The sequence below is a fragment of the Myiozetetes cayanensis genome, unplaced genomic scaffold (genome assembly GCF_022539395.1).
Source record: "Myiozetetes cayanensis isolate MyiCay16 unplaced genomic scaffold, myiCay2020 scf1, whole genome shotgun sequence".
In the NCBI taxonomy this organism is placed as follows: Eukaryota; Metazoa; Chordata; class Aves; order Passeriformes; family Tyrannidae; genus Myiozetetes; species Myiozetetes cayanensis.
In genome coordinates, this window is record NW_026086604.1 from 31,251,130 (window position 1) to 31,323,218 (window position 72,089).

The window sequence follows — 72,089 nt, forward strand, 5'->3', positions numbered from 1 at the left end:
CACTCCATTTCTCAAAATAAAAACACCAGGGAGCACTAAGTGAAGACAGTGGTAAAAGAAAGCATTTTTCACAAATATATAATGAAATTATGGCACTTAGTGCCACAGGATATTGTGGCACAGACAGTATAAAGTGTATTAAAAAAGGGAATGAGCAATATAATAGAGAATTGCTTGTTGACGGCTATTAAATAGTCTGTATGGGGTGTGACACTTGGTTTTGGCAGTCCTTAAGCAGCTGTTTGCCATAAACCATGAACCTGCAGGCAAAAAGTCATCTGCTATTACTCCTACTGCTTTCCTAAGCCTCTGCCTGTCCACTACCTGACTTTTGGTAGTGCTGTTCATCCGGCATTAAGTAAACTGTTTGTTCCCCGAGTTACTCTTTTCCATAAAGACCGACTCAATTACGGGCGCTTTAGGGAGTAACCCTTTGAAACACGTCGTGCTGCTTCTTTTCTGTATTCTTCCTACAGCCTTCCTACTCCTCTCCAAAGCTGCCAGTAAAACAAATTCTGCAATAAACTTTTACGGCTACAAAGTAAATGCTGAGAAGCTGACATTAGGAAAGCTCAAGTCCCTGGTTTAAAGCCGGGAGGGCAGTACGGGGGTGGGTAGCAGTGATTCAGGGCACGGGCGTTTCGCGTCTCCGGGGTCCGCCCGGGCCCTGCCTGCTGGGGGAGCGGCGGGATCGGGATGGCCCCCGCCCGCTTTCCCCGCCTCCGCCTCCGCCGCCGCGGGGTGTCCAGGAGCGGCCCCGGCCCCGCCGTCACTCGCTCTGTCGCCTCGCAGGTCTCCGGAGCGGACGGGGCGGGCGCTGCTCGGAGCCGGGCGGGCGGGCGGCATGAAGCGCTCCCTGCTGCGGCTCTGCCGGCCGCGGGACAAGGCGGCCGCCTCCAGCTCCTACCAGGGCGTCGCCTGCGAGGCGGACGCCGCCTCCGTCGCCTCGCAGGATGTCTTCAAGGTGCGTGCCGAGGGCGCGGGGAGGGCGCGGCGGGACCGGGCTGGTGGTGGTGGCGGCGGCGAGGGCTGAAGGTGGAGGGTGAGGTGGGCGAAGGTGAGGTAGGACTATGGAGACAGCGCCGCGGGCTCGGCAGGGGTTACGTCCCAGGAAGCCTTCCCTCCAGGACACCCTGTCTGCTCACTCGTGAGGGAAGGTCTGTGAGGGATGGGAGACAGGCTGGAAGTTGACCTGGCCGTGGCTCGGGAAGGCACAGGATGCCCAGGTGTTGTCTGGCCAAGTCTGGACTGGGGTGAGCGGGAGGGCAGGGGGGGAGCGGGAGAAGGGGGATGCGGGTGGTGGGTGGCAGGTGGCTGGTACGGGTCTCACATCCCCCTTGGGCAGGAGAAGGAGATCCAGGGGTCATGGCAGGAATGAGTAGACTATCTAGCAAAAATGTCCCAAAGAGAAAGTTTAGAAGAACTGGAACTGTTATGGAGGGACAAAGAACCAGCAGTGCAATCTACAAATAGGAAATTGCAGCCAGGAAGGACATAAAATCTTCCCATTTTTAATAGAGAATAAGATGAGAAGTAATGTATTTATATTGCTGCTAGGCAACCTAGACTAAACTTTGGGCAGGCCCTTTGTAAGGGTAAGAATAATTAAGCAAAGGAAGAGGTTGCTTACAGGATGGAAGACTTGGGTAACTTTGGAGATTTTTAACAGCAAGCTAAACAAATTTGACAAAGTTTGTAGATGGGTTTAGATACTGGGTTTAGATACTTCTTGGGGTCATTTCGAGCCATATACATTTTCTGTGTGCTACCTGTAGTCCTGAGCAAAATCTCTGCAGCATAACGTGGTTTATGACCCTCGTGTGTGATCTGCCACCAGAGAGCTGTTCAGGCAAAGGCAAACGAGCTGCAGTTTACAATACCTTGCTTTGCTGGTTTTTACCAACTGAAGTACTGAGAACACCTAACTGAATTCTTCTTTTCCTATTTTGCTAATGAAGCACTGCAGTCCTGGCTGATAAGTCTTACTCTTGTTGATGGAAATGATCATCGTGCCACATTTTGTCTTACACCGAAAAGTAAATCCAATGTTAAGAGTGGCAAAATGTGGTCTAAATCAATAGAAATAAAAAAGGTAGAACATTAGAAGGAATAGAAAATGCTGGACACTGTAACAAGGTTTTCTTAAATAGCTTTTTGATGTGTATAAAATGTATAGATATTTGAGTATGTAACTGGCCTATTATTTTTATGATAGTTGAGTCACCTTAAATACCCTTTCCACAACTATATCACATGTTTTTTATCACCTTTTTCTGATCCTACTTTGGTAACACTGTATTTGGCCTCAGTCTTCTAAATCTTTAAACGCAAATACTATTATTGACAAATATTTTTATTGACATGAGTAACTTCACTGAGGTCAGTGGGACTGGTACCCTGAATGAAGTTAAACACGTGCTCAAGCACACGAATAGACTGCCTCATAATGTATATTTGCTTAGTGACAGCAAAAATTGCTGAGACTTCATGACTCAGGGGATCCTGGAAAGCAAAGTTTTCCTTTAATTTTGCAGCTGAGAATGCTGAAAACAGTGATTTTAGGGGATTTCCTTTTCTTATTCTTTGCTTGCTTACACATCTTTGGGAATGTTTACATTACTTTTGATATGCATTTTTCTCCTTTTTTCCTCTCCCAATTTTGTTGAATTGTTTTTCTTTTTTATTCTGTCTTAGTTTTTAACATCTGTTTGTTAAATTCCTGCCCATTCTACTGCAAACATTTTTTTCTATCAGATTTCTGGGCTTTGACTCACACTAACAAAAAATATTTGGGAGAATATCATAAAGTAAGAATCAGCAGGGTTTCCATAGGGGGCTTTGCTTGTAAATCACAGTATCTGGAATGTATCAAGCTGTCAGTAGGTGCAGGTTCAGCTGTCAGAGTGTCACTGTGATGATACTGAGATCTCAGTTTCAGGCTGAGATAGTAGCCTGTGGGATGGTCTACGCATGCTGCTGAAAATAAAAAAATATATTGGTTGCTCTGGCATAAAGAACATCACAGAAGCCTGATGGCAGAACCTGAAAGCTCAGGACATAGGAACTCTGTAGAAAGATCTAAGAAAGGAATTTATTAAGATTATTAATTTTTCCTCTCTGTTGAATTCATTTGACATGGCCACTGCAGGAAAGAATATAAAAATGTAAGTGATGAATTTGCTTGTTTGAGATTTTCCATTGTGGAAGGAGGATTTTGAGCTCACTACAGAAAAGAAAATAATGTCTTCAAGATGATTTCCATTTTGTTTTAATTTTGCACTGTTTCTCATCTGGATCTGATTTTTTTTTTTTTTTTAATTCAATCTGAGTTTCATTGTTGGCTCAATCTAATCAGGATTTGTGAACTTCTGTATGAAACCAGACAGGTGGGAGAGAATTATTGACTGGTAACATGCCGAAGAAACACGTAACAGCTAACTTCTTGCCCTTAGGAGAATCAGAAAATGAGATTATTTGTATCCAAAATAGGTTATTTCAGATGGAAGCGCCTGTAGGCTGCGCAGCTTCATTAAGAAGAATCGTTCTGGGCTTACAAAAGTAGATGAATTAAATGCCACCCCGCTGCATCATGCGGCAGAAGGAGGACAAATAGAATTAATGCAGTTGATCATAGACGACTCTTCCTGTGAAGGTAACATGCATTTTATTAACTATTTTATTTAACAGAATAGAAAAGTTCAATAATCAAAGTGTCCATTACCCAACTGAAACAGAAGCGATATGTGTTATCTCCATTTATAGATCGAAATATAATTCAAACTGTCTGCCGCAGTTTGCACTGTCTTGGGTATGGTTTGAGTCACCCTTCTTATGTTAGGACTGTTTTGTCTCTAATGCAGTGAATTGATAAGTGTCTTACTTTGTTTGAGACTCAGATTTACAGTCTTCAGATATGAAAAGGAAAACTGCAGTGATGTACAGTAGGTCTTTGTGTCCTCCTTATTTATGTTATGTGTCTTATATAAGCTTTGTGACCTTCATCAGACTCTACTGATAGACTGTAGACTACTGAGCAAACCTACAATGGCCCTGAAAAGCTCATTTTTTCACCTAATGATGGCCATTCTAATTTTAGATTATTCTGGCTGAAATACATTCTTTTTGTTTTCAGTATATCATTTTTGTCCTATTTTTTTAGAATATATTTTGAAGTTTATTTTCAATTTTCAAGCTCAAAATGTACGTAGAACAGACTACTTCTACAACTGCTGTGACTTGATTTACTTCTGTGTTCTTAAGTGAAATAGAATAGATATTAACTTTCTTACAGTTTGCAAGCACTTATTTGTTACCTCTTATTTCAATTATTCACACTCACTTGTTCTGTGCAGCCTCTAAAGCAATGGCTGCAAAGTCAAATAAAAGGAAAGAGAAGAGTCAAGGGAAGAGGGAAATCAAGTAATTCTTGGGGTGAGAAAAAAGGTGTATAAAATAGTGGGCAAAAAATAGACACTGCATGACAGGAAATCTTTTCCTTTCTTTCTTCAAATAAATGCAGTGTCACAGATCTATAACTTCATCGAAGACACCTTTTTTTTCCCCCATTACAGTCAGAACATTTGATGGTTTTGTTATGGTTTTTATTTTGTTTTTGGTTTCTCTCCTTTGACCTAGTATTAAATGTGATGGATTCTTCTGGAAATACCCCACTGCACTGGGCCACAAAGAAAAACCAGATTGAAAGTGTTCGTCTGCTTCTCAGCAGAGGAGCCAATCCAAACATTCTCAACTCCAATATGATGGCACCTTTGCATATGGCTGTTCAGTCCCTGCATAATGAAATTGTGAAGGTAAGTCTAAAGTCCACGTAAATATACACACTCGATAAGTAGCTCAACAGCAGCTGCGTGCAGAGCACCAAGACCTCGATATATGCTGTATTTCCTCATATGTTCTGTTTAGAGAGCAGGATGGGTAACATACGATGCTCATGGAAGTGTTTGTGTCTTAGCAGAGCAAGTAAAAAGTAACTTACTGATTTATAGAAATGCTGATATTTGTGCTATGATAGTAGCCGTTATGTCTCATGGAAAATGCTTTTCAATTTTCCAAACACAAGGAATTTTCTTTTAAAATGTTCTTTTTAACAGTAAAACTTCATATGGCCATGTGTTATTTCAAATTATTATGTTTTGATTTGTTTTTTTACAATTATTTAGGAAGTCTTAGAAATATCAACACTTTCGTGAAACTAGTTCTAATAAAAACAGATTAAAATTAGTTGGAAAGCACAGTTATTAAAAGCACCATTCTAATAATAATCAATTAATTTCTAGTAATCAATTGGAGAATGAACTCTACAATTAAAAATCACAAAAATATATTGTGAAGAAATTACTAAAGTATTCATATTGAACCTTGTAAAATAGCAACAGCATTGAGATTTTAAGCTGCATAACTTTTTATTCCTTTGTGTAAGTGCAATGAGGATGTTTTCACTTCTTATGCAGCATTTGGATAGAATTTTAGAATCTGTAATGTTCTTCCATTTATTATGTGAATGCAACCTTAATATCCCATCACTTGCCCTTCCCTTTATTTTTTTCACTTTTTCTAATTCATCTAAACAAAAGAAACACATATACCTGTATTCAAGACTGAGAGTCCTTTAGAAATGTTTCAGTGTCCTCACATCTTTTACAAAATCTGTATTTATTATGAATTAAGAACAATAAAATCTGAAATACAAAGCCCATTTTCAGAAATGTCATTGTATCAGCTTCTGGGCTTGGATTCTTCTGCAGCTCTGTTCTTGATCTCTCTGTGCTCTCAATTTTTCTCCATTCTGTTGGTTTTTATTGCCAAATTGCTTGAGAGTGATTAAAATGTGCCAGTTCCTTTAGTACAGAAAAAAAATCACTGGAATTACTGAAAGACAATTAAATAAATATGTAGCTAGGGGAATAAATATGCAGTACAATATGGTCATTATCATTTCCTTTGCTTCTCAAAAAATGCTGGAAGCAGTCATAATGGTACTTGATGATACTGATAGCTCAGTGTCAGGTGTTAGCATAGAAACTGAATCAGGATTTCAGGACTGGCAGGATCTCAGTTCTCCTCAAGCCTCATCTCCCTTCATCATATATAACTGTCCAGCAGATACCAAATTGAGCAGATTCCACAATTTTGCCAGGGAATAGAGAATATTAGAAGACATTAAAACAAATTCCAGTTGAAAATCTCCATCTGTAATTTGCTACAGAAAATATTTTCTCCCATTATTGGGGAAATTGTTAAATCAGACTTTAAAATACTCTGCAGCTATGTGCAGAGTTTAACTAAGTTATCCAGCTGTTTGCTGGAAAGAATGGTACTTTGCTTTCTCTGGTTTTACCTGCATTTTTCACCTGCATATTTTTAACATTCTCCTGCATTTTGTCCCTCCTCTACCTACGCACTATGGGTCTTTGGCATACAAAATGAATAGGTTGCAAGAATGTTATGGGTGGTAAACAACAAAAATAATGGACTAGGCTTTTGTTGTTTTGTTTGGCTTATGATTGACCGAATGTTTCCTTAAACATCTAGATTTTAGTCCAGCATAGCAGTACAGATGTTAATTTGGAAGGTGAAGCAGGGAACACACCTATAATTGTAGCATGTTACAAGGATAATCCTGAAGCACTGACACTCCTGGTATGTATGATCATTTTTTATGTGCTTCTGTCTACCTTGATGCCATGTTATTCTGTTCCTGTGTTCTCTCGTTGTTTAATACAGGAAGGTTAATCATGGGCCTAGTATTCAAGTTGCTTTGCATGGGTTACTAAGAATCTTTAATCTTTTAAGAGTGTATATATATATATATGTGTATATATATATATATGAGGTAATTATCTGAGTGGCATATATATATATATATATGCCACTCAGATAATTACATATATATATATGTACATATATGTAATTATCTGAGTGGCAAACTTCAGGAAAAAACTTAAGCTGCTTTTGAAGGTCACTCACAAAATGAAGTATATGTCTTATAGATGTATGTATATAATATGCAAAAGATGCTTGTATATAAACTTCATAAATGCCTATTCAACATTAAAAAAAGAGACAGCTATACGGGAGACTGTCTCTGAAATAGTGTGTTCGTTTGTCAGATTTTTCTGTATGTCATTAAGCTGTATGGAGGCATTATTTTTCAGATTGAAAACGGAGGGAAAATATGTAAACCAAACAAAACGGGATGTATGCCTATCCATGCAGCTGCATTTTCAGGTGCAAAAACATGTATGGAAATTCTTTTAAAAAAAGGTAAGCATATTGTTCCCAAGCAGTGAGTAGGATTTAGCATTACCAGTTTACTGCTTTAGCTCTCAAAGAATTATGAAAACAAGCACTTATAACTGTGTTTGAACTTAAAAGAAATTAATGCAGTTATTCCTGTGGGCAGTTTATGCTTGCAACTTTTATATGATTGCAGCAGCAAACAAACTGCTTTCCTGATATTTATTGTGTTCATCCACTGTTTAATGAAAGATGTGACAGGTTCATATTTTGAGGGGGGCAAATATTATTCCATGCATAATATACTTGTTTTGAAAGCTTTTTGTTTCTGTTATTTAATTTTTGCTTTTAAAAAAATCCATTTATTTTTTATCTCTCAGGTGAAGAATTGGGTCACTCTGCTAAAACCCACATCAATTTTACCAATAATGGAAAGTGCAGTCCGCTTCATTTGGCAGTTCAAAGTGGGGACCTGGAAATGATTAAAATGTGCATTGAATTTGGAGCCCAAATTGATCTAAAACAGGTAAAACTCAGAGTGGAGTGAAATGTAATTTTGCTAAAACCTAGGTATCTCTAAATCTCTGAGTGGTATGAAAAAAATCATTGCTCATTGTCTCTTCCAAAACAAAGCCGAGAGAGCAGCAAATTAAAAGAAGTCTTTCATTCAAATCAGGCAAAATGTGAAGTTTCTCTACACAAGTTACATAAGGTCATCTCTTCTCAGAAGTGGGATCTTCAGTCTTACACTTTCTTATCATGCTTGTTTATCCTCAGCCTTGCCTTGGCCTTCACAGTATCTTCTTTGTAATCAAACACAAATTTATGATACTACTGCTGCTACCAGCTGCTGGCACTGCTGGTGTAAGGGTCTGTACCCAGCTTCATTCATAAACATTTCTAAAAATATCTGTCATTAATCAAGATATTTGCAAGGCTGAAATCAAGTAATGAGAGCAAAAATAAATATAGTTTAGCCTTCTTTTACTGGTTTGATTCTTTGAGCACAGCTTTTGAATGGGGTGATTTATGCTGCTGATTTGTGATGGGTAAGACTGTTTCAAGAATGCTTCTGGCATTGTTGGAAAGCCCATTCCAATGCATTCACTGAAATGTTCCTGTGCTAAAAAGGAGAAAGTCAAAACCCTCAGGCATATATCAAAGCTGGTTTATCCCACCTAGTAAAATGTAATCCTGTTTTGGCAAATATTTTTCCAACCATTTATATATTACTTAATTACTTTATGACTGTCTAGTTTATAATAGTTTAATGACATATTAGACCAAGTTATTTTTAACCTGCAGAAAAACTGATGTAAGAATTACTTCTAAGGAATACTCAATTTAGGAAGTAAAGGGCATTTTAAAAGAATGCATTTTCTGTATTATATAGGCCCATTTGTTTGCCTGTTGATTTGTACTGGCCTACCTATGATTTTCTGTAGCTTTCCTTTATGTCTTGTATGAAAAGGTGCCGCACCTGTCTGTTTTTTAATTAAACTACAAAAAATTGTTAGGAGTATAATTATCTCCAATCTTAGGGACTTGGCATAGAATGATAAAAAGCTTTGTAGTAATCTTTTAAAACTGTCTCTTTAGTCTTTTCTGGTCTTTACAATCTCTTTAGAATTCTACTACTTCAGTAAAAGACTAAAGCTTCATTACTTGCGTAGAAGTTTAGGCATTTAGGAATTATGAATTCTGGGCTTGATGACTGGTGTGTTCAATAGATAGGACGTGAGGTTGCTGAAGTTTAAATATTTAAATTTTGTCTTATTCTCCCATTTATAGAATGAAAAATGCACAGCACTTCATTTTGCTGCCACTCAAGGAGCAACTGAGATTGTAAAACTAATGATGTCATCCTATGCTGGTGAGGAATCCATTATTGATGCTGTAGATGGGAATAAGGAAACATTGCTTCACAGGTAGGAGGCTGCTGTACCAAACTTCAATATAAATTGTGAGCCATGATATTCTTAGTCATTCCTCACATTTGGAATACCATTTCCACATGATTTGGAACTTCTCCGTTTTATGGGAGATGGTTTTAGTACAGTATGAAAAAGTCAGTAATTTGGTCGGAATGTTAAAAATTTTGGTGCTGATACCAAAATCAAACCAGTTCCAGTTACCTTGGAACCATGTTAAGGAATGGTTACTGACATTTTGCACTGAAAATTTACGCCAGTAAAGTACTTGGTGAACAAGTTTGTGGAATTGTTAACGGCCTCTGACAGTGTGCAGGAAATGCCCTCATCTAATGGGGTGATGATTCCTAGAAAATGAATGAAAAATAATATAGGCTGTTTAAAAGAATATTTTCTTTTTTTTTTTTCCCCAAAAAAGTTATCTTATGCCTGGTCAGCTACAAGGAGATGTTGGTACACTGCCCTGTGACTTCAAAGTTGCAGATGGTGTTTGTGTATGTAATAATGCTGTAGACTTCTAGTCTTTCATACTCCATTTGATACCAGAGCACTAGACTGTGGAGACGTTTCCTCAGTCTTTTGTAACAGAAAGATGCTTAGTTAAACGTGCTGACTCCCAGCTCTATGGAATATATTATACTTCCCCATCTATACATTTTTTGCAGGAAAGATATTTCACACTGCATTTAACTATAATTATTTGACTCTCTTATTCTACAAGAAGCTTAACAGTATGAAAAAACTGGTAAAATGTCAGAAGCAGTGGAGATTATTGTTCTTTGGACACACTATGAAGTGGTGCGATTCAAAGATAATTGAAGACATTAAAAGAGGACTGTGTTGTAAAGCTAAGATAATGTTTGTGTACACTTGGAAATGTTACCATGTCCAATGATAGAACACAGTTGGAGACGAAGTGGTGACAGAATGCCAAAGAAAATTGTGCAGACATACATACCACGTAATAGATAACTGGCTACCGTATCCATAAAAATTATTGTCCTTCAAAAATGCTTGGTAAAAGGAATGACATTCCTTTAGTCCCTGTACCTGTGGAACAGGAAAAATTATATTATCAAGAATCATCAGAAAGGTCGAAAGTCACCCAAATATCTCAGAATATAAATAAACTGAATGGGAGCATTAACTTGTTGAGAAGCAAAGCAGTAGTAAAACAGAGGAAGAACTTGATCCTTTTGCATTCCTACTTTCATGTTTCCATCTAAATATTTCATAAAATGACTTCACTTTCTCTTCAGTCACCTTGGAATTTGAGCGTGTGTGAAGCATGCAGTATTTATGCGTGGCTGGAGGGGTCTGCTATAGATAATGGCGGCATCTCTACATATTTGGAACCATGACTTGACTTTTAAAATACATCTTTTGAGTAATCCGTTCTATCTATAGTACACACAAAGTTATTACCCCTTATAATGCTAAGCAACTGTTATCTTTGAGATACAGTACAACCTTGGAACTGTCCTTCTGTGTTGCTTATTGAATCAAAATATTTCACAGAGGTCTGACTTCTGAAAACACTTTGACTGTGTGTATTTACAGTACTGTACTTCCTTTTTTGGCCAGTTTTTTTCCTGTAATATATTATTCAATGTCTTACTATAGAATAAAACCAGCGAATTTTTCATGTCTGTAGACAGCTTTAAAATATTTTTCATATTTTGCCATGTAAACTTCCCTGCTGTAGTCAGAATCCATTTTTACCCATTGCCATTTTAGCCCCACACTAGTGTTTGCACAAGATATATAGCAAGTTACTTTTGAAGCTCGGAACAGTGAAATGAATTTGAGGCTCTAAGTATGCCTGGAACAAACTGTATCTGAAATTTATGGAATTCTATATTGACCTTGTGTGGTGCAATGAAAGATCTGACATATGAAATGACTGGTTTTCTTAACAATTAATGGTAAAATGCCTGTTGACCTACCAATGAGGTCCTTGTTTCCTGCAGTGAGTTTTCAATGTATTAATTGAACTGAACTTAGTTTGAAAAGAAAACGTCACAACAAAAATCAAAACAATTTATTAAAATCAATTATGTGATGAGTATCTCTCCATCTCTTTTTTTTTAAGTTTATTTATTTGAAAATGTTAGAAAATGTAGCAAATGGAGAAGAATACTACCCTTTGACTTGAAACTTCTTGTCCTTTCTAATGTTACTGTATTTTTGCATTTTCCCTCCAGGACAGCGTTGTTTGATCATTATGAACTGGCAGAGTACTTGATTTCAATGGTAAATATTTAACCAAGCAACATGCTTATAGAGATTATTGCTATCTATTGCTACAGGTCTGCATAGAGAAATTCATAAAGGAGAATATATTCTCAGGCATAGGCTATTTAGACAGATATATGTTTCATAATGTATAATTGAGCGTTACAGTACAACAGTAGTTATGGATCCATAATATCATCCAACAGCTATAGAGGATGAAAATTTCCATTTTTATTTCCATTTTACTTTTCCAGAAAAGTTTCATAAACATCTTTTGCCAAATATGATGACCTGTCTGGTCACACTCACTTTTCAGATATGAAATGAAAAATAAATGCTAAACACGCATTGAATTTGATCTGTTTTTTTTTTTTCCAGGAATAAATCCTTTTTTTAAAAAATGTACATATGGTTACTGTGGTATCACATAGCCATATATCAAAGTTTGTGCGTGGTCTGGAAATATTTTTTATTCTGTGTAGTTTGGTTATATTTCTTCACTGAATAATTATGAGAGACAAAGAGAAGAAATGTAATCATGGATGCTGCTGGCTATGCTCCCAATGTCCATTTGTGCCAATTAAACTAAGGCTCATATAATCATTATGTGCCCCACTTGGCTGAGGGAATTTTCAGAAATCATCAGGCTTATTTTTTGGTTTGTGTATATTTAGGCGTTTTACTTCATTTCATGATAATTCTATTAAGAATAATTCTCTTTTATATACAGTTTTGCTTTTCTCAGAAACTCTGTTGAAGGTATTTAATTTATTCAGAACTAGATGTTATGCTTATGTTTGATTCAAATGTGAAATGGTGAGGTTTGAGCACTTACACTTGTTTCACAAAATGACCTGTCTACAGAATTTATTACCCAAGAAACACAGACACAAGTTTTTGCATTTAGATGCTTGTGTGCACAAGGTATTATATCATAAATATTTTTAACACCCCATTTGAAACTTTCATTCCCTGAGTGCCATTTGAATATTTTGGCCTCTTCCATAGAAGCTATGCTGAGGGTTTGTTTGGCTTTCCATATGAAGTGTGTCAGTTTGGAAGCTTTAGGACTGTTTTAATTTGCCCTGTCTGGGAATGAATCAAAATATGCCAGCTGGAGCTTGTGGAATGGGGCATGTACAAGCTGTGCTGCCTGCGGCCCTGAACTCCTGGCCAGAAAAGGTGCAGCAGTGTTACTGCTTGACAGGACTAGCAGTGGCTTTCAGGTTTTAATAAAGAACAACATTTACTTATTTTATGTGAATATTATTAAATACTCACGCTTCATGAACAATAACTTAAAATCATTACTTCCTATATCTTGTTTTTCATACGTTTTCTGTCTGAAAATAAGAGACATTGTAAACAGATACAATGTTACATCTAAGCCTTCTAGATAGAAAAGGTAAGGTGACCCATGCTAAGCAGAACTGCCCAGGCACACTATGTGTGCTATTTACATTTAAATGACACCTATTTTTTTTTATTTTTTTTTTTAATTATGAAACTATGGCTCAGTGCGCTACACAAAAAACAGAGAATCAACTCTGGATACATTTCATGCAGAGCTTTTAATTATTTTGCCTTTGGACTCAACACAACACGGCAATGAGAAGATGCTCTCATTTTGTTGGGTTGCAGAGCTATGGTTTGACGTAACTCGAGGCTAAGCGAAGCCTTGAAAAAAGGGGAAGGTGGAAACCTAGATCAATATTCCCGACATCTAAACATCACGAAATTTGTATCTTTAAAGAAATGCTACTTCCAAATTGATTTTCAAATTAGGCATTTTAAAAACAGTGACTTTAACACCCAAGTGGCCGCTGTCCCATTTGACAGGTGCACAGTATCTGGTTTGTGCATGCAATCAGGCATGATTGTATTTGCAAGCTACGTAGACAACTATAAGGAAGACTAAAGAAATGAAAATCAGAAAGCTGTCATGATTTAGCTACTATCTTAGTGTCTTTTAGAGTTTTTTTTCTTATGTAGTGGACTACATTGAGGTGTCTGGTATTTAACATTGACGTGTCTGGAATTTCCTGAGTTCACTTGATTATTTTTACTGAAATGTGTTTATTCAAAGGAAATAAGCAGTAATTTTCTTTTTTTATTTTTATTTCCCTTTTGCTTCTTTTGTCTTCACCAAACGGAAAATGAAATATTAAATTGGTAAAAATACTAATTGATATTTACAAAATTGGCCTTTTCAATTTTGATATTAATATCTATTTAATTCGTATAAATCTATAAATGCAAAAGTAAATGGAGATCAGAAACTAAATTTACAAGCTTTTAATTCAGCTGTATCATAAATATGGTAAATATATGTGGCAATATATAAGTTACTCCTTACTCTGATAAATAATTGTGAATGCTGACAAATTCATTTGATTGACAGCTGAACAATTAGCTGGAGGGAAGGTGATTAAATATTTCATAAGGAACTGGAAATTTCAGTCCTGTATTCTTTGAAAAGAATAGATACTTGGATAAAAAAGTCTATTTCTTTGATGAATAAGAATATGAGGGTGCCTGACCTTATAGAAAGGTAACCGGTGAAATGGTCCTGCATGTATTACTCCCAAATATTTAATCAACATACATTGGAAGCTTCCTGTTCTCAGTGATAAAGTAATAATTGTACATTTATTAAACATTTCTTATTACTACATTACAGATGTTACCATCCTAGAAAGTAAATATGGATCAGGATTGTGATTGATTCTCTCTCAAATTAAGATTGGACCCAAAGATGATTAAAGTTAATGGAAAAACTACCATTGATTTTTTTTTTCCCAATCATCTTTGGATATTATCTGAAATAAAATAGATTTTTTTGTGTACTTTGTTCAGCTCATCAAGTTTGACTTGCAACTCAATATCTAGAAAAATGATATCTAAGCCATTATAAAATATAGATACATTTCATTGGTTCATTCATACTCCCTTGTTGGTGGGATTTTTTAGATAGTTGTGTTTATGCTCACAGTAGTACTTTGCTGATATGATCATAGTGATCCTGTGTCCATAGTGACCATACTGACCGGGCAACATGCATCTAATGCAAAAGTAGACAAACCAGAATAAAAGTATGTCCACATTTAATATAGCTCCTTTTGGAGTCAAAACTGAATTGGTTCATATCACTTAGGATGAAGAACAGAAAATTAATATAGATTGAACTATGCAGATCAAACTGTATTAATCTCTGGATGCATTACTTCTTGAACAGTGTTCACACAGCACAGAGGTTAAGAAAGGTCTGTTCTGGTAACTGTTTGATAGGTAGGATTGCATCATTCAAAAGGGCTGCAATTTTTCCATTTGTCTGTACCTTCATTCCCAGTATTTTCAAGTTAGAGTTTTATACTTTGAGTATTTAAATGCATGGAAAGGTACACTAACAAAAGATCATGACTTGTGAGTTCAGTATACCTAGGAGTAGGCCACTATTATTTAGGCATCTGAACTTTTATATATAGATGACTGGGCTGTGGCTGATAGTTAGAAAGCATAGTAGTTTTATCTAGAGATGTAATGTGTTTATTGAAATTACTTATCTGGAAAATCTAGAGTTACTAAGAATGTCTGTATTTCCATTATGCTTTGAAAAGCATCACCTTTTTAGAGTTTCATTTATTCATTATTCATTATAAATTTGAAATTCTTTATTGCAGGGGGCTAATATTGATAGCGTTGACATAGAAGGTCGATCCCCGCTTCTGTTGGCCACTTCCTGTGCCTCATGGAAAATTGTGAATTTACTGCTCTCAAAAGGTGAAAAGGAATATATACATACTATATACTTCCATTGAGCAGGGTTCATACATGTTAAAACCCTGTGTCTAACTTTCCTCTTAATTTCAATTAAGTACTTCAGCATCCAGTCCAGGAGCAACTGAGCTAAACAGCTGCACAGTGCAGTGCTGGTATCACCTGAGATAAAGAATTGGTGTGATGATTTCACCCTTTTTAATACAGAGTGAACAAGCTGTAGACAAATATGCCATGTGTCCTGCTTCTCAAGGTGGAGGTGCCACTGGCATTCCATCCCTGTTTTCCTAAGCAGTTCACAAAGTAAGCAGAACTGTGGAATAAATACAACACTTATACAGAGAGATGTTTTATACTGGCAGTCTTTAAATGTTGGAGCCCATAGTTCAAGCATTACCTGTGATTTTATTAAATCACAGGCACCTTGAAAATGTTTGAACTATATCTTTCAATTGCTACACTTTTGGTGCAAGCTTATGATTGTTACTATATTTCCTCTTGTTAATAGTATTATAACTGATTTTGTTAATAAGCCCTATTATAAGTTTTGAAACTGTGGACACATTACAACTCTAAAGATTAGAAGAGGTGATTGTCTGCATCTTTAAATTACCTCTTGATTTGTGGGTGTCCAGCATCTTTAAATATAAGAGTCCCATATAAATCTTAGTGCTGCAATGAAATACGAAATGCATACACAAAAAATAATGATGAAATTTAAGTGTCAGGGTGATTTTTTTGAAAGCAAAATTATATGTTACGTTGTCAACTTAAAAGAATATTTTATAGATTTATAAAATTTGTTTTATAAAATTGTATAGATGTATAAACATATTCGCTCAGCATTTGTTCCTTTGTGTTAAGCACCATCATGTAATGTGAGAGGTCAGCAGTTTTGAATTTGCTAGCATTTATTTCCACATTTATTTAGGAGCAAATGTATCATTAAAAGATCATCTTGGTCGGAATTTCTTGCATTTGACGGTATTGCAGCCTGGAGGATTACAGCATCTGAATGAGAAATATCTGCAGGTACAGTAAGCATCAACTTATGTCTTTATGTTACCCTCACTAGGAAAACATTTTTAAAAAAAGAGCAACTACCATTTTATTTTGAAATGTTTGTAAGAGTTTGCGGTACTTGTTAAGTAGCCCATGTCACAAAAAATGGTTTGAAGAGGTACATATCTCTCATGAAAACATTTCAAAGCCAATAATACAGTTTTCTTATTGCCAGGCAAAGGAATAACATAATCCCATAAATTATTTTGCTGTTGGGGGATTGAATAGCTCAAGAGGTAGGCAATAAAATACAGAACTTTTCACTTCTATTTTCCCAGCTTGCATGCAGTAAAGTTAGGAAACATGCTCATATTCAGTCAAGCTCTAGGACTTAAATAGCTTGCAGCATATCCTGCAGGAGCTTTCTGTGGACTGAACCATAATGAAGTCTTGGATTTGGCTTTTGAAAGGATTTTGAACATAGATTTGTATTTGGCTGTATTGAAATGAAGCACTCATATTGCTGGAGCCCAAGCTTGCTTGAAAAAGTTAAATTTACTGGCCTCCAGAGCCCAAGAAATAACTTTTTAAATGTGAATCAAATCTAACTGATCTTACAACATCTGCTGACATCTGTAAAGAACTTTGATTAGTAATGCAGAATAGATTTAACATCCATTTTCAGCAGATGTAGTTTTAAATTAGTAGTTTCAGCAGAATCAGTTTTAAAACAGTGGTTACTCTGTTATCTGCATTGACTTTCTGATTATTGATCATATTAATAATTCAGGCAAATAAGTGGATTGAACTGTGGGAGAAGATTTGTAGTTGCCCTAGTAAAGGTTATACATAGGAGAGTTAGATGAGATACAGAGGAAAAACAGGGAAATAAAGATGAAAAAGAGAAACAATTTACACTGTAAACCAGTGAAGTGGTAGGTTTTGACAGCCAGAAGTTTTGCTACTGAATATAGACTATAGGCTACCTTTAGGTTTGATACAAGCCTTCTGCTGCCAGCAATGAGCATTGTGATGGAATGGCAGCCAAGAAGAATTTCCTGTATTGTACAGGAATGGGTTGCAGTAAGGGTGCAAAATGGCAAACTCCTGTGTTCTTCAAAGAGTAGTTGTTTGAAAAAACGGTGACCCGCAAATCAGGGGACACTAAATGCTCATTGTTCCTAAATTTAATTTTTCTAAAGCTTGTTTCCTATTTTTACATACTGCTTTAAAGTATTAATGCTGTTGCTGCAAGGTATTAGAAACTGTGAAGCATTAGAGACGTATATGTAATTTTGTTGCTTTTTTTGGGGGGTATTTCTTGGGGGGACAGATGGAACATATTAAAAATCTTGTAGTGGATGAAGATAACGAAGGATGCACTCCATTGCATTATGCATGCAGACAAGGTGTGGCCCTCTCTGTAAATAATTTACTCAGCCTCAACGTTTCCATCTACTCTAAGAGCAGGGACAAGAAGTCACCATTACACTTTGCTGCCAGGTTAGTAGTACTCTCTAGGCAATGGAATCCGTGCCAAGTTTTTCATTCCTGTATTTTTTACATTAATTTCTATGTTTATCTTGCAAAGCTATGGGCGGATCAACACATGTCAACGACTTATAAGAGATATGAAAGACACAAGACTTTTGAATGAAGGTGATAAGAAGGGAATGACTCCCCTTCATTTGGCAGCTCAGAATGGTCATGAGAAGGTAGTGCAGTTTCTTCTGAAGAGGGGGGCTCTTTTCCTCTGGTAAGTACACAGATTTCCATTCATTAAGCCAGAAAAGAACTATCACCATATATTTTATGTCCATTTGCTGGGAAGTTAATGCAATATCAATATCAATATAAATACAGTACATTAAATATTTAATATAATAATATATCCAGATAAAAATATATAGTATAGGAGCATAGTTATGAAGTATTTGTAAAACTAAGCTGCTTGTGCTTTGCTTCAGCCCGACACATAGAATCATGGCTGGCTGTAAAGCCAAGGCTTCTAATACTGGGGAAACTGAGGTTTCTCTAAATCCAGCTTAGAGAAGAATATTGAACCTGTTCATGGAAAAAATGTTGCTTTGGAAATACTATAATCGTTTCAGCTTTACTTCCAGTCTTGAGTAGGGTTTCTTAGGATTGGTGGTTCAAGGCATTCTGCCTTGCACTGTAAGTCCTGCTTCCAGGTCAAAGATCCTCAGGTCATTGGCAGCTCCAGGAAGCTCCCAGGCTCACACCTGTAAATCCGGGAACCAAAAGTTGAGAGTCCTGTTCCAATGTACATGTTTATGATTTCTAATTTTATACCATTACATGTAAGCGATTATAAAGGCTGGACAGCCCTGCACCATGCTGCCTTCGGAGGATACACTCGCACAATGCAGATCATTTTGGATACCAATGTGAAGTGTACTGACAAAGTGGATGAAGAAGGGGTATGTGTTCACATAACATTATTTGTTTCATGTCTGCTATTATTTCTAGACCAAATGTCAATGGTGTGCTATTTGTAGCTTTACATATGTAAATTCCACATGCATTACATGTGTAAATTTCATTTCCTCTGGCAAAAGTAGTGCCTTTATATTTTACCACTCTGCAAGTTAATTTCTTGGATAAATATATGATTGTTGATATTGTTATCTGATTGTTTCTGTGGGAGACAGAAAAGATGCATATAGCCTAACAGAATACATAAAATACTGAGTATATTAGATATGTGCCTCTTACCCCCTTTACATTGCAAGAATATTTTAGCAATGTAGTACAAGCATTGGTAATTTAAATTTAAAGAAATTATACAGATTTGAAAAAATCCAATATCAACTATAGCTTTTTAATATAGTGAAATCCATCTTCTCTGCACAGTAATGTCAAATAAGTACAGCATCTGTCTTGCTCTGAAGTTTGGACAAATGCAGTGTATGTTGGGTCAAGACAGAATCCACTTCCTGGATTGAAGGCCTCTTGTATGACCCTGCCTAACAGTTCCCCATCAGAAAATAAAGCATGGTCATTTTAGAGAACTATTCAATTTCCGACACAGAAGCTGCTGCTAATTTCTCTGAGAGCTGGTGTTAAAACATTTAGAATCACTAGATTAGGAACAAATTTTGCCTATAAATTAATGAGAAACCAATACTTAGTCTTTAATTTCCCTCAGAAAAATACAGGTGCATTCAGAAGGCTCTCAAATGTCAGTCTCGGTTTAACTTAATTCCTAAACTATTCAGCCTTACTTCATTCAAGTACCACTTATAAAACTGTGCCCACAGATTCTCTTGCAAATTTGTTTGTATAAGCACATCTGGATGTAACTGGGTGCTTCTCTTCCATTACTCTTCTGCTTCCATGACCAAATGTGAGTGTATCTAAAGATACCATCATTTTAACCTATTTGCGACCTGCAGTTTGTTAGTTGCAAAACTAAAAGATATTAATGAATTGGCTTTTCTTACCTAACAGAAAGTTTCCTCTTCAGATTTCACACTACCGTAGCTGTAGACATAAAATAAATAACATGTCTATAATCTCTATGAGAGTCTGACAATATTCTTATATTTTATGTTGCTAGTGAAAGTATTCAGGGCTTCCAACTGAGAAAAGCATGTGGATTTTCAATGTGGGAAAGCACTGAAATGTACTTTTTTTTTTAATTATTCATGCAATGCTGTACCGTTTGTCTCCACAGAACACAGCTTTGCACCTGGCTGCACGAGAAGGACATGCAAAAGCAGTAAGGTTACTTCTTGACTATGGTGCGAAAATTCTGTTCAACAAAGCAGTAGCTTCTTTTTTCCATGAAGCAATACACAATAGGAGAAAAGATGTAGTGTCTGCCGTCATTTTGCACAAAAGGTAACATATACAGAAAATGCTGAATTTATTTTCCAGTGGTTTATTGGCTTTGGTTTTTTTTTTTTCAAACTGAGATTAAGTTCTGAAAATCTGTAGTTTAGTAAGTAAAACTGAGTACATATTTTAAAATTCCAGAGGTTATGTTCTGTTCTAATGAGCGCAGATAAAAAATTGCATAATTGTAATGGACATCAGATACGTGGCATGTTTATCATATTATATTGAATATTTGTATTCTGTGTAAAAAAAACAAGTAGAAGCCATCAAATAGAGTTTTGGACTTTCACATAATGCTTCAAATACCTATAGAATTTTAGTCAGAATGTGAGTACAACTGATACCATTGAAGAGATATAATTTAAAATTGTTTTAAGTGTTGCAAATGTTGAAAAATGTGGCAGTTCAACTGCAGTTTAGAATATTTTATGTTACAATATAGTGAAGCCTCACTTCAGAAATAAAGTATTGCACTATTGATCGCACCTTTTGGTAAGAGTTCCAGGAAAACTACAAGTATACTTGCCTGATCTTGTAACCCAGGATTCCAGCATTAGTTCCAGTTTTGTATTTTTCAGAAGGTCTTAGCATACTTGAAACATTTCTGCTTATCTGATAATGGAATTTAAGATCAATCATTCTTAGAGAAGCATCCAGAATGTTACTGAGTTACTCCCGAAACCACTAATTTTCCAGTAAATAGTATATAAAAGGTTTATATGTTATGATTTTCAAGATAATATCTTAAATAAAACTCAAAAAATCTAGAAGTAGTGAATTTAAAATAGAAGAAACTAATTAATTTTCCAAAACCTAAAACACTTTTTGCAGGTGGGAAGAAGCTGTTGTGGCATTCTCTCACTATTCCAGTGCCAATAAGTGTCCTTTGCTGGAAATGGTTGAGTATCTTCCTGATTCATTTAAAGTGAGTTTTCTGACCATGTGAAAGAAATGACTGCATGAAATAACATGAAATTAGTTATACTGTGTCATTTGCCCTTGTTTTTCTGATGCTGTCCTCAGGAATATGTATTATTATAAAATAGAAGCAATATAAGTTCACAAAATTTTTGAATTGTATTTTACTGATAGTTTCAGTTTGTCCAGTTTAATTTCTTCTGTATTAGAAAAGTTCTTAGCTTCCTGAATCCAATGGAGTTGTAAGAGTATAAAGACAGTATACAAAGGCGTATAAATGTGATGAACGTCATTGGCTAACTGCTAAACAACACTACAAAATGCTTTTTATTAAAATAGCAAGTGATTTGGTATATTCATAAACAGTTCACACTTTATACTTGTAAACTAGCATGTAGCCTTGTAAGCTGCTTAGTTTCCTGCATGTAAACTATGGACTTTCATGTCATCAAAACATACATCATAAAAATCTGACTGAATCATCACTTCTATTGGGTGACTGTTGTATTTGAAGGAAATTTTCTTTTGGTCCAAACACATTCTTTCTTTTGAACATTATCTATATCACCCTAATTCCCTTTTCTCTTCATCTGAGAAGCTGGTGTTGGACAACTGCATAATTGAGTCTTCAGAGGAAAAAACAAGTCGAGACTTCTATGTAAGTGGATGAAAAAAATCTGTGAAAGTATACAATATGCATACTTTAATATATATTTCAAGTTTATGTGGCTAAGATACACTTTTGGATGAATATCAGAACTTGACAGAAAACATGGGTGACTGATCACATTTTATCCTTTGGGCTGTAAATGGCTTTGAAGTTCAGTTCTGTAATTTTCATGCTTATGCATTTTAACATGAAACCGCTGCAATCCATAAACTTTATCTTTGATAATTCTTGCAATCAAGCTGAGTATCAGAGGTTACGGGTATTTCCAAATAGTGGTGAAAGAAGACATAATATCTATTTATGCATGTCGAAAGCATGCCTATCACAACTAGTTCATTTGTCATGAATAATTTAAGTCCAATGTGTTTCTTTTTTGGTAAATTCTTGTCCAAAATCTTAAGCAGTAGATTGCTTTCACAATGGCAAGGAGGCATGAATGTTTTACAGTTATGTTACCTTTGAAACCGTACTGAAAACTTCCTTATCCAGTATTATATTGGATTGTGGCAAATTTTCTTGCAAAATTTTCTGCTATTGTACATTTTCTTTATATTGTGTTATCAAAGCCATATGACTTTTAAATACAAGTTTTTCTTCACAGTCAACATTAAATTAGAGTTATGAGAATGACATTTTAAAACTGTAACATTTTAGGAAGAAATTTGCACTTTTCATTTTACAATTTAAAATGGCTGTTTGTTTAAACATCTTTTCAGTCACATATGCATATCTTGATAGCATGTGTTCCCTGGCAGAGTAGTCAACAATGACTAAGAATAACTATTCTGACTACTTTGATACAATGTGCCTTTTTTTCTCTAAAGGATAACGTTTTTATATTAAGAAAACTATCTTAGTCTTCAGTTATCATTTGCATCACATTTAAATGCTGGTGTATATGTATTACACAGATTGAATACAACTTCAGATATCTTCAGTGTCCATTGACACTTAACAGGAAAATAAAGGATGGTGAAGACATTTTCTATGAACCACTTACCACTTTAAATGTAAGTTGTCAATTTACTGGCATCATTCCCTGCTGCCTTGCTTTCCATAAAATCAAGAGGTTTGAATGTTTCATCATACTATTTCTTCTCCAAAGCCCATAACTCCGTATATTTTACGTATATTGGAATAAAAGATGGGCCAAAGTTCTTATGGTCTAAATAATAAATAAAATTTCTATTAGGTTTGAATAAAAATTCTTAGTTTATTTAAACTATGAATGTGCCAAGAGAACGTGCTCTATGTGCAGATAGTAGTACATCAAAGCAAACCATTCTCATAGTAGTGACCATGCACTGGAACATAAGGCATGGAAAACCTGACAAAACTGACTTTTTTCATATGCTAATTGCAAAATACTTTATGTGCCTAAACCAAATTTTGCTGTTCTTTCCCATTGCCAGTCTGCTCTCTCATTTTTTGTCAGAAAATGTTAACAGAACAAGCTTTCTGACTTATATGCTTACTTTTCGGTTTTCCTGTTGTCAATTAGAGTTGGTATCCTGTCTAATAATAAATATGTATTAATAATTATTAATTTTTAATTAGTACTTAATATTAATTCTCATTAAATGTAACTAATAAAGCTTAGTCTCACAGGTATAGTTGGAAATAGTCTGTACACATTTTAAAGCTTGAAAGAGACTAAAACACCATCAACAGAGAAGCTGAATGCTTCAGGATGGAGAGAAGGCAGGATTGCTTTGGGCCAGAGTGCATAAACAAAAGAACTTTGCAATAAGTCACAGATATTTTACTTTTCATTAGGCTAATATTAAAATAAAGGTGGCCTAGCCAGTTTTGTAAGCCATTGACTTGCCTAGATGAGTTAAATTTGATCCTTTTACTTTCTTGTTTTGTAGGCCATGGTACGCCACAACCGCATGGAGCTACTCAGTCATCCTGTGTGTAAAGAATATTTACTTATGAAATGGTGGGTCTACTTTAATGTTCATAAAATATAACTCTGCATGTCAGGATAAAGACTATTGTTCCTGAGAGTTGTTTATGAAGATGTACATACTTCTAGTGTTGTCTGAGAAAATGCCTTTTCCATAAACCTCTCATAAGCATGTTTAGAATATGCTGATGATTATCATATAAAATGTAGCTTAGCATTTAATAAAGATTCTTTGATATTTAGAGCAAAGACAACTACTATCTTTGTTTCCTCTTTACTGCAAGAATGTATAATAGGATTGCCAAGGTAAAAAGGAAAGGAACAACGTTTCAGAATGGCAAATATACTTTTGTCCACATAAATCTCGATGAACACGTTCATCCCAAAGGGACATTTCAAGAAATGTTTATTTCCTCATTTTGAAGACATTGTTGGCTGTTAACATTTGAATGCATGCTCTTCTAAATTTGTTAAGCATTGTAACTTTAATTTTCTCACTTTTAAGGATGGCCTATGGGTTTCGAGCACATCTAATGAATTTAGGCATCTATTCTCTCGGTCTCATCCCACTGACTCTTCTGGTCACTCACATACAGCCAGGAAGACCTTTGAATGGAACAGAGATCTATGAAACAAGACCATTAGAATATGAGGTACTTTTCTTACTAGTCACAATCTTTTTAGGATTTTTATAGCAAAAAGTTGTGATTATTTACATAATTTCTAGATTTTGATCTAGCAACTCTAAGGAAAAGAATTAGAGTGTGTATTTTTAAACATTCAGCAGAAACTTCTAAGATAATTTGCAGTTCTCATTTCTTATTTTTAATCCTTTCTGAAAACTTTTCATCTGGTACATGGTTACTTCAGTTTGTTTCCTTATGTGAATGTTTGTTTAATTTTGAGGAAAAAGGATTAAATGTGAGAAAAAACCTAAAACTGAAACAGGAACTTGAAAAGGATAAATATAAAAAAAAGTATGCTAGTAGAAATATGAAATAAAGTAAACTCAAGGAATATAAAAGGTTCATGAGGACATCCTGATATATGAAAAAATCTGGAGAATCATATGCAGCCCAGCCCAATCCAGTATATTTGGGATTCTTGAAGATTCAGAAGCCAGAAGTAGCAGAAATCCAAGCATTCATGCTCCATTAACTGACTTACCTTCCTGGTAGAAGATAGGAGAATGAAAGCAGCCGCATGCAGCAGACAGAGGAATAGCTCAGACTGACTCAGGTCCTTGAATCATCTGAGACCGGGTGGAAGACGCATAGCTGGAAGAGGGAAGCCTTAGTCCTCCAATGAGGAATGGGGCCAGCTGGTGGAGAAGCAGTGAACTGAACAGGAGCTGTGGCGTTGCTGCCCGAGAGACTAGAGCAGTGTACATGAAATGCCATGCACTGGAGGAGACAGTGTCCTAATGACCCAGTAATAGCAATGTAGTGGGGAATACCAGCTCTGCAGGGAGCACAGCGTTGCAGAGTGGGGTTCTGTACTGCTAACCTGGGTTAAAGAGGGACATTACAATGGGACAGGGGCTGATCTGTGTTCCAGCACCACTGAAAAGTGAGTGCCATGAATTTGTGGTCTGCCTATGAGTTAATAAATCCCTCAGGTGAGGAATTAATTTTACAAGTTATTTATTAAGATGAAATCCACTACTGTAATCCATACCAATAGACGGCTTTTCACAACAAAGTTGTCTTTGCCTACACTGGTTGTAAAGGGAAACATCAAACGGAGCAGCCACATATGGATGTCAGGACCTCCAATTTCTGTAAAGACTTCCACAGCCTTTCCAGATACTACAATCTAATAGTGAAGTTATGGAGAACAGATTTGTCTTTATGTTCATCCATAGTGAACATATGGCATGGATCTTGCAGTTTCAGTTCCCATCCAGTTATCATGGCAATTCTCAAACTTTCACACTTGTTTTGAATTGCTTAAATACAATAAACATAACATGGATTACACAATAAATACTAGTAAACCAGAATTTAGATAGTAATAGGTTTATATGAAGGAAGCTAACAGAGTTTCTTAACTTGCTAATATAATGTATATGTAATAGGTAGAGCTGAAATGAACATTCGTTTAATGGTTTCTAATTTGTTTTGTGTTCTGATTTTTGTTTCAGGACTCATACTTTACAAGGGTGTGTATGTGTTTAGTTTTAATTATGAGTTTACTGGGAATCTGCAAAGAAATATTTCAGCTGATTCAGCAGGTAAGTACGTAGAGAAATAACATTAATCACACAGTTTGCTTGCATGACTGTTTGTATGATATTGAAATAAATCTGGGTTTCCCTAATTGGAAGGGAAATGCCAATTTATGCAAGATTAAAAGCAAGAAGGGTATTTAAATAATGCATTGAATTCAGTCCTTTACTAATGCATGTATCTGTCTCTCTTAAATCCTAGAAATTGAAATATTTGTTGGATTACTCCAATCTACTGGACTGGACAATTTATACTACAAGCATAATTTTTGTGTCTTCTTTATTTATTAATACACCAGCTCATTTACAGTGGGAATGTGGAGCAATTGCTGTATACTTGTCCTGGATGAACTTCTTGCTTTACCTTCAACGGTAAAAATTATTTCTGTCTTTTGCAATAAAATACTTTCAATACTTTCAGGTATTTTGCACATCCTAAACAGTGACTGACCAAGTTTGATAGTCCCATTTGGTATTTTTATTTTTTTCATGCTATACAAGTTTTCAGATTAGGACCATAGGAATTTTTTTAACCTAATGAAACTGTAAAGTTGTTTTCAGTGCTTATCATGTGGAGCATCACAGCATATGTTATGGCAACTAAAGAAATAATAGTATTTATTCTTAGTTAATTTATCTTTTTAAAATCATCTTTCATTATACTGTATAGACTTTGACATTAAAAACAAAAACCAAACCCAGAAGGATATGAACTACAGGAGGCATAAGGAAGTCAGTTTTTAGAAGTAATACCTGTGAGAAGGTGAATTCCTTTATCATTTTACATTTTAAATGGCACACCCCAAGTCTCTATGCCATCATGTCCTATAAAATAATTATAACGGATGATATTATTTCTTCAGTTGACATTAGATCTTTTTATTGCCATTCATTATTCTAATGTTGTCAATGGTACAATAGTGTCCAGAAGTTATAAACTGCAGGAAAACTGAGTGGAGGGAAAAAGTAGTGTGGGTGTAGTGCTTAAGACTAATGAAAATGTGCCTGAACAGGACTGCATATGATAACACTGCATAAACATTCTTCTGATTCATATGTATATATGCACTAATCACCCCCATGAAATCTTGCAGACAGACAAACACAGCATTTGCTGAGTAATTTCAGGATCATTTTACTGTAATAGGGATGTTTAAGGACAAGGTTTGTAAACAGAGTTAATGTCAAAGAGAATGCCTTTATGGTACTGCCTCTGCTGTGTGTCCTGACTTAGGTGACTAAAGAATGGGCATGTCCTGTCTGCTCTGGGCAAAATGAGGGTTGAGCCTAAATAGTAAAAAGTAAACAGATGATTGCTCATACATCCTGCTGCTGCTAGATGAAAACCTCCCTGGCTTGACTATTTTTTCATGTGTATAGCAGTAGAACTCTACACCTGATTTTTCTAACTCATTCAGGCTACCTTTTCCCAAAGCAACCTGTACTTCCATTGACTTCAATGGAATTTTGCCTAATAAATGAGAGAAGATTAGGTTTATTTTATTTCCAGCTTGACCTTTTCAGTCTTGCACATAATATTTCAGGGTGAAAATCATGTGGAGGGATTTTCACAGTTGCTATTGCTGTAGCATAAAACAATCACCAGGTCCTCAGATCTGAGAGAGGACATAAGTTCCCAAGTTCAGGCTTGGGGGAAAAAGTAATTTAATCTGCTTTATGGCAGTTCATGTTCTGAGATTTGGTTTAGTCAAGAATGGGAGAGTCCTGCCATGTGACAGACTGTTGTTGGAAATACAGACGTCTTAAAATTACACTAGTCCACTTCTCTCTGCAAACAATGCATTTATTTTTGTTTGCTTGTTTTTCATACTTTGTATTATATGAAAACTACATATATGTAGCAGTTCTTACTTTGTAAGAAGAGAAGTCTTTTAAATCAGGCATCTGGCTGATAGATGGGTTATAATGCCAGTTGTCCTTTTTTCTGGTTGCTTATTTGCTTCTAGAAGCAGAAAAAAAGTTGGATAATTTCCTAATGCTGTTATTCCAAGTGCAACAGTGGTATAATATTGTACTTCCTATGGCTATGGAGACAGTAAATGTTGTCCATGAGAAATAATATCTTGAAAACTGCTCTGGTGCGTTAAAATACAAGATGATAACTGTTTAGGCTTTACGTAAGTAGGATCACTTCCACTCTTTTGGATGTGAAAGTACAACCAGTTTGTACCATCTCAGAATGTCTCAGAGAGGCAAAATGTCTCTTTTCACAGGTGAAAATCAGCATTACTTCCTGCCTTATGTAAATAACTGCAAGGAACTCTAACTTCAATATTTAAACAATTTAGGATTGGACTTGGCAGTGCAAGATTAATGGTTGGAGCTGATTATCATAAAAGTCTCTTCCAACCTAAATGATTCTGTAACTGATTCTATATCTTTTCTGTTTACTTGTTGCATAGATTTGAAAACTATGGCATCTATGTTGTGATGTTCTGGGAAATTTTGAGGACTTTGATTCGGATAGCTGTGGTTTTCTTTTTCCTGATATTGGCCTTTGGACTGAGTTTCTTTGTCCTTTTGGGTTCCCAGGTTAGTTGAATCACACAGTTATTTTTTATCATTATAAATACTATCTTTGACTAAAGTGTCTCAAGACGTTATTTACAAATTTCATCATTTCAGGTTTTTTCTTGACTTTGATATTTCTTCTTTTTGTAGCAAACATATAGCACACCTCTGCTTTCTGTAATGAAGACATTTGCAATGATGCTGGGAGACATTAATTACCATGATGCTTTCCTGGATCCTTTATTAAGCAGTGAATTACCATATCCATTCCTGAGTTACACAGTTCTTATTATATTTACCTTGCTTATTCCAATCCTTCTTATGAACTTGCTAGTAAGTAATTTACTTAGTAATATAAAAAGTGGTTAAGCACAGGTTTATATGCAGATTTTCTATATTTAGCATATAGAATTACTATAGTAAGTGACATTCATTCATTATTTAATAAATTGATATTTTCATAACATATTAAAAGGTCACCTTTCTCTGCACTTGTTTTCCATCCAGTTTACTGTTCTCAGTATTTTCCCACAATTCACTCTTGCAAGGTTGTCTTGTATATCTTTACGTAGTAATTGTGATGGAAGTTGAATTGCAGCAGCAATGTATTATTCTGAGGTCTTTATAAAGATAATTGGGGAATAAGGATTTTTTCTCAACCCTTTGTATCAAAACCTAGCACTAACAATAATTAAAAAAAAGAAAAAGCAAACCCAAACTCAGATCTTCATTGCACAGAAGACAGCAGTCAGCAGTAGTGTTAGAACTGACTAACAAACCTAACCTGAACAAAAAGAATCAGAAAACATGATAATGGTGAGAAAGGGGGAAAACAGGTAATATATCTTTAACAATATTCCACTGAACATCATTTTTTTTAGGAAATAAAATTTTTATATGAGCTGAGCAATAAAAAACAATTCCAGTTTTTATAGATATTTAGTGCTGCCACACTTAACATTGCAGCAGTAATGAAGAATCAAAAGGAAGGGATGTTATTCTTGACAGGTCTTTGAAGTAGGTCTTTAGTGCCTTACTGGAAGACAGAGTTGTCATTAAAAATGCTTTCTACATATCTTGATATGTATTTTGCAAATATGCAAAAAGTGTTCTTACATTCAAGGGAAAAAATAATTTGAATGTGTTTTTTTTTTAATTTAAGTGTGAATGAGTATTACAATTGAAATTACAGACTGTGAAAAGGTAGATAATGAAATGTTGATATTTCTAGATTGGTTTGGCTGTTGGGGATATCGCTGAAGTACAAAAATATGCTGCACTCAAAAGGATTGCAATGCAGGTAAGTAACATATCTGCAAGAAAAACCAAGTATTGGAAGTAGATATATCATTGTTAGAACAGCATTTAGGTAATTTGTCATCAGCATTTCTAACTAACACCTTAGGATCTGTGTAAAGTGAACTGGTGAACATGGCATCTTTTTCTATCTCTTTTTCAGTCATGTGAGTCATTGTAAAGGAAATGTACAAGCAAATGCATTTTTAAGGAATTTTTCAACAGTCAATTCAGTGAATTCTGAGCTGTTCCAAGAACAGAATCTCAAAATCAGTAAATGCAATGCTTGAAATTGGAGAGTTGTCTTTTAGTAAAAAACTTATACAGTGGAAAGAAGGTTAAGATACACAAAAATCAAAAGAACACCAAATTCATTCTGCTATCCTGAAATGTCATTAGTTATAAGAGTGTACATCTGTATGGAATAATTAATTCTGCTAAGATAATACTGGTATACTGCTTTAACTATGTAGTTTCAGTGTCTGGGCTGGACTGTTCAAATCTTACACTATTGTTTGCAGTGTGGACTAGTACTAGTGATTTGAATATAACGGCATGATGGCTATTTTCACATGATAATGTGTATTTAGTTTAAGAGAATATAACTCATTTTAAATGCAAAACTGCATTTAGGTTAATCTTCACACCAACTTAGAGAAGAAGCTACCGTTTTGGTTCTTAAGTCGAGTGGACCAGGAGTCAATCACTGTATATCCCAACAGGCCAAGATACTGTGGATTTATGGTAAGATGGTGAATACTAGACAGAAGAATTCTCACCAAAATGGGCTATGATTGACTTTGTACACAGATTGCTAGGAACATTGCATTATTAAGACTCATTCATTAACTAACATCAAGGGAATTGTGATTAAACATTGACTAAGGTCAGTGAAAATGATAAATCAGTTTGAGTGCGGCCCGGCCATATTCAGATATAATTAGTGTTTGAATACTCTGTGATCTGTAACTGTATTAAGCAGTGTAATCTACAGAAGATGTTCAGATAAAAACCAAAATTACTCCCACTTGGCATTTCTTCTTTTATTTTTTTTATTTTTCATTTCAACCATTGTTGATAGACCGAATTTTCTGGTAAAACAAATTTTGCAAAATAAATGTTTTAATATGTAAGAAAACCCATCATAACAGAAACTCTTTTCCACATTAACACTGTGTGGAAGTTGTCCATTTACCTATTTGGGAATTTTAATCTATTTTCAGACTGTAATACTTATTTCAGTTTGTTTCAATGTTTTGTTTAGAGTGTGTTCCAGTATTGCTTTGGGTGTGAAGACTCTACCACATATGCACAGAGCCCTGATACAACATTAGAACTGGAAGTTCTGAAACAGAAATACAGGTATTTGTTGTGTTATTTTACTGATGTAAAAATAAGTAGGACCAATATTACAAACATCATTCTATTCACAGAGAACCTTTTCAGTCACAGTGTAGATTTCATGCTGTAATTTTGTCAGTCTAGGCATTCTGAAAGGTAGATTTTCAAAATGCTTGTTTGCTAGTTTTATGAAGACACTTTCTAGACACATTTTCAAGAAGCATTTCATTGTTTCTTGAAAGATAACAGAGACTGTGTTCTGTATGTGTGATGCTAACTTATGTTAACTATTTATTTGCATCAACTGCACTTTGGATAGCACTTTGAAAAAGGTCAGTCAGTGCCTCATCAGTACTCTTCATATGCTGTAAAAGTAGTTTTGAATTTCACTAAATGTTTGTAGATGCTTAGCAGCCATTGCAACTTTGGCCCTTTTTTCTTGCCAGACAAGAAAACAGATCAGTAGGTAAAACTTTTGATAGAACTGGCAACAATTTTATTCTCAGAGTGAAGTTGCTTCTACCTTAACTATCTAAGTTACTTTTCTCAAGAACCAGGAACTTGTTCTTTAATCCTATTTCCTGAAACCTAGAGAAGTACCACAACTTGAAGAATTAAATATATTCCAGACAATAGTCTTTGTTAGCAGAAGGGTTAAGTTAAGTACTGTCAGAAGGGTGAAGTTAAGCATTGTCAGGTCTTTGTATATGTAATTTTAATGCATTAAATGTCCTTTGAAATCAAATGACAAAGCCTGATGTATGCTTTTTTTTCCATAGGCTCAAAGATATATCAACATTGTTGGAAAAGCAACATGACCTCATTAAATTGATTATCCAGAAAATGGAGATAGTGTCAGAAGCTGAGGATGAAGACAGCAATGATTTATTTCAGCACAAATTTAGGAAAAGGCAGTTAGAGCACAAGAATAGTAAATGGGATACAGTGTTAAAAGCTGTTAAAACAACTGTGCCTAACCCAAGCACAGAAAAGAACAACAGCTTCTTCTAGACATGGCTGTGAAATCATGTTGGATTATCATTTTGTTTTACTTTAGGGTCACTTCTCTTATTGTCTTTGCATAATGTTAATGTCATACATGATGTATTCAAGTATAAAAAAAGGCCAGATCCAAAAAGAGGATGCAGATGCTCAAAACAGTATTTAGGGAGACTGAAGATGTCTACATTCGAAACTGTGATCCTAAAAGTGACTGGCTAATCAGGAAAGTGCCTAATTCACCAGATGCCAACCTTGCTGTCCTGACAGTTCCCAAGGCTTCTGTCTAGATCTGATCCTGGATTTGGCTCTAGTACACTTAGGTCTGTATGCAATGACATTATTTTCTGTTACGAGTATTTCCAGAATTTCTAAATTTTTAGAAATTAGACTCCAGTTATTTAGTTTTCAGATGTTTTGAGAGAGCCAATGGGCTTTATGTAGCTTAAAGAAAAAGTACGAAACTTATCTGAGAGAGGCTGGAAGTTTTGCTGAGTAGGGACTGCAGGATCAGGCCTGAAAGGTAAGAAATAAAAGATCATGAAGTTGTAATGGAAGGGAAGAACTGTTTCCTTTTCTGGACAACTGTACGCAGTTCTCAGAGGGATCATTTGTACTAGCATGCATATAGCAATGATAGAATGGCTGTTTAATATTAGTCAGTTACAACTTGCTGTCCTTCTACTGCTAATGTGATTTTGGCCTTCCTGATAACCTAAAATTGACCTTGCTACTTTAATCTGCACTTTGGTTTTACTATTTATTTACTGGATATTCAGTGCATTATGTAATATACAGTAATATATCAAATGTAGAAATAAACATGAATTAAAGTGTATTTAAGTACATGAATATATTTGTTTCAAAACCAGTGCTAATAAATTAATTATCACTATATGTGGTGGTAACTCTCTGTGGTCCACTTTTGAATTCAGACAGTTTCTTTGAGAACTTAATATACATTATTCTTCACATAAAGAACAATTATGATTCCTGTTTATTTAAAAGGCAGCCACCAGAAGGTGATTCACACTGTACAAAACTTGTCATCAGAAAACACAGGAAGATGTACTGCCACGGATGATGTACTGTTCAGTAGGGAAAATTTTTATCACCCAACAGTTCCATCCCAGATTTGAGAATTTAAATCCTTGCCTGGTAAAAAAAGAGAAACAAGAGGGTTATCACTGCACTTTCTACTATGCTTCCTAGGGTAATCAGTTGCTTAATCTCAAATGGTGAATGGCATTTAGAGATTCAGGAAGCATTGGGACTTCTGTTTCTTTCCACCGTCAAGATTCACTGATACCTTTGAATCCTGTGGCATAAATCCATGCCAGTTGTAGCTGAAGATGTTTGCTGCTAAAACTGAAGTTCTGTTCTAGGTTTACCTCCCAGAATCTTGCACAGGCATTTTGCATTTAAGTGTGAGTGTAAAGCTTCATTAAGTAAGTTTTCAGAAGGCAAACTGGGGGCATGAACATGCACACTACTGTGTGACTGTGTCCACAGATGTACTTCTGCCTGCTCCAGAGGCCCTGTCCTTAATTCTGCCTCTGGGTTACATTCTAACTGCACTGTTGAGATCTGGTGTGTGCCATCGCTCTCATGCACCTGGGTGGAAAGAGATGCATTGCGCAGGTAGTGCAGCATGCCAGTGTCTCCAGTTTTCCCTTGACAATAAGGGTGTGAGGAATGTGCTGCAAAGTTCCCTGTGCCTGCCCTGCAGGATGCTGCAGGAGGAGCGGCTCAGCTTTCAGTGTCAAGCCTGTGTGACACCGTGAAACACAGAGAGAACAAGTAAGCAGAGCCAGAGTCAAGAAAGTAAAAATAAAACTGTAGTCACTGAAATTGCATTGTAGACTTGGATCTATTCCTGTGAATAAACCCTGTTAAAGTTTTCTGACCTACTGTGCATCTGTAGCTCCCTCTGTCAGTGGAAAGAAGAATGCCCAAGTTTTCAGAATAGGGTCAAACTTTAAGAATGTAAATGTTTTTTAACAAAAATAATTTTAAATTCCTGACGATCTGCATCATTAACACTAGATGGCAGTGAGTGATAGCATTTTTGAGTAAGTAGATTGGACCTAAATGCATTGTTTGAAGAGGAACAGCAGTACAGTTAGAGCAGAAGCAAACCAGTCAGCACTCACAGTTTTAAAGTCTGAGCCTTTCAAGCCTCTTTAAATAGAACTCTGAGACATTTATACACAGCTGTCTCTCAGCTTTTCTTATTATTTAATTTACAATTTGAGAAAAGTTTTCCTTTCAAATTTTATATGCAAAAACAGAAAGAAGTTATTGTATAATTAGCTAACATTACAACATTGAATTTGTTAGCTTTCTGTGGAAATCAGCAGACTAAGAGTATTTAATTGCCATGTGATAGAAATATCTAATAGTGCCTAAGTACAAGGGCTGTAGAGTTTAAGAAAAATACAGATCATGTCAATTGGAATACAAATTACAGTTTTGGTTGAATAAAATTGTAACATTTTATTCAGACTAAGCTGAAGATACTGGGCCATTTCAGCAATCTCTAGAAGCGGTCCTGTTAGAATCATTGAGGTTGGAAAAGATCTCTAGCATCATCTAGTCCAACCATTAATCTAATACTGCCAGGTCCACCTGTCTCAAAGCACCACATCTACATGTTTTTTAACACTTCCAAGGATGGTGATTTCACTTGCCTGGGCAGCCTGTTCAAATGCTTGACCACTCTTTCAGCGAAGAAGTTTTTCCTCATATCCAATCTAAACCTCCGCTGGCTCAACTTGAGGCCAATGTCTCTTGTCCTATTTCTTGTTACCTGGAAGAAGAGACCCACTCTCATCTGTCTGTAACCTCCTTAGATATGTTACATGATAGATACAAGGAAATATATATTAACTGAAAGTGTCATCCTGTGAATTTTTAAATTCACACTTAGGAATTAATATGGACAAATTCAACTGAAATGGCTTCTCTGGTTGTGAATATAGCATCTGCAAACTGTGATGGGTGTATATCTGTATCCAATCCTTACCCACTTCCCTTTAGTCTGTATGGATACACCTCTTCAGCTGGGGTACAGACAGTTCTTTAAACATACGTGGTCACCATTTGTCTCTTTCAGGACTGTATAACAAATAAGTTTGATAGTGAGGGTAATTACTCCATATTTTATTTTCTGCTTCTCAGCAGCTCTGGAACTCTTTTCTTGTCATGATGAATGTCAGTGTGGGTCAGGCAATGGCACCATCTCCTCCCACCAAAACTAGACCATTCCCAAGAGTTTTTATTGGGAAGGCTGATTTGTGCCTCACCTGTGGGACACACAGGAGGGTCACAATTTGGGATAAGAAATGCCACGCCTATGTGATTTGGCAGTCTGAGACAAGCTGGCAATCCTTTGCTGAAACCAAAGGTCCAGGTGCCTTGCTTTCTAGCATCAGACTCTTGCTGATAAGGACAGACTAGGAAAATAACTAGTAAACTTTAAAATCAGCTAGAGCAATAAAGTACATCCTCAGAAGAAAACCTGAAGTGCCCAAATTTGAAGTGGACTAGAGTGAGACTATTTTATTTTTGGGCTGCAAAACCTGGTAGGTAGGAAATAACTTGCTTCAAGCTGTCTAGTGTGCATATTGGTGTTCTTCATATGACATGCTACTGAAACAAAGACAAATAAAAAACCTCCATCATTTTTTGACTCACATTTTTCTTCAGATACAAAGCCTTGCATTCTCCTTATTCTATTGTATAATACCATTTTCTTATCTGCAACATACTGACTTTGTAAAACTGGCTTTGTAAAACATTACACAACGAAATGCTATATGAAAAACTGGATAGAGAATTCATAAAGGAGAACCCCCACACACACACTGAAATCAGCCTGGAAGGATTTAAAACCCTTGAGGGCTACACATATTGAGGAAGAAGAGAAATCTGTACGAACAAAGTGGTGCCCCTTCTAACTGCTTAGGTTTTATTTTATTTTATAAGATTAAATGCCCAAAAGCAAAGCACATGGCAAGAAAGAAAAGATGAGAAAACATCCTTAATCTGTATTGGAGGACCCAGGAGAAGAAATTGGAGCCAAATCTTCCCTTAGGTTAGTGCCTTTTTACCCCACCCTGACAGTGTAAGGAATCACTTAGGCTATAACATAGTACACATCAGTTGTAACCTATCTTTACATTGACTGTCTACAGAAACAGTCTCACTGTAGGCAGGAATTAGTCCCTTGCAATGAACAGACAAAGTATAGGAGCATAGCAAAGCTAGCCCTGGAGTTACAAACAGCAGGAGAGTTTCTTGAGCTTTCCCTTTTAAATGATTGAGAAGGTACAATAAACAACACAGGCGTTGAGAAAATCTCTGATACCAAAAGCAGTATTTTCTCAGCAGTAAAAAGATATTGGATGGTGCCAAGGTGTAAATCTGAACTGACACAAGAACTGCAAGGGAGATCCATTTGAGCCTGGGCATGGGTTGGTCCATGCACAGGCCATTCAAGCGTACCTGAACTTGTTAGGTAAAGACATTGGCATCCATATAGAAATGCACCAAGACAATGTCACAGTAATCACTAGAAAAGGTGCTTCAGAGGCTTGAACATCTAGTTCAGTGTTGTAGAGATTAACTCGATCCCACCTTAAACCAGGACACTCAAGACACAGAGAAATCTCAACCATGGTAAGACTTGATTTAGAAGTGAAGATGGGAAGTGATGGAAGTGATAAGAAGTGATGCATTTTATGTTATTTCATACTTGGGAATCATAGCTTAGAAAGTAGAGCACAGTTTAAAGCTATTAATTTCAGAAATTTGTAATAATGTTGTTGGTATTTATTTATCCAGAGGGGTGACTGCAGTCTAAAAATTGATCAGCAGCAGGAAATAGGGGATTGAGAAAAACAGGCCAGTAACTTGGAGAAAAAATGAAGGGAGAGAAACTGGAAGTAACTGACATTAGTGTGATTACACTAAAAAAGAACTGAAAGTCCCAAGGCACCACTGGCCCAGTCTGAGTACAAAGGTGCTGCTCACAGGAATGTCACATTCAGCTGCGTTCATGTGGGACCAAGGACGGGGAGAGTTAAGATCATTTAAACGATTAGAAGCAGAAAGTATGCTTCTCAACTCAGTCCTGATGATAATCCCTGGAGCTGGCAATGTCCATGGGAATGATTCAGCAAGGCAGCATGGAAGTGATGCCGTGAGAGATATCCATAATGTACCTCAGAGTAATTTCTCATCACTTGAGCTGACTCACTTCCTGCGGATGCAAATTTTAACATTTATTGGCATATCTTCCTAGTCTGTGGGATAATTACAATTGCATTAAATGGCTGAAAGTAATTGTGGCTGAAGGCTACAACTGGCAATGTTACTGGGTTGTGAGGAAAGGAGCATGTGTATTTCAAAGGATTTGGTCTGCTTCATATCAGTTTGAAAGTTGTGTCCACATCCTGCATGCATGACGAATTGCAGTATGGTGGCTTCACCCTAATGAGAGGAAAGGATTCCCAAGGCAAGGGACAGATGCACTTTCTATGTAAACTTTTTCAGCCTAGGAAAGTGCATCTGCTGGCCCTTCCAGCTGTCTTCAGTGCTCACCAGGACTCTGCAAAGCTACAAGAACAAAAATGCTACACAAAGCTGAGTAAGTCCTTCAAGCACTCAAACTGAAAAAGAAAATGAAGCAGGCAAGGATGGCCAACAACATTCCAACAACTCATCAAAAAAGAAGAAATTCAGAGTTAGAAGGAGAAGACAGAGTTGGATTCATGTGCTGACCTTGGATAAAGAATTCAGTGAAGGCACCACCATCTTTATTTTGTTGTCCTGAGAGAAAGATATCTGTAGGTAACAGTTTTATTTTTATCTGTAAATTGTATTTTAGATAAAAGCTGAGAAGCAGAGTTGTTATAATCTAGAACCCCAGATTTCTCCAATGGGATCTTGCTTTCAATATATCCGTGTTGATTAACAGGACTATAGTGTTTCAGAGCCTTAATATGACCACTCCATTGTAGTAACAGGAGCAGGAGGGAAACAGCTTTGCTTCTGGGAAATCCAGAGTGTTCAGGTAGTATCTACATACACAACTCCTTCTTGTAAAAACAAATCATGGCTAGGCTTCACGAACGAAGATTTGAGACGGGCTCTACCCACGCTTGCTACAAGTGCACTGATGGCTAAACAAATAACTAAAAGATAAAGTCTGTGTTTGCATGTTCAAGACAGACCTTGCTGGGAGTGAAGAGGAACCAATGAAGAATTTGTTCTATTCAAAACCCATCATTGTTATCATTCAGCACAAGCTCATTTCTCATATTTACTAAGACACAGGGGATGTGGATCATGCAGAGAAATGTGAGAATGCTGCTCCTTCATCTCTCTCTTGGTCCAAAGCCATTTTGTTTACCATCATGGTCATCCTTTACCAAAAGCAGAGTAGTCATAAGCTGCATCCATTGTTCTCCATCACAGGAACTTGTAATATTACACTTGCTAGATTTTGATATGAAATTTAACTTTTAATGTAGAAAGAGAACAAAAACTAAACTCTCTCTTATTTCATGTTTCTACATTAATATAAAAAACTAGCCAAAAGATTTTTCTACTTTCTTCATTCCTTTATCTGATTCAAATAAATGATCTTTTGCTTTGAAAATATCTCTAATACTTTGTAACATAAGCAAATAAGTATTGGGGATATAAATTACGTGTTACAATTATGTCAGATGAAGCAGAGACAGATGACCACAATCAGAAACCTGCACCCTTAGCCTCACACTCACCAGACAGGTGGAGTCTTATGGAAGGACTGAGGGACAAAAGTCAGGCTGCTACAACCAGTGAAAAACAGCTGGAGAAGTAAAAGAAAGTGCTTCTCCACTGTAAAAGGCGCTTAGGGAAGGTGACTACCAAAATACACCTCTGCTGCCTCCAGGACACGAAATCAGCTGTGGCTTGAAGCTGGGAAGTCTCCCATGGCCTGTTGGTTCCTGGTGTCTATCCTAATTGTTGCTTCACAGCAGATCAGGTGGATCTATGATGTCTTCCCTGCCTGAGATCAGTTATATGATGGATGCTGCTACAAGGAGAGGTCAAGCACAGGTGGCACAGAGGATGCCACACCTGAGTACCCCCTCCTGTCCAAGATACAGCCGAGGCATACACCCTGAGGTGCACAATCTCACTTTCTCCAGAAAGCACTAGCAAATGAACATGCACTGTTAAAATAGATATTTTCTTATCTGTGTAATCTATAGACATGAACAAAGAGGCCAAGAAAGATCAGTGTGGAGTAATGAGTGCCAGATAAGGAGGAGGAGGAGGTGCAAATATAAAGCATATCTGACCCAACCAGGGGGTTGTAGGCAATTATGGCCAAATTTTAAAAAGGAGGGGAGGAGACATGAGAGGTTCTATAGAGAAGCTAGCTTAGAGGCCACCTGTGATCTCTGGGTTTGGGACAGCAAAGTTATCAATGCTATAAAGCTTCTTAAGTTAGGCTGGTGAAAGAAAAGGCAGGGGGTACTGGGGGAATTAAGGGTGGAGCCAAGACTCCACAACAAGGGCTGTGAGTCACCAGGGAGTTTTGTTTGTTTTCCAGCAGAGATAAAAGCATTGGCCACTTATCTGAATAAACACAACAATGGACCAATTATTCCTGAGGAACTCATAAAACATGTACTAATGACTCTAGAGTGAAACAATGGAGTCCTAGCTTCAGCATGCAGACTTTCTGATGTAAAAGCTTGCTTTCTAGTGCCTAAAATCCTAATTTACAAAACAGCCTTTAAATAAAGACTGAATGATTGGTAAAGAGCTTACTGTTGAATTTTGAAACACAGTAATAATACATTTCTATGTCTGTGAATTTCTTTCCTCTTAGGCTTTAACAATAGTTAAAACCTCTACCTAGAGAGTAATAAGAGAGGCTGAAGAAAATAAACACCACAGAATCATAGAATGCTTGGGGTTGGAAAATACCTCTGGAGATTATCTAGTCCAACTCCCTGCTAAAATAGGTTCACCTGGAGCAGGTTGCACACAATCTCATCCAGACAGCTTTTGAATATCTCCAGAGAAGGAGACTGCATAAACTCTAGGCAGACTGTTACAGTGCTCTGTTATTCTCAAAGGAACAAAGTTTTTCCTCATACTCAGACAGAACTTCCTGTGCTTTAGTTTGGGCTTGTTGCCCCTTGACCTGGCCCCAGCCCCATGCTCTTGACTCACGCCCTTAAGATAAATGCTTCTGTGCACTGATAAGATCCCCTCCAGTCTTCTCCAGGCTAAACAAGCCCAGCTCCCTCAGCTTTTCCTCATAGGAGACATGCTCTAGCCCCCAAATCATCTTTTTAACCCCCTGCTGGACCCTCTCCAGTAGTTCCTTGTCTTTCCTGTGCTGGAGAGCCCAGAACTGGACACACTGCTCCAGATGCAGCCTGAATGCCACACTACTGTGAAAGGACTTCAGCCCCCACCCAGCCCAGACAACCTGCTCCAAGACCTGTCCCATGCCAGCTGTTCACCTGCACTCCCCCAGAGTGTGATGTGTTGCTGCTCTGCTGTTTCACTCAAATCGAACAGGTAGACTTAGTTTATTTCAGATACCCCATTTTTTAGTTATAAGGGGTTTTGAAGTAAGTCTCCCCTACTCTGCTGCCACATTCACCCTTCACATTGCCTAGGAGTTTAGAAAATGCTTGGAAGTCCTACTGATTTCAGGTGACAATCCTGGTTGCTGCCAGGGGACACACAGGTGGTTGCACCTTCATTAAGGTATGTCATTCTCAGCCTGACAAAACTTTAGAAATGCCTGACAGGTTCATGGAAACCTTCCAGCAAATTATGCCAAGTTTAAGAGCATAGGTGTGATGTCTGACCACACCCAGAGGAGAACTGCCAGTAACATTTTGCCCTGAGCTACACAGTCCCCCACCGAGGCCATTCTAATATGAAGGAGCAGCAAACCTGTATATCTGTCAAAGCCTGAGAAGAGTGTATGGTCCCTTGCCGCTCGATATAGATGAAGAGTCTGTTTACTGCCAGTACCTCCATGCTAGCACAGCACTTGCTTCTTGGTTTCCATCAGCAAATCATTTTCCCAGGGAAGCAAGACACAACTTGTGGCAGCATTACTGTTACTATTCTTGACATCCATCTTATCACCCTGCTATCCATAACTTGTTTGGAACCCTCTGGGGGTGGCGGTGAGATTTGCTCAATTTTTGTCAGGAGTGACATGGCACAAGCAATTCCCAGCGTACCTGTGGTGGCGAATGGGTATTGCTGTTCTCCCTGAGCACTTCCCTGGCATGCAGCAGCAGTGATCAGGCCAACCAGCATGAGCAGAAGACACTAGCAGTGAAGCAAGACACAAGGGATGTGAAACACAAGCAGTGCTGTGTAGGGGACCCCCCAAACCTCCCATCTCCATTTGCGGGGTGCACTTAACAACCTGGAAAACCAGGAAAACCAAACAACAGGTGCTGCAGAATGAATTATATATTCCAGGACAAAAATAAACTCCCAAAGCAGTGTTGACCCAGGTGACTGCCCTAATCAATTAGAATCTGAAACTGACCTTGATAAAAGTTCATTTGGCTTTCACTGGTGCAGTGGCCTGTGCTTTTCCAGCAATACATCATCGGGATGCTTATAACGATATGTATTACTGTGGTATTGTTATAAAAATAAGAAAATGTTTTTCAAGATCACCTTCTACGCTAGAACCAGCAAAGCAAAGCAAAGCAGTGACTGGCAAGGCACATGTAGCAGGTGTCACAAGTACTGTAACGTGTGTGGTCTTTCCCAAATCGAAGCCATACGATGTTTTCTGACAGGCTTTCAGAGTGGCAGAGCCTTGTGTGTGCCTTTTCTGTAATGTCACATGTTGCCAGCATTTGTAGCACAGCTCGCAGCCACGGGAGTGGAGGGATGGTGTAGCTGCCTCAAACCCACCAGTGATTCTTCATTTCCCCATTCATATTTTGCTGTTAGGCTAATTAATAACTGCACAGAAGGGACAGCATTATAATGACCATGGCATCAAGTCCCTCAGATCATTGAAAGCAAAGATCCATTTTTACTCCAGAGCTTGAAGTCAGCTTCCAGATGGGGCTCAATGTAGGCAGCAACTTGAAGATGAATTCAGGCTTAGTCAATAAAATGGGTAAATTAAATTAAAGGAAAGCGAGTCCCAGGTGGAGAAGGAGAGAAGGAAAGAAAATAGTAGCCTGTTCTTCATAACTACTACATTAATTCAATTGTCATTGCAGACTAAGATTTGCCTTCATTTCTTTCTCTGCTATTCTGGTTCTGACTAAGGCTGCAGGTTGTCAGTAGGTCCCCATGTCCATGCACAGAGCAGTGACACCCATCACAGAGCCTTGCTATGCTCACAGGGAGCTTCAGACACTAATGTTCACCCACAGAAGGTCAAAGCAGCCTCCATGGAAACCAATTTACCCTTCCTGCAGGTGCAGCGGGGCACAGGAAGCAGCCAACTGATCATGGACACTGAGCTGGCTACTGGGCTGTCACGCCTCTTCCCTGCATCAGCCTGTCACACACTGGACGGTCTTTTCTCAGTGTAGAAACTGACCCTTAACTGACCCTCTCTTTTGTAAATTTATCCTGATCACAGATTTGGCTGACCTGGCCAAACCTAAGGTGTATGTACCCAGCTCCCCCACCAGCATCAGTTTGGTGTGGTAATCTCTAGGAACAGTTAAAAACAATTTAATTATTTTTCTGTTGCTGTGGCTCACAACTATAGCCATTCTTTTTATTTCCTAACAGTGGCAGAATCTGTGATTACTATTTTTCTCCTTTTTCCCATGAAAAAGAAGTTTGCTGTGTTTATGTAAGGATTTCACCAATTACAATAAAAAAATCTAATATAACCCACAAAAGACTAATATCACTGACTGTGGGATACTCATCTCCTCAACTCAATGTTTGGTAGAAATGTAAAGTGGATATCTGATAGACAAGACAGTAGGAATAGATACTTCCTAAGGAAAAAAAAAATAAAATTGAGTTTCCATTAATCAGGGTACATATATTGTGTACTTGGTTATAAAAAGTGACAATTTAGCAGCCTGAAAGATAATTTTAGATAGCAATCACCATTCTTATGTTTTTTCTTAAAAAAGATACATCTGATTCTTTAGCACTCAGGAAGCTGAGAGAGATTTGTAGACACTACTTGTTGTTTTTATCTGCCCTGTGACATATATTTTTAAACCCTGCAGCATGTCACAGGGAGGTATATGATGCCTACCAAGCTCTAGCTGCAGATTGAGTGCATCTCAGACCCCTGGAGCTGAAAACACAAACATTACCATTCAGCTCCATGGTACTGAACTGTGCTTGCCTCTGGATCGTCTGGGGAAGATGGAGTTGCTCAGTTTGTACTCTCCTCCTCAAAAAAAAAAAGAGTGAAGATCCAAAGATAGGGCACAATCCCAGCTCTCTGGAGCAGTGTCTTAAGCCTTTACTGCTCCAGCCAATGTTTTAGCATGATTCTATCAGGGAAACCAGATAGAGAAAACTCTCTTTTGTTCTTCCTGCCAACTCTCACTTAACCTCTGAGCTTTTTGGATTAGCAGTACAGTGAGGATGTGTGCCTTGTACATTGTTTGCTGACTTCCAAGTTGCTCTGTAATGCTCCTTTCTGGGAAAGTGAGCAGTAAGGACTGACTTTAGGGGAATCGCAGTTTGATGGATGCGCAAGGTTTTCATGTTTGAAAGAAATGTTCCAATTTTCTTCTGATTACTTACTTGTATACATGTCCAGAGATGTGGCTGTGGGCCCACTTAGAGCTATTTAATAAGTACATTTGAGGCTTTGGATGTTTTTAAGGCAAATTTAACTTACCCAAGCATCCACTACAGAGGTGTAGCACACTCCTTTGTGTAGCAAAAAAATTCCAAACGTGGAATTTTCCCTCTTCATTACCAGCTCCAAACCCTGTCCCTGACATTAATGTTAGATTCAGAGGAGAGTGTCAGCATTAGCAAATCAGCTGCCAGGAGCCCATCGTAGTTCTGCCTTGCATCCCTCCCTTGCTTCCCTGCTGGGCTTCTCCAACTGCCCTCTGAGCGATGCTCACTCACCACTGGACATCAGCCCTGCCCTCCCCTCTCCCCCCGCCCTGCAGGCAACTATCCTGAGGTGTAACACCCTGCCCTCTCCTGCCTTCATCTGAGAGCCCAGGGAGCTATTAAAATGCTGTTATAAATCATAGTTATTAGCCAAGTGACTCATCTTACAGCACTAAGAAGGAATCTCCAATCTCATGAGCGCTGGGTGTCTCACAAAGAGAGCACCGGGGTGTTGATGGGCCTTTATGCCCTTATCTCGCATTTCCAACAGCAAAACTCAACCTGTGTTTTACTTGTGCTTTTTATATACCTAATCAAAGTGGGTCAGGAAACGTGTAAGACAGCACCAGGGCTGCCTGAGAAACATAATATTTGTCAGAGAGCATTAACTCAGTCTCTCTCTTTCAGGGAATGATAGATGAAGTGTGCCTGAAACTCTGTTTAGATTATGTGAAGTAATGCACTGGTGGTTACATTCATCCTAAGCAAATCATTTTCACTCACTTGAGCTGCCTTACAGAATTTTCCAATAACACTTTAAGCAGCCTAAAACAAAATGAAGTCTTCACGGGTCACTCACATGGGAGTTCCTCCCAGAGCCTGCTTGCACACAGACAGGTTTGGAGGGCTCTACACCTAAAATAGAAGTGAGTCCCAGGCCAAAGCCTGCACGAGCATCAGGATCAAAGTTTGGGAGCTGCCAGGACTGGTGTCCATGTCCTCTGTGCAGTATTAATCTGGTTCGAGCAATAGAACGCGTGACATCCAAGAAACCACAGCAGCCCTTTATGAAACGATAGAGTGACCTTCATGCAGGCTCTGAAAACATTCTGCATCCCCACGGCCACCCAGACAAGGGCAGTCACCTGCTCTCTGCTGGGATCTGTTCCTCCCCTGACTAGCACTGCCCCAGGTAATGGTCAGTGTGGGGGCATCTCCTGGGCACCACTACTGAGGGATCATGAAGGCTGTGGCCCTTCCACTCCCTCATCTCTGTGAGCTCTTGGGAGAGGGAATAGGCCAACATGATGAGCCTTTTTTTCCCAGGCATGCACAGAAAGCCTGTGCCAGGTCACACACCAGCAAAACAGGCTCTGGAAGGACCAGAGCCAGCCTCCAAATCCATTCCCACTGCTCCACAAGTGTAAGTGAAAGGATTGCTCTAAAACTCAGCATATCTCTACTGAAGCCTGGGGAATCTAATAGAGATAATTATGGCTTGCTTAACTTAATAATTACACAGGATATATTTCAGCTGCAATCACTGCCAATTCCAAGATGAAGTGAATGTACTTGCTTAAGTTTAATATTTTTTAGGGAGGACTGCTGTAATTTTCAGGGGAGGAATGCAATTAGATGAAGCCCAACAATGTTTCTGCTAGCTGGGGTATTTTTTAAAAGTTTTGCCTTCATCTTTTTTTAAAAGGAGCCTTTGTGGACATCAGCTCCTACTTTCACACATGCTGTGGCCCCTGCAATTAGGACTTCTGGGGATTAACTAAAAAGTCTAATTTAAAACTTTTCAGAATACACTTTGAGCGAGAGGGAGAAACCACAAAGTCAGCTGCTTCTGTGCATGTCTTTTTGTGCTATGAAATATGACTTCAAAGAAAACCCTTCTGTTTCCATTTCAAGGTCTTTTTGTAAGGCAAGGAAGATAGGCAACCGGCACTGGAATGCTGCTGCTGGGAGATTTATTGGAAGTCTTGAAGGGCTCAGTAGACTGGGAAGGTAATTTTTGTATCCTACTGCACTCAAGACTGATTTAATTTTGTGTCAGTTCTGGAACTGCAACCAGAATATGAGCTGTGAGTTTATAGATTGCTCCTCTGAGTGCCTGACCTTGCAGGGGAGGGGAATCTAGAAGGAGTTAGAAGATAAAGAGATCTTGCGCAGTCGATCAAATGCATTTCACTGGGTTAGCTGACCTCTCGCTCATTCCTCATTGCACCCTCAAGTGCCATGATAGTCTCCATGCCATAAGGGTGCCACTGTCCATCAGAGTGCATCTGACATTTGGATCAATTTTTTTTTTTTTTTTTAACAGAGGACACCTCTACTGCAATAAAATATGCATATAACAATCATTATTATGAATAGTTATTTTACTTTGTTACTATAATTTATATAAATCTTGAAGTGGAATGTCAAAGAAAATAAAATTTAAGAGCAGCAAATTTCATTCAAATTGCAGGAAAAGTATATTAATTGGTTGATTAGATTTGGGAATATACTCCAAAGAAGAATGCCAGAAGTAATTTAAAAATATATTAGACAAATATTTTGGGAATGCATTTCAAAAGGCAGTGTTCTTTTGGCCCAAATTAAAGAGAAAATTACATAATAGCACTGTAGGATTTTTTTATTGTTCAGTTTCAGCTCAAAAATCTATGATTCCAGTTGTAATGTGCATAGTCTATGAAGTCCCATTAGAATCTAAGCTTCGTTTCCAAAGAAAATTTTATTAGAATAAATTGCACTTTCTTGACATTAAATCATTGCTGTTCATAAGATTGCATATCATAAGATATGAAGTACAGGGTGACTGGGTGACTGCCTTTTAAAATAATTTCAGTTACCTGAGATTATTATAAATGCTACACTGCAGTTGCCACAAGTGTCAATTTTTCTACAGCTGATCTTCTGTGAAACAAGCACAGAGTGATTTAAATAACACCACACATATGAAAATAACATGGTCTTGTTGCAGAAGTGATTAGCACCACAGCACAGCAGATCCTCCACATGGTGGATATATAACACAGGACAGGGAGCATCAGTTGGCAGCCCCTGAGCTGTGGCAGGCTAACTGGTCACATGCTGCTGAATCCAGTCTTGGTTTCCATTTGGTTAATTTTGCTAAAAGAAAGCTAAATTATACTACAAACATTGCCTGAATATCAACTTACCATGTAAGCACTCATTGCTGCACCAGGAGCTCTGTGCAATCAGTAACAGAAAGCCAAGTGGTCCATAAACTATGTCAGTGAAATAGAAAAACCGAAATCCCCCTGTTACATATCAAATCAACAAAGCCTTACTGTATTATATACAGTTCATTAATAAATGTCATGTGTGATTAGCAGTGGTGGAGCTGTTGGGGAAATACGTTTTCTGCCTTTATATTTGCTACGCTGTCCATTTCAGCAGTCACTCCAGTTTTATCTTTTGAAGGAGTTATCTCAAGGCCAGGTGGGAGAGAGACCATGTATTACCCCCTGATATCCCCTTATCTTGTTCATTCACCACTGCGAGCCAGAGGCACGCAAGGACTTTTCCAGGGAGAAGTGTCTCCAGCATTCAGATATTTCACTGAAATGAGAAATTCCCTAGAGGAGCACCAGAAAATACAATATACTCCATGTATTGTGCATCTTTATGGGACCACCAGACACTGTACCTCTGTGACTATAGAAACATGACAGTCTGCCATCCTTTCATTCCTCTTTCCATTCTCCATTTTGTTTGATTTGTATCATCTCTTATTGTTCCATCACCTTTAGGATTTTTGGGTGCAGGGAGTGAAGGAGTTATTCTTTGTAACTGATCTACTGCAGCACTATTACAAGAGTCTGTTGCTGTCCAGAGCACTGTGAAATGTTCTCAGTGTGCAAATCTCAGGTGAGATAGCCTACCTGACATAACCTTAGAATCCTTTGAATTCATTTACTTTATTCCCACTGGCACTGGGGAGTCCACATATCCTGTGACGTGCACACAGAAAATGTCTGAAACAGTGGCTGGTTGACTTCAGCTGTAACTAGCAGAGGAAATATTAAAAAAAAAAATCACATTTTTTCACCTCAAATGGTACTGGGTGCCATGCTTCTCACATTCATGCTGTGATCATACCCTCTGCACTTTATTGTGGTGACATTTTCTATTTTATATTCAGAAGACTGTGGGAGACTGTAGAAATCAAAAGAGCAGCATTTATTTCCCTTTAAATGGGAAGCTGATCTTTCAAGTGCTCAGTAGAACTAATTGAACCCCCAACTGAAAAACAAACACACACAAAAAAGCAAATTATGCTAACAAGGCACCATAAGGAAAATTTTTATTGTGTGCATGGCTGTGTTTGTTATATATACCTATTCTAGCTAAGAACTGCAGAGGCTACTGAAAACTCTATAGGGTTAAAGGAGATGACACAAAGCCTAAAGCTTTAGTGTTACAGTTATCGATACCGTTTAGCTTGGCTGGAATCAACTTCCCTTCCTGACACACAAGCTAAACAGAGCTGGTCACATCTTCATAGAGGACTGAGACTCAGTCCCATTTAGGATCAAGGTTTCTGTTTTCATGACATGTACTTAATTCCAAGTGCTGACTTCGCAGGTGTGTTCTCATTTGAGAGGGTTATGTTGTCATGTTATAAACCAAGAAAATATAATTTCAAAAGGAATATCAGAGGAAGAAACAAGACATCACCTGATGCACATTTAGCATTTCCCCCCATACTCCATCCTCTTTTGCACTATCCGTAAGGGATCAAGAGATGGAAAGCAGCTCTGAAAATCCATGTCTGTCCAGGCAGAGGCTACTTCCATTAGACCCTTCAGAAGACAGTTGTAAGATACCTTCAGAGGACTCCATGGGGCCAGACTGTGAGCACACATGATTCTGGTGAAATGGAGCTACATTCCTGGGGCTTCAGGTGTTGATAGTCCTCCCTGAGAAACCCCCAAAACCACTGTCCTGTTCCTTTGAGAGAAAGCTGAGGGGCAGAGTGGGAAAACAATACTGTCAAGCTCAACCTCCCTCTCAATGGGCTTTATCAAGGCATGAGAAAATCATCAACTGGATTTTGAAATTTTTGCATTGCAACTGCTGTTCAAAGGATCTTTTTGCAGACGCTGGGTGTTGGGATACTTCCTTTTGGCCAGATTATTAATGACATGCCCTAAATGAAAGTGTCAGGCATAACTTTAGCTTGGAAAAATGTTGTCTTCGCTAGGTGTGTAGAACTGTGAACTATTGCAGAAAAGTGCCTGCATTTGACAGCCAAATGAAATCTCCAGGTTATGTCTGCAGTGGCTGTCTGTGCATGACACTACTGTCTCCTTTCTGCCTGCCCATACAGAGGCTTATTCCACAAAAGGGAGAGATTTTTCCACTGTCTACCTACAGTGTCTGCAACTGGTACATTGTCAAAGTAGTAGCTGCTGCGTTCTCAGCTCTGCAAGTCTGTTGCAACTGAAATACTATCAGGACTATCCACATGGAAGTAGAAGCTGGAAATATAAGAGCTTTGGACATGTCCATGGGAACCAGCATTGTGTGACTTTCATTTTTGGTTTTGTTACTCGTAACTTCCATGCTTGAGGACACAGATGCTGAGGTGTTATTTCTAATAATTCTAATGTCATGTCTTAGCACCTGAATTAAAATATCCATTAGTATATAGAATTCTCATGCTCTAGAGAACATGATGGGCTAACATGTTTTTGTATGTAGCAAGACTACAAATCACAGTGTTTAAACTAATATACAGCTTGATGTTAAATAAGCATCATCTCCCATCACAGTTTTTGGCTGAATGGAAGCTCAGCAAAAGGGAGTCTTTCAGTAGAAGTGGCTCTGATGGGTGTCATTAGACATTGGCCGGCACTGATTCTACTCACCTTGCATCTGTGCTCTTTATTTTCAGATATGTCTGCAGGAGAAATATGCCTCTTAGGGTTTTGTGTGTTTATAGCTGGTACCTGTTTGAGAATGATGTATGCACTGAAAGCTCACGGAGGCTTATGCAGAGATAAACATATTGAAATAAAATCAATTCTGTGTCCACAGATTGGAAGATCTTTTCCATTTTTATTCTTTACTTTTCCCAGTGGGATTCATATGTTGTGTCTCTCTCATGAGCAATTTGCAATGTGCAATTATGCAAAGAAAACTGTCTTAGAGCATTTTAGGGAAGAAACACTCAACTTGCCCTGTTGTTATTACAGGTTCCCCCAATTCACCAGGTACTTAATGTTTCCATTCTGCCCCCAATCTAATTTCTCGGGTGTAACCTAGGATGTGTGACAATAAAAGTGTGTTCTGGCAACAACAACAACAACAAAAAAAAACAAACCAAAAAAACAACAACAACAAAAAACCCCAAACAAACAAAAAAAGCAAACCACAAAAAAATCCATGCTATTAAGTCCTTGAAAAATCTTTCATTTGGCTCTGTGGTATTATTATTTCAGTTTTCACATACATATTTTTCATCCCAAAATGAGCAAAAATGCTATATGATATTCTGGCAGTTTTTTTCCTCTTGGCAGTTACAAGGAGCTTTCCCAAGTGGTTCTGATAAGCATTAAGTATTTTCATTAAAATGAATTATATCAACTTCCTAAAGCACAAAAAAGCAAACTTAAATAAATATTTTGGGTAAAGGAGGGGAAACATTTTGAAAATCCTCCATGTATTTTCCTGGTACCTGATCTTTTATGATTTGTCTGTGAGCAAGCTGAAAAATATTTAGTTGTTCCTAACTAGAACCTATTTTGCTTTACCACTCTTCCCTGCTGTTTATTCAAAACTATAAGTGATCCTTGGATATTTTGCTAAACTGTTATTCAGTCAGAGGATGAAAAGTCTGAGGAATGCCGTGGGATTATTATAACAGTATAATTAGCTTGCAGACAGCTCTCTTCTCAACAGCTTTCAAAAGCTCTTCTATCCATCTCACTTACCCAAGTAATTAATTAAACACAGCTGCAGACTAGAACAACTGTTGCAAAAAAAAAAAAAAAAAAAAGAGAAGTGTTTGCTGCTTGCTTTTCCTGCTCACTTCTAGGCAGTAGAAGAAGAGGAAGTCACGTAGGAGCAGTTAGGACAGCTAAGGACCGTCTGCTTTGCTCCATCGCCTGAAACCCTGTAAAGGAAGAGAGAGGGGCAAAAGCACTCATGAAGCACAGCTCTTGCTGTGGCAAATTCATGCCTGAAGCAGGGGCAACTCTTTTAAAATCATTGCTAGTCTAATGTGACTATGTCCTGGAAATGACCCAAGGAGGAAAAGCCCTGAGGGTCCTTGCCAAAACTCCTGTGTCATGTCTTTTTTACACAGTGTTAGAAATAAAGTACATAAGTGAGAAAAATGGAATAACTGAAGCCTTCTGAGTTTGGAAGAGAACTGTCAGGAAGCTGGAGCAGATGACTTTAATACTTTCAAATGTTCCTGGAAGCCAACTGGGCTAAAAAAAAGTAATACTGGAAATGGTGCCATCTTCTCAACTGCTATATGTGGCACACTCAAGGGTGCAGGGGACTCACAAGAGATTCCTTTGGGATAACTCAAGGGAAAGAAAACTTCACTGCAAATTCACTCAAAACATTTAAGGCTATCATAATCCATGGAAAGAAGAGACTTGGGAAAGGTATATTTTCTGTCCAAGAAGCCAGCTATCAGGCCAGACGACTGAACGTTATATGTCAGAGTTATATAATAAAGGTATGGTTAAGTGTGAACAGTTAAGCCAAGCTAACAGGCAAGCTAAGCAATACTGGGCAGCTCTGTAATTCTTTCCTTTAAATGGCCTTTACCTCCAAACATAGCAAAGACCACAAAGAGAAAGTAACAGTACCATCAACCACAGACACTGTTACCTGGGACCAGGAGCATGAAGTAGCTGTAAAGGTTCAAAGAGTGAATGATATTGCATCTTTGATGTCATTTCATGTTTCAGGTGCTTTCTTGGCAGAAAATGTTAAGAGGCAAAAGAAGCAAGGGTTAGTCTTTTCCAAGGGTGTCTGGGATGCCCGTGTGCTGTCACAGCCTTCCCTGTTTCACAGTTACAAATGGCCTGCTACAGCACAAAGTATTTTAAGACCTGTTTGATTACTTTTCCACAAAATGCCAACACTGTCAAGAACTAAAGAAGCCCTGTACCCAGGGTTTAGCTTTTTATTTTTATTTGCAATGTATTTAGTGGAAGCAATTCTGGTTTAAAATGAAAAAGAGATTTGTTCTGGAAGGGGAAACCATTTATCCTCACATGGCACAGGTTTCACAATGTGTGGAATGTCATCGTCCATGTACCGTCCAACTTTCTTCACCCTCTCCATGATGATGGAGGTCCTGCCAGCTTGCCCTGCATAAGTCAGGGACTATAATGAGGTTTCCAGAGGCATGGCTGGAGCTTATAGCTCTTTCCAGACACTTCTGAAGATATTTTAAGGCCAATCTAGACACATATATACTTGTCATGAGCTCCTGTGCAGACTTGAACATGGAAGATACAATTTAAAAGGTCTGTGTTGGAAAGTAGATATATAGACTGTAAATAAGTACTTGAGAGGCCTCTGCAAATTTTTGTCTTCATAGAATGCTTTGGGTTGGAAGGGACCTTAACAATCACCTAGTTCCAACCCTGCTGCCACGGGCAAGGGCACCTTCCACTAGATCAGATTTTGTACTCTTGGGAATGGTCCTGTGTAGGGCTAAGAGTTGGACTCAGTGATCCTTGTGGGTCCCTTCCAACTCAACATATTCTGAGATTCTGTGATTCAGGTTGCTCAAAGCCCCATCCAGCCTGGCCTTGGCCACTTCCAGGAATGGAACACCCCCAACATGTCCGTTTCCTACTTGATGTGATATGTGCTGAAGACTTGCCTCTTGTCTCCTGTCTGGCTATGAGAACTATGAGAATGCCCAGTGTTTTTCACCAGTCAACTAAAGATGCTGTGAATGAGATGTCTGAGAGGTAATGCTTGAATCAAAGTATAGGAGGACTCTGGCTGCCCTGTACAGCACATTACTAATGGTGCTGAGAAGGATTAACTTGCAGGAGGGGCTCAGAAAACACAAAATTACCTAATAAAAAGGACAAAAAAGGCAAAAATAGGCCAAACCCCAAGTGACAGCTCTTAGCATGGTTCTTCAGGGGAGGAGGCATTCTAACAAATAATAAATTCTCAATAGATAGCAGGTATTCAAATGATGCAGTTCTGGATTTTGGTACATACTGCACAGGCAGCAGGAGGGAAGAACGTCCACTGCAGGAAACCATCATCTTTCCTGAGGTTCTGTGGTGGTGTAGCTAGCGGGAGCCCAAAGCTCTGTTCTTTCCAACCCTTGAGCTCTGACAAAAATGAGAGTAGAGCAGTTTCTGTACTCTTCAGAGTATGTATCCTGCATTTTTTTTTAAACTTTTCTTTAGTCAATATTGATGGCTATTCCTCCTTGCTCAAAGTTAAAAAGTGGGCTATATCTGATCTTCACTGATTTCCACTGCTGCAATGTCATTTATGGACATTTACAGATTTGATGTGCACAGCAACTGCTTTCCAGGATGTGGTAATAGAGACTCAGCTGTCTTCTTACACTGTTTCTCTTCAGGCTAGTTAATAAAATCATTCCCTGGAGGCTTAGGATAGTATCTCTGCTTCTCTTTGTCCAGAATCCTTCACGTTCCTCCTTCATCGGCATTTAACTGCATCATATTTTAAACAAAGGACCGCATTCTGTTTCTTTCCTCCAAGTCTGTAAGTTTGATCAGTAGCCCCTTATCACAATTTATTTTGCAGTATCTCATACATGCTGTTTGTTTGACAGTGCCTCTGACAGGGACTCTTATTGTACCTTCACGATGCACCAACAGGCTGCTGACTGCATCCCACATGATGATTCTTACCACGTGGCAGGGAGAGTTCCATCCCCACTGCAGGTTGGGCTGGCTTGGTCTTCTGCCCCAGATTTTGTGCTGGGTCAGGCTGAGTATGACCAAAGCAATTGTCAGTAATCACTGTGCATAGCTGTGGCACGTTTCTTTGGGAAACACTGCTCCTGGGTATGTTATGGAGGAAGATCACAGTGAGCACACACCGCCTGACATCTCTTCCTGCTTCAGTCTCTCTGCCAGGCAGAGAGCAAATGGGAGGTAAATAACTCGTGTGCCATTCATCTATAGGTAAAGTGTTGATAGATGTGTCACTGCCAGTGTTTTTCCAGTTCCAACCACAGAAATCAGATAATTTTATTGGTTTAAGAGTTACAGATATACTTTTACAGAATACTTTCTTCTCTTTGTCCTGTCTTAGCTTCCCTATTTTTCCCGAGTTTTTTGCTCTGTGGACCGAAGCTGGGCTTTTTTGTGCCCCATCTCAAATCATCCACCTTGCCCATGCAGGCTACAAAATTGCTCCAGTTGCTAACAGCTCACAACATGGTTTGATCCTAAAGTCAAAGAAAGGAAAGGGCTTAGGCCTGGCACCAACACTTCAGAATAACTGTTTTCATTTCAAGCACATTCAGAAAACAGCATTTAGTGAATCCTAAAACTTTATCCATTAATTAGCTGGAGGAAATTCAGATCAAATATGCCTCTAAACAACTTTGACTTAATTTAAATATTAAAAAAACAAAAACAAACAAACAAACCCAAGTATAAATATATCACAGCTTCTAGTTCTGTACTACCTGTATGTACCACTTTTTACTTGCAATCCAGGTGAAGAATGAAATTCTTGGCGTGTATCCTCATGGTCTTAATCATCACATTCTGAATGAAATTCCATGAGGATTGTCCCTTTTCCACCATATACCTGCTTACTTGCAAGTATATCTTAGATTTTTACTTTCTCTCTCTACCAGACTACGGAGAGGCATATTAAAAATACAGAGCACATGGTCTTCTTAGAAAGTTTTGATACAAATTATTCAGCTCAGGTTGCATCCTTTTAAACATTCTCCTAACAGGCTTTTCCTATATCAGTATACTTCAGATTTTATTTGTTTTTCAAGAGTATCTTGAGGTCTCAAGAGTTTGCATTAACTATGGTATAAACATCTGTTGGCAGACAAACCCTGGCACAAAAACTTTTTAAGCTAAGAAGATAAAAAAAGGTAGCAAAGAAATTAAAAAGGAAGTTGTACTACTCAAAAATATTAAAAGATGTGGAACAGAAGTACAGGGAGGTCAGACACCTGTCCAAAACCACCCAGGAAGTGTGTCAGAATCAGAAATTAAATCCAGATCTTCCCCATTCAGATTCAGCAGCATGTGAGCAGGCTGACTACCATAGCATATACCATAGAATATAAGATTTTATTGGGACAGCCTCTGCCAGCACCGAATGTCGCGTATGTCCCATCTGACACTTTCTGGGAGGTGTGCTGACTTGAAAGTGGATTTTGCGTCCTTTCTCCATATATTCTAAAAGAAATCAATTAAACAAGCTGCATTTCAAAAACGAAGCTGCTGCTGTTCATGAAACAGCTTAGGCTGTCCTCTCATAGTTTAGGATGTCAACAGGCCCCTTGATTGAAATACAGCCTTGAAATCCACCTCTTTCTTCCAGACTGCAGTATGTATTATTCTTGTAGTTTTTAAAGACAGCTGTGTGAATTAATGAACTGATCTGAGAATCGAGGCTGGCCAAGAGCACCATTTAAAAGTCATGTAGATGACCTCATAAAAACTGCAAAGAATGCTTACAGCTTGCTTGTAAAACAAATCTATTCCTTAATAACTCAAAATGCCCACATAATTCAGTACACATTTTAACCCAAGTGAGTGCTTCATAAGAGAAGATGAAAATTTCCCATGAAAAAGACATTTAACTGGTACAGGCAACTATAAACTTTAATTGATATTTCACAGTATGTACAAGTTTGCTCTCCAGGGAGTGTAGAATATCATTTTTGCACCTGCACTCTAACTGCAGTCTGATAGTATTTCAGCCATTAAACATTTTTCATTAAAGCACTTCATATAGAATTAGTATAATCTGATTTTAACAAAAGTATTCTATATATAGGTTTTTCACACCATATTAACGCAAAACTGTTAGAACTGGAGAAGCTATATTGTGCAGGCAACCTCCAGGTTTCTATCCACAGCCATTAATAGGGGTGGTCTGTACTCAGAGAACCATATTTGTAAAACATATTTATGGTAATGTACTTGACTGTATCTGAGAAGAAACGTATTTCTAACAAATTAGGGGGGTTCCACTTAAATTGCTTTTTTTTTTTGGTGCTAGATTTCCCCAAAGAAATTGGGGAATCTAGTGAAATAGCAGTTCATGGAACAGCGCAATAATATCACATTCTTTACAACTTCCATCCTTGGCAGTCATAAAATTCTAACAGTAGAAAGGGTGTTTGCATATTGGGCAGCAGAGGGAATATTTTTGGATGGCTATAACTTAGCAAATCTGCAGAAATATTTGTCTTATGGCTTGCATTTAATAGCTGTTATCTAGCTGGCAATCAGAGGTGAACAGCTGTGCAGTTTTAAGATGTATGATTTTTAAACAATGAACTGGAGGCCTTGCTAAACGGTTCAAATTAGATGTGGGTAGTAGCAAACATCACAGGACTTTTCACCTTGTTGGAGACAGAGATTGAAGTTGAGAGTGCTTTACAAACTCAGTGAAGGCAGCACCTCCTTAGTCATTTGTAAGAGACCCTTGAGAATATCTGCAGGTTTCCTTGAAAATATTTTCTGGGATTTTTTGAGTCTTTTATGTGCAGTATTTTGCTCAGATAGTTCTCATAGCCCCTCACCCCAAAAACACTTTCCCCTGCAGAAGAGCCAAACTTCACAGGCATTACTCACCATACAGCTGACAGCGATTTTAATGTCTGAGCAAAGGTCTTAGTTGAACAATGGAGAAAATAAGGATATAAAACTTGTAGGTATATACGTCTTGGTTTCACAAAGCCAGTAAATTAGAAAGTTTCCATCAGACAATCTATGACTTGCCCAGGGCTGCAGGGAATGGTGGTTTGCCTATGCCTGTGATGAAAATATGAGACATGGTTTGTGTTTATTGGACATACAGGGAAATACAGTTGTTTTGTATAAAAATAACTCTCTCCATATCCCAGAGACTTACAGAGGAGGTGTGTGAAGGTGTGACTGATTGACTTTGTGATAACCAGCTTCAGACCACACACAGGAATCACTTTAGTCAAGGCTTTTTTTTTGCCCATGACTAATATCAAATATAGTCTAGGATTCACAACAGTCCAGTAAATAATATGCAAACACTGCAGCAAAAAAGCCTGGGAGAATGGTGTAGCACAACCTCCCACATGAACATTTCTGCCAGTACTTTTTTCTAAGAACACCACCTTGCTCATAATGGTGAACTGGTCAGACCCATGCTTACAGCACTAATTATACACAGATAATTAAGGTATTCTTCCTTCCATTATCCTGAAGAAGAAGGTTTTAACTTTCACAACCAGAGAGGCAATGAGTGAGACCTAATTTTGCTCTGGATTTAGCAGCAGATAAACTGTATAACTCTCAGGTGATCTTCAAAACCACTTTGAGACAAATATCTCTACCACACAGGAAAAAAAGTATGGAAATGGCCCATGGGGTTGCATGACTGAGTGTTAGTTGTGATCTTGTCAATATTTTGTCCCTGGGGTTGTCCTATGCATAAGAATACTGAGCAGCCTCCTCCTTCCCTGTGAGTCTCCTCCTTGTGCATGAGCCAAGGTTTTATGGTATTTTTACGTATCCTCACAAGCTATTTATCCTTCAGGAACACTTATACAAAGTCACTTTTTTTCTCACATTATATTTGTAGTGATGGATGTCTTTTAGCTGAGTTTTTAACTGGTGTGTCAAAAACAGTGATCTTGCTAGGAACATTAATGGTCTCTTCAACACGATAGATAGGTGGAGCTTAGGAGACTACTCATCTGCCCTAACACAGGGCTAGGCTATGCTTCAAAGAAATCCCCATACTGTAAACCACCAGTATGATTCCACACTGATCTCATCACTGTCCAGGAGTTGCTGGGTTCCTCTGCTTGCGTTTGACAGACTAGCAGAAATGTATCCTACTTGTGATATTTTTTTTTCTTATCTTGGCCCATTTTTCCCCCTACAGGACAAGGTGAGGATACATTTTCAAAGCTATTCTGAGGCTCATCCGAACAGGATCTCTGGGTCTGGAAAGTGATGTTCATACAGGTGGCAGGGAGAACACAATCTTGGGAAAAAAAGATTTTATGGAGCCTGCTGGGGCCTAAGGCAATGCAGCACATGGGCTGCAGCCAGAGCAAGGTGTAAGGTGCAGCAACTCACCTCCCTGAGACCCACATCTCAGCCTAGCTAAACAGCTGAAGTGGTGACATGATTGATTAGGGTTCAGAAGAGGGGATTACTAGGTGACTAAGGCTGGTTGTTGAGTGATGCTTATCCCAGAATATATTTGAAGATACTGTATGTCTCAGAGAAGGGTGAGGGGAGAAGACAAACAGAACTGAGCTGGGGCAAAAAACACCTCTGATGTTGGTTCAGGGGAAGTGTTTTATTCTGTGCTTTTTTAATTCAACAAATCTTACGTAAAAGAGCAGTTGAATTTATTTTCTGATGGAGGGCCTGATGCAGTGATCAAAGAGACTGGATGGAGCTTGGGAAGCAGCACAGCAACAGACCTTCCCTGCTCTCCTCAGTTTGGTGGTGAAAGTCCCACACTTCAGATGTGTGATCAGGCCCACTCACTGTGGAGTTTACATGTGAGGGTTTAAAAGGGTTCCAGGACCTGGGAGCCCAGGCAAACAGTTGTTTTATAACTATCAATTACAAGGAGAGGAAGTTATTTTCACTGCTCATAGAATTTTCAAACAACAAAAAATAGAAATGTTGTCTAGGAGGCAAAGTAAATCAGGTGAATTTAACTAGCAGTGCAGCCAGTGAGAGCCTTTGGGAGATATTAAATTTGGGGAGTTTAATTATGTTTTGTTTTCTCTTTCCACCCCACAACTACAGATGAAACTAGTCCCCTAGCACATCACAGAGAAAATAAAATGCACAAGAAAAATTCTGAAGCTCACCAATATTGATTACCTCTTTGTCAGGCAATAGCTACTTCTGGGAATAGCTTAAAGAGTATGTTTTCTGGACAAACTCACATGCAGGGCAAAATAACATAATAGCCATGATATCCATATGGAATAGAGGATACTTGGCTGTATTGCATGATCTTCAGCAAAGCCTTCTGCTGCCTCTGTTACTACTCTGACCTCAGTCTCCTTTGCCCAGGTAGATGATAATAGATGGAAATGATAGATCTCCAAGACTGGGATGGTCTCTCATAACAGGCAGAGCACAGATTGGTTCTAACTTCTGCTGGCACATCTCAGCACTACTGCCACATAAATGCCCATTACATGTCAGTAAAGGCTTATATGGAGGCTGCTGTGGAAAATCCTAATTAACGGAAGTTGAAGGCTGAGCTCCCTTGACCTTAGTGGAGTCAGGATTTTAAATGTAAAATGTAATTTTAAATTGGGTAAAATATTTAAAAAGAAACGTGCCTTCTTTTTAACATAGATTAAATCTTAGATTATGTTCCAAACCAGACATTAGTGTATTCAAGTCTGACTGGCTTTTGTTGCTGGCATTTATGCCACAGACAACTATATTATTCTTTGCATGCTATTGTGAAGACAGAGACTATTATACTGTTCTTTCACTGTGTTACTGTCCTGAACTTAATTTGTTGATATTTAACTTAATTTGCTGTGGAGCAGTAATAGTATATCACTAATGTAGGATAACAGAAGAAGCAAAACAAAAAACTATGGAGAAAATAATGTGTTCATAACAAACTTTTTATTTTTACTTGGGGCATCTTTTTAATTGCATTTCTTATGCAGCTAGAACAACTTTATTACTAGGCTGGAAACTGAATTGATTCTGTACTTATTCCCATATTTCAAATGTTAATTTTTCTTGATTATGTGTGAAATGAGTTTATCTATGGAGTAATCAATCAGTTCTGTCCGTTTGTACAGTTCACATCTGTGATGGTAGCCACTTTTATAAATAAGACACAGTAAATTCCATAATCTGTGAAATAATTTTAGACCAAATGAGCATTTTGTGCCCTTCTTTCATGGAGATTGTTTAAAACAAGGCACACATGTTTCAATAGTAACTGTACCCTTACTGAGGGAGGGAAGTTTTGCATACTCTCCTAAATCAATCCTTCTTGCATATTTGAATAGGGCTGGGTATAGCAAGCTGAGCAGCTAATTTAAGTCCAGCTCTTTCTTTTCTCAGGATCAGGAACTTTCATTTTTCCCTTTACCTGACTGGTTTTTGTTGTTTTTGTTTTTTTTTTTACCCCTGGCTTTAGCCACAAGTTCCTGTAACATTCCTTACAGAAACACAGCTGCTATCTATTGAAATACAAGTTATTGTTCATTTATAATCCACCCTACCGGTGAGATACATAATTGTATTTGCCATATGTAAAAGCAATTACAATACTCTGTACAGAAGAAATGCCTTCAAATGTCTGCTTGGCTGACTAAGCCTAGCCTGAGTTGTGTATTTGGGAGCAAAGCTGTCTTTCCTTTAAAGTAGCTGCTGATTCCTACCTAGTGGGCCAATACTGAGAATTTTAAGGATGCATACAAACAACCAGGCTTTCTGCCATCCTGGTTTTCTTGTTACATGTGTTTTTGTCCATACCAAGTCGTTGGCTTTCAGCTAGCCTAGTTCTAATGATTCCAGGGGAGCTGTATCAATTTATTTCAGCTACAGATCTGCACTCTAACACTCAGATTATATTTTCCCCTTAAAAAATGAAGGGTTTTTTTTTCTGTCCTTGACTCAAGCCATATATCATTCTTAAAGATGGGCTTCCCATTCCTGGTATGTTTTTGAAGAAAGCTACTTGTCCAGATCTTATCTCATTTTCTCATGGAGTTTCTTAGTCTGTAGATTTACTCATAGGCTTTCCTATAAGTAGCTATATAATTTTAAAATGTCAGAAAAAATCTCTCAAAAAAGATCTCTCCTTCCATTAACATTAACATTTGCTCAATTTCTGTCTCAAATTCACAGAGACTGTTCACACAGCACTTGTCATATTCAGTGTAAGAGTGAGAGTTTTAGTCCTCTACCCTTCCCTGCTTTTTTGGAAATAAATATTCCATAATAACACTTCTAGGGATCTTTTGCTCAATGCTGTGTAAATCACCCCAATCTTTTAACAGGATTTTGATCACATAACCTAATACCAGAGAACAGCTCTCCTATCTTAAATAGTAGGTCAAGGCTTTACATTTTAATGCATCCTTTATGCTTATTCTGCTCCTCTGCCATAATGATTCAGGGCATTAATATATCATGTTGCCACCTAACCAAGTATACAAGAACAGCTTTGTGGCGTTGATGTTTTGTATTATTCCATGAATCAACTTAAAAGACGTTTCCACAGACACTGCCAAACTCCCCTAGGATGACATGGATTTAGATTCTCCTGGGCTTTAACCTGCAGAGTGTTGAGGAGCTCAGATATTCAGTGGGAACCCACTGTCTACCAGGAGTTAGCAAAATGAGGCTTTTACTTTATTCCCCTGACAGAGGGGTGTATTAGGTGTAGTACTGAGGGGCTTCAGGTTTCCATCTAGTATCTCTTCAGTTTTATATTTAGATTAAACAGCAATGATATAAAACCCTTCCCTACCACCTACAAAGTATTGCAAGAAGGAAATATTACTTAAAACATTAATATATATGTTAGACATACTCTGGTACATAAATAAGGATTAAAGGTATATCAGAAATTTATTGAGTATATTTTGAAGACCTATCCCTAATAAAATAGGGCATTCTTATTTCCAAGCAATCTTTATGACAAGCGTGCACCACTCTGCTATAGAAAACCTGAGTGCCAATGTATGTACATCCTACTCCTAGCTAAAGAAAAACACATTTTCTAAATCTAAGGCAAGGAGTTCTCTGATCCCCAGATGTGCCTCATGAGCTTACTCAAGGAGGATTAGAATGAGGACAATGAAAGACAAAATCACAGAATGGGTAAGGTTGGATGTGAACACTGGAAGTCATCTAGTCCAACCCTCAGGTCCCCTAGAGCACATTGTTCAGGATTGTATCCAAATGCCTTTTGAATATCTCCAGAGGAGGAGACCCCACAACCTCTCTGGGCTACCTGTTCCAGTGCTCAGTCACCCTTAGAGTAAAGTTCTTCCTCATGTTCTGGTGAAATTTCCTGTGTTTCAAAAGATGAGTTTTCCATATTGAAAAAGATAGTTTTTTAATTAAAATAACATTGAATCATCATTTCATGAGAAATATTCTTTTCTTTGTATAAAGTTTTCATGACAAATAATTAGAGGTGCACCTGCAAAGGCAGGCAGTTTTCAAAACTGGCTTCCCAAGTCAGTGATGCAACTTTCCTTCCACCCACCCCCCTCCCCAACACTAACATCTGTCAAAGATCACAGTGTATTGTGGATCTCACTGTTCATAGGCATAGCACTTAATTTTCCCTTGGGTAAACAAAGCAAATAATGGATAAATACTGTAGGATCAAATGTCTTCAAACTATCAGAGTTGTGACTGCAGGCTTTAATCCACATCAGAAGTGAAAAAGAAAAGAGAGCTAAAAATTGTGGCAAAAGATTTTTAATTGCTGTGGAGTTGGCAATGGCACATTAATGCCACTGCCAGTATAACCTTAGAAGGACTTTTTGAGAAGAAGCATTGAAACTGAAGAGCTTGGTTTAAAACATTCAGAGTTATTAAAATAAATTATTTAATGAGTGTTTGTGTCATAACAAAACCAGAAATATTTTTTTTTCCTACATTTTTGTCCTGAGCATAGTACTACCTTACCCTGACTGGCATACAAATGAACTTGTGCCACTGCTGCCATTTTAGTGCACAGTTGCTGTCGTATCTGTGGAGCAGATTCCTCAGGGAAACAAACAGCCTCAGTTTATCCTTAGATTTAGGGTCCTAGATTCTCTGGGGATAAATATTCTAAATTAAGTCTGAAGAAACTAACATGACTGTTTGCATAACAGTAAATAACTTTTAAACAGGCAGGACTTTCAAGCCTAGTCAGACAATTTTTATATAAGAAGGAGGCTTAAAGAAAAGTGGCAAACATGATAATCTATTCTACTCATCCATTGCAAAGTCATTTGTTGGTTTATAGATGTTGATACTGTGAAAATGGGAAAAATTCATTCAAGTGGCACATGGGCCTGCATGGACCTACATGGACCCACAGAAGACTTCATTCAATATGTCTAGAGTCTCCAGTGACTTCCTTCAGAAAGACAAAGAAAAAACTCTACAAAAATTCAATATTTGTTGTACAGTCTCAGTAGGAAAACGTAACCTTTTCAAGTTTCAAAAAAAGTCGCTCTTTTTTTTTTAAGAACAAAAACTATGTTATTTTAAAGTGAATGCCATTTTTCAAAAATTGTTTCTGCATGGGAATGACATGCAGTGGTTTGCAAATCAAAAGTTCAGTCTTAGCCATAGGTAGTTCCGAATAAGAAATGTATGTGCTGTCTCTGAGAAAATACTGACAGAAGATTAGAAGAGGACAGACATTCCCATACTAGGAGTCACCCTGGGTGTGTGAAATCTGGTTCAGGTAGATATAGTTTCTTTCCTGATCTTGCCCATTTGTTCCACAGGCAGGCACTGTCTGATCCAGCGTGTCGGAAAGGGAATGCTGACTCTTGCCAAGAGCCTAAATGGGATGCCCTCACTATTTTATCACACTACGAGGATGAGGACTTGTGCAGTGTGAAGCTTGAACTGTCATTTACAACCTCACATCCACAAAATCTGAGACAAAACCAAGCCCAAAAGCATAACCCTCTCTGTCAGTACTCAAGGCCAAGTTGGATGGGACTTTGAGCAACCTGGTCTACTGGAAGATGTGCTTAGATGGTCCCTTCCAACCCCAACCATTCTATGATTCTGTGATAATAGCTCTTCAGGATGCTGAGCCACCTCGATAAGCAGGACACAGTGAATCTCATCAGACCTTTCTCCTTCTCACACAGTGTCCAAATTTTCTGAATTGTGGTTTTGCTCAGTTCTGGCTTAATGGGAGGTCTGAACCCCAATTCAAATAAAATGCATGGTATGAGGCAGGTTTGCTGTTTGTCTTGAATGGTAACAGACTCCTTCCCACGGACCTGCCAAAAGTCATGGAAGCTGTAAGCTTGGCATAAAGAATTCATCTGGCTCCTTAAAGGCATTTGGGTGCAAGAGGACCCTCCTGAGTGGCTATAAAACATCTCTTAAAAGGACTAAATGAGTGAACTGCTGGGTATTCTCTGAACTAACCTGAGAATTTATCAAGAATGGATTACTGCACCAGGACAGCTGTAAAAATGTCCTTGGACAAGGTTGTTGACAGAGTACAAAGAAAATAAATTTAAACTCTACTGTATGCTGCTCCTTCTTACCTTGAAATTTTGATGACAATATGATAATAATTACCTAAGTGGGTTTTATTATGTTTTGAGATGTTTTTATCTCAATCTGAATGTTTGGAGACTCTTGACTGCTTTCTATAGTCTACTTCAAGAGTTCAGAACCAACAGTTAACAACACAGAATACTTTTTCTAATCTTGGATGTTATCTTTAGTCAGTATTTCTGACTATTTTGTGAATATGTTTCCTTAGAGGCTGATATTCATGGACTCTGAGGGAGAACTTGAGAACAGAAAGTGTTCAAGCTCCACCCTAATGCTCTGCCTAGCTCAGCTTTTCCCCTAAATTTAAGCTGGTATGCTAATCCAGAAAACAGGGATGACTTTTTATCTGCAAAGATGGTCTACTTCCTTTGCAAGAAATAATATGAGGTGAGTGGAAAAGTGAGATGTTCTTCCCATTATAATGACTTGCGGGATGCCAATACTAAGCTGCAGAGAGTCTCTTCCTGAAAAACACCTGTAATGGCAACAGCACAATTAAGATGGGACTTCCAGAGCTGCCTAGTTCTGGTACATCTGTTTTTAGAAAGAAAGGGAAATTTTACCACTGACTTCAGTGAGAGCCTGTATACTTTTGAAAATTATTGTTTTTCATGGCCTCATTTGCTCCATCTAAAATGGTAAAAGAACTCAGCTGCATGGAGTTCTTTGCACTAAGCAGTCTTTTCCTCTATGCCTATTAAAAGAATAAAGATGTTTTCTTTGGCCAAGAAATTCTTGTCTTTACTTCTGTGCCTTCATATACTCTCAAGGTCAGTTGGGGCTGGCTTGTCTGAGTTCACAAGAAATTTTTGATTAATTAGCAGAACCCCTTTTCAAGATGTTGCTAATAATTGGTAAGGACAAATTGAATCTTTTTAAAACAAAAATCCCTACTCAGCTAAAACCAGGAACGTTTACCTTACTTCACTGAAAGATAAATATATAAGCATAAAAAAACCAACAAAGAGAGGAACAGTGCTTATTTATGTTAGCTTACAAATCTAAAAGATCAAAGAACTGAAAAATAATTTTAAAAAATCTCTTCAATTTTGTTTTGTCTCATGTTTATGTTATTTTAGTATTTTAGACTCTGCGAAATATTACAGTAACCCTAATTATAATGCAAATTAAATTTTGACCAGCTCCTGACAGAAAGCAAGTAAACTTCTAAACTTCCTGTGTCATGGAGGAATTTTGGTTTGATTGTCCAGGTCTATTTCCCACACCAATGTAAATTTTTAGAGTGATGCAGCTATCACTTCTCAAGATCAGTTCTTCATGCTCAGTCCAATTTAAACAGATCTTAAAATTTGTTTGTGAAGCTCAAAAATAACTAAGCCATTTAGAAGAAAAAAAAATTATAGAAACTAACTGAGATGAGACCTTTGGTACAAGCTCTCTCCAGATCTTTTGAAAACCCATATTTTTAAGAGATTTATATTCTGAGACTCTATAAAATATAACAGCAGATTTGCAAACTTGATGGATTTGGTATGTAAAGACAAATAATGATTGCATTGAGAAATGTTGACTTCTGCCATCTGAGGGAAGCCTGCTTTTCCATGTCTCCCTTTGCTTAATACATCAATAGCAGGAACTCTATGTTAAACATGAATATACATGATTGTTGACAGCGATAAATTGGAATTTATACAATTTTATTTTTATTTATAAATTTCATATTTCTAAAATTATAACATTTTTAACATCTGCAGACTGCTTCTCAGCATTACAATGTGCAGACAGCTTTAAAACCAAGTATCTGTGAATCCTTAGGTCTAATGAGCCAGTGTCCTCTAGCAGCATTCCTGGAAATATTGCTATCCAGACAGGTGCTTCTGCATTTGCATGCCAGCCAGGGAGCTGATGATTGGAAGGAATGAGCCCCCAGAAACACCTGCCCTTGCAGCAGTGGGAAACTGATTTTGTGGGATATACATTTGTGATGCTACCTGTCAGCTACTGCAACTGTGTGAGTCTCAGATTCTCCCTGCTACTTGGGGAGGGATAGCAGTCTTCCCAACCTTACTTTCTACCACCATGCCATGCTCTTACTGGCCCCAACCAAACTGTGCTTGCTTACCCATGCTGAACAGCAATTTACTTCAAGTGGGGTCCTATTTACCACCATAAGCAGTGGTTTTAGGAACCTTGTATCCATCCTGCGAAAATTTTGACTCAATAGCATCAATGAATCAGCACTTCAAGCCCTACAGCTTATGTCTAGACATACTTCAGGGAATGAAGAGGAAAACAGAGATGTCCAAGATAAGCAGTTTATGGGAAAACAGCAATTTTATTAATAACTCTAAATGTTCCTTACATGTTGATAGATTCAATGACCTTAAAAGTTTTTTTTCCAGTCTAAATGGTTCTACAATTCTACACAAGCTAATAAGATTTCTGAAAGCTAATTTAGCCTACCCACACAGAATTTACACCCAAAACTTCATTTAAATGAGACTTTCCCTGCCTTGCACACGTGCTTTTAAAGAGAGAAATCTTCATTGTCCTACAATCTTTGTCCCACTTCACAGAAAGTGCTGCACAAATTTACTCCACCAGAAAGCCATTCCCTCACTCTGCTACTTCCCCCCACCCCTTACAGGATTTGATTCAGTTCAACAATTCGTATCCTACAACAAGTATTTTGGTTTTATCTATAGCATGTGAGGGATTTCTCTTTTATATGAATTCCCAATAGCACTCTTCAAGTGGGCTGCCCTCCAGTTTCTACCATCAAAGACCACAGAGAATACACAACACATTGAGAGCACTAAAGAAGGAAGAATGTTGCTCTTTTACTTTCTCTCGTATTATTTGTTCACTCCTTTGGGTGTCATGAATTCCTGGAAAATACTCAAAAAGCCTTCTTCCAGAAAGCACCTTATTAATGTTGCCGGTGCTGCACTTTCCCTGCAGCTGTCAAGCCCAGCTTAATTTCTACTCTGCTTAGTATTCCCTTTCTTACAGCATTCTTACCCTGCTACAAGCCACGCCTGTGCTTGGTGAGTGAATAAAACAGGTACAGGTTTTGCAGAGCTACACCAGAACACACACAGTTAGCAATGAACTGCTGGCAAGAACACAGTGTTGTTTCCTCTGCCCTTGGGTTGGGGATGCTTTATGGTAACTGTCAGATATTGTTTCAGTTACTACGGTGTAAGCATGGGGGTGGTTGACACATTTCAGGGTTACTCCATTTTTCACATTATCTTCTCCTTCTGTTATCTCCTTCATTTACTTGGACTGCTGTATAGAGTTATTTCTATTTTCTAGTAGTGTAACTGGATAAAGATTGGCATTTCTCATGGCTCGTGTGAGTAATTCGCTAGCCTAATTTTGTCTTGGTCCTGCTGATGTGGAGGAATCTTTTGGGCCCATTCTGGGTCATCCACAGCCATCACTAAGGGTCGCATGAGCATGCCTGCAACTGGCTATCACTGCAAATCTTATCTGATCTGTCTGTATAGGGGGCAGTGTCTGGCCTTTACAGGGAGTACTGCACACTCCCTTCTCTACTTGGTGCTGTCTTCATGACGCCAGAGCAGGAGCAGCTGGGACAGACTCTAGCTTGGGCAGACTCAGTGGATACAGCCCAGGCTCCTTTTCCTGTGCAGCACCATACAGGCAGCAAAGGGGCCTTTCCTGCCTCACTAAGTATATTCCTTATTCAGGACCAGCTATGCCCAGTTTAATCCTCGAGCAGGGAGGCTGCTGCATGTTGCCTCTCCATTATCAAGAGGCAACCAAGTTCACCTTTCCTTCAGAATTTGTCTGGAAAGCACAGAATCACAGAGAACCACAGAATATTCTGAGTCAGAAGGGACCCACAAGGATCATTGAGTCCAACTCTTGCGTGAATGGCCTGTATGGGGATCAAACTCACGACCTTGGCGTTATTAGCACCACGTTCTAACCAACTGGAAGAGACGTAACAGCTAGTCAGCGTCTTTCCACAGATTCCAGGGACCTCTAATCTCCCTGTGCTTGACTTTCTGTTGTCTGCAGGTACCACTATCCATCTTAGGGATCACTTTACTTGGTCAATTAGTTCCACTGATTGAAAGCAACTAGTGCTACTTCTGCTCAGCACAGGATAAGGTCTCTGGCCATGCACAGCCATGTAATTTCACTCCTTCTCAGTACTTTTCTTACATATTAAATTTTAATTACCTCAGTGTGGCAGGAGTTCAAGTCTACTAGCTTTTGGTATGTTTCTGAATGTTAATGTCCATTTTCAGCTCTGCTGCACAGCAAAATGTCTGGTTAAAAATGCTAACAGTTTGTAGTTGTGATTTTTAATGCATTAAACACCATAAATTTTTTTCAGCAGCTCTTTGGTCTGTTCATTCCTGAACGTTTTGTCAAGGCAATTTTCAACATAAATTTTGTTTCAGCTTTTATGACAGTCACCTGAGATGAAATTTTGACAATTTAAAAATGTCAATTTTAAAGTGTACCCAGGGTTCTCGTTTGCCTGCACATAAATGCTACAAATATTTAAAAGCACAAAAGTGTTTGGAGTTGCACGTGTCATTTATTGTGAGGCAGCAAGTAGGAGAGTGAATAGAGCACATACAGGCATGAAATCTGTCCTCCCTGCTGCTATTTGGCCCTTAAATAAAATACATGCTGAGTTCCATAAATCACTTGAAGTATCTTTGCATAACAAGTGGTGTGTGTTATGACTGAGGCCTGATAGGCAAAGTGAAGTCAAAATGAGCAAGACCACGATAAAATTAACAATCAAATCTAGAGCAACCCTTTCAGAAGTGTTTCTTGTGCATTTACTTATTCCTAGTCAGATTAGCAGGTAAAGAAACACATTCATACATTTGCTTTCTTGAAAGAATGTGAAGTAGGTGATTTAATTTAAATCCACAAAAGCTAAGGAAATCAAAACTGAAGTCAAATGGGGAGCTCTGGCTGTAAAGTTGGGATCCCGTTTGAATCTGAACTGCCCCAAGCTGAAAGGATTTTGGCACTCAGGTGATTTTGATATATACCCTGAAAGGAAATTTTCTGCCATGCTTAGGTACATGGCTGGATTTAAATCTATACTCAGACAGGCATCTCATGGTCATTTTTACTATTAAGCCTAATATTCTGTGATCACTTGTCATTTATAAATTATTATCAGTATTCCTTATGTTGCCTCTACCAGATTGTTTGTTGAGGTTGGATCATGTCAATGTATCTATATACATTATTTTTATATATATATATAAATCTTCTATTGGCATCCAAAATCCAACATAAAACTAGAGATACTTTAAACAATTTTTCTTCCTTTTCTAGGGATCTATGACAATTTTTTGGATTTCATATTCCAATAATTATGATAACTAGCGTATCCCTGTGTATCTCTTATCAGGTAGGTCCAATACAGATAGATCCAATACAGAATACATGGCAGTGCAGAAGGCTGCCAAGCATACTCATCAAGCCAAAACTCTGAACTTTCTACTGACAATAGCAGATCTAAGTTTGATGTTTGCCTACGATAGCGAAAGTATGTTTCTTTCTTTCTGAAAACTGATTCATAATCTCAAATTTAACACTATTTTATGTTCTTCCAATTAAAACTTTAACCACAGCTGGTACAAAACATTTAATCAGCATTTACTGGACTTTCATTTCATGTATTTCTAAATAATATTAGGGGAAAAAAATACTACAGTGAAGCAAAGTTAACTCATTCCTACAGGGGTGCAAATTGAAAGATGATTGTGCTTTAACCATGATACTGATTCTTAATTTTTAAATAAGGAAACTCTGTTGTGAACTTTTTCATCTAATCCCAAATGACTACAAGACTATAAATGCAAATTATTGACTACATCATACTTTAGTTCAGAAAAGTAGAAGTGAATCTTTTCCTACTAACATTTTTCCCGCTGAATTTTGTTGGAAGCATCCTACTGTTCCATGGAATCTGTATACAGAGATTTTAAACGTGTCGAACACAGAATGCAGCAGAGACAATGAGAAGGTAAGATATGAGATCAGCCTATGTTAGTGTTTGCCAGGGTTTTCTCTCCTCACCTAGTTTCCTGCCCATTTGAGGTCTTAAAGTAGATGATATGGCTCATATATTAGTAGACTGTCCAACTATGTGTGTGTCTATTTGTGCAGCTCACAGTGACAAATTTCAATGAACCACAAGCTCTTTTTCTCAAAGCTCTAAGCAGTCTGGAGCACTGGTGAGAAGTGAAACACAAAGGAGCATCTGGAATTAAACTTGTAGCTGTAATGTGGATGTAGACCACAGTTTTAACAACAGCATCACCTTATGACACAATACACTGGTGGAAAATTCAAGAAATAATGTCTGCTAGAGCTCCCAATCTGTAATTGATCTGTGAGTCCCTTCTGAAACAAACATCCTCTGATTTAAGTGATTCCTCAGAGTATTTCTATTGTGAGTGAAAGCAGAAGCAGGAAGAATCAGTACCCTTCATTTCTTATTTGACTGACATTCAGAAATCAATAGAAAGTTTATCTCTAAGTCAAAAGGTAATGAACTAAAAACCAGTAGAATAATTTTTACTAATTTTCTACAGTATACTTGAAATTATATGCATAAATGAATTAATAAAGTAAAGTTCTCTGATTCAGGGTAGCATCAGATTCCCTGATGTACAACAGTGGTTACAATAATAGTTCTCTGTTACCTGGTTAGTTAGTTAGTTCCTTTAAATACCACAAGTTTATTTCTAGTTTTGGTCAAACAGTACTGCTCCAGACTCTTGCTTATTGGCTAAAGAATGGCAGTTGGTTGACTTTTCATTTCCAAATCACATCCGTGCTGGTTTCTTGGTTGTTTTGGTTTTTTATAGAACCAGTCTACCAATAGGGGGGTGGGGAGGGGAAGAAATAATTTTTCTAACATGCCATTTAGAAATCCATAACCTGTTCTGTTGACCAGTTCCCACAAAACAAAAGAAAACTAAAAGCATGAACCACCTCAAAACGTAACTGAGGCACACAAGGATTGATGACTTGCTACTTGTTAATTATTCCATTTGCTAATGTGGACTTGGAGGGGGCTCTAATTTAATGGGGCAGAGCCAAAGGTTACACTAGCCTGGTGTCGGTAGACATGGTGTTCGCAGATAGAGTTGCTGGGAGCAGACAGCCCTGAAAGGAGCACCTGGCCTGGACTCCCAGCAGTGCATTAGTTAGAAATAGGAGAGAAAAATAATTGCAGCACTAATGAGCCCCAGGTGAAAAGACTGTTTAGCTAGATGTGGGTCTTTTTTTTTTCTTTTTTTTTAGAAAATGCAAATGTTTTGATTGATGAGCCAAATTGCTTGGAATTCCTAGTTCATTGCAGTAAAACATAGGTTTTATGTTCTTTTCCTTTAAAATGTGGGCTGCTCGCTATTAAAAATACATATAATGATTGAAGGGAAAAAAAATTCCAGACATAAACTGGAAGCCACTTGGTGAGATAAAGCTCTATATCATATCCTGTGTTTGCTGAGTGTTTATGAGTCAGCGTAGTGCAATGGGATTCCCTGTGAGCTAAAAATGGCTTATTAAGCATTTGCAACACAAATTTTCATATAATTGCTTCTTCTGAGAGTTTGGATTGCTCTTTTCCTTTCAACCAAAATTTTTGGTAGGTTGTTATAAAGTGCTTTCACAGTCACAAATATATGTTTTAAATTATTGATGTGTTGATGTGGACAGGTTTACTGTGTCAAATTATCATTCTCATACCCATGTTTATGTATGGAATGAGTTGCTAGCTAAAACCAATGGTTATTACCCTCTGACACCATCTTAT

At 37.9% G+C, this 72,089-nt stretch overlaps 1 protein-coding gene across 1 annotated transcript; it reads left to right on the plus strand.

Moving 5' to 3' along the window:
- The first annotated feature begins 844 nt into the window (after window positions 1-844).
- TRPA1 (transient receptor potential cation channel subfamily A member 1) lies at window positions 845-32,793 on the plus strand. Its single transcript, XM_050330844.1, has 27 exons — window positions 845-964; window positions 3,490-3,652; window positions 4,636-4,811; window positions 6,553-6,660; window positions 7,176-7,284; window positions 7,638-7,783; window positions 9,049-9,185; window positions 11,393-11,441; window positions 15,104-15,203; window positions 16,132-16,232; window positions 17,536-17,705; window positions 17,794-17,958; window positions 18,529-18,643; window positions 19,900-20,066; window positions 20,895-20,988; window positions 21,580-21,639; window positions 22,563-22,661; window positions 23,523-23,593; window positions 24,066-24,213; window positions 25,704-25,793; window positions 25,990-26,159; window positions 28,211-28,340; window positions 28,470-28,652; window positions 29,551-29,619; window positions 30,249-30,359; window positions 30,880-30,977; window positions 31,736-32,793. Exons 1-27 carry the CDS (start codon window positions 845-847, stop codon window positions 31,965-31,967), a joined length of 3,381 nt encoding a protein of 1,126 aa, XP_050186801.1. The 3' UTR covers window positions 31,968-32,793.
- The last annotated feature ends 39,296 nt before the right edge of the window (window positions 32,794-72,089 follow it).

Excerpts from the sequence above, each read along its gene's own strand:
- TRPA1 (XM_050330844.1), top strand. The coding sequence starts at position 845 with ATGAAGCGCTCCCTGCTGCGGCTCTGCCGGCCGCGGGACAAGGCGGCC. Across the intron at positions 965-3,489 it reads CCTCGCAGGATGTCTTCAAG|GTTATTTCAGATGGAAGCGC; the intron begins GTGCGTGCCGAG and ends TATCCAAAATAG. Across the intron at positions 4,812-6,552 it reads TGCATAATGAAATTGTGAAG|ATTTTAGTCCAGCATAGCAG; the intron begins GTAAGTCTAAAG and ends TTAAACATCTAG.